The sequence below is a fragment of the Quercus suber genome, unplaced genomic scaffold, assembly GCF_002906115.3.
Source record: "Quercus suber isolate HL8 unplaced genomic scaffold, Cork oak 2.0 scaffold_94, whole genome shotgun sequence".
Classification (NCBI taxonomy): domain Eukaryota; kingdom Viridiplantae; phylum Streptophyta; class Magnoliopsida; order Fagales; family Fagaceae; genus Quercus; species Quercus suber.
In genome coordinates, this window is record NW_027069559.1 from 254,377 (window position 1) to 316,828 (window position 62,452).

The window sequence follows — 62,452 nt, forward strand, 5'->3', positions numbered from 1 at the left end:
GTTCTCTAAGTGTTTAAACTTAAATCTGATCATGCCTGTAGTCCTCGGACCAGATGATCTCAGATTAGTTAACACTGTTTATTTGTTCTCTAAGTGTTTAAACTTAAATCTGATCATGCCTGTAGTCCTCGGACCAGATGATCTCAGATTAGTTAACACTGTTTATTTGTTCTCTAAGTGTTTAAACTTAAATCTGATCATGCCTGTAGTCCTCGGACCAGATGATCTCAGATTAGTTAACACTGTTTATTTGTTCTCTAAGTGTTTAAACTTAAATCTGATCATGCCTGTAGTCCTCGGACCAGATGATCTCAGATTAGTTAACACTGTTTATTTGTTCTCTAAGTGTTTAAACTTAAATCTGATCATGCCTGTAGTCCTCGGACCAGATGATCTCAGATTAGTTAACACTGTTTATTTGTTCTCTAAGTGTTCAAACTTAAATCTGATCATGCCTGTAGTCCTCGGACCAGATGATCTCGGATTAGTTAACACTACTTATTTGGTTAATTGGTTAATATTGCTTTCTGGCCTCTCTGAACTTTCCTAAGTATAATTACAAAAGATTTTATCCGTTGTTTTTTATATACAGCATTAAACAAGTTTGTTCTTTATTGTTGACTGCTATATAAAGTCTTCTTCGGACACGATATTGATTGTATAAATTATTTGCAAAGCGAGAAAATCATATTAAACTGCGAACATCAGCATCCAAACAAAAACTAATCCATTAATAACAATCATGGTTTACAATTTTCTCAACTGCAAAAAAAAAATAAATAAATAAAAAATAAAAAATAAATAAATAAATAAAATATCTAAGTCTACGTTGGGACTTCACGGGGAGGATCCGGGGGCAGTTTCTCCCCTTCCAAAAATTCACCCTTTTCTTGCTGGGGCTCAGTGGAAGAGACCTGATCACCTAACAATGGAAGACCCTGGCTAGGCTCAAGGGTAACCGAGGGATTTGGCTCATTCAAAGGCAGCTCAGAGGCCTCTGGGAGTTGTGCAGGAGGGGCATCATCATCTGGATACTACCGAATGTCTTCGCCATAGAAAATATTTTCTGGCAGTCTAAGATTTGAGTCGATGGGCACTCCAGCAGCATCCAGTGCTTTGCCCCAAGTCAAGTCGCAGTAATCCCGAGCAACTGAGGCAAATTGCTCGGTGAGACCTTTTTCTGTTGTCTCCACCCCCAACTGATAGGACGCCCTCTTCTCAGCTTCAGTGGCCTCCTTAGCCAGCTGGGCGTCCCTCTGAGCTTCCTCAGCAGCCTTTTTAGCCTTCAGCAGCTCGGCATGAAGCGCCTTGGTGGTTTCCCTTTCTGTTGCCAGATTTTTCTGGGCTTCACTTAGCTGCCTGTGCTGAGACTCGGCCTGGGACTCAGCGTTCTTGAGACCAGCATCAAGGCTATCCCTTTCTTGGGCTACTCCTTTTAGCTGCTCCGAAAGCTTAGAGATCTCTCCCTTCAGGCTGTCCAAGGCTCTCTCTGCCTCGGACCTAGCTTGGGTCTCGGCCTGGGCTTCCACATGGGTCTTGCGGTTCCATTCTTCAGCCACAAAGACCTGCTGGGTGATCTGAACAAAGTGACAGTGTTAGTATACAAACATAGAAAATCCACATTATAGCCAAGGGGTGAAAGGGGTATACTTACCATGGCCAAATCCCTCTTCAAAGACATGAATAGTTCATATTGGCTAAAACGCCTATATGAATCCATGTCTCGGGGCAGAAGTAAAGGTTGCTGCAGCGCCTCGGCTATCAGTGCAGCACGACCCCCGTCGTAGTTCCTGACCGAGGTCTCCCCGGGAAAGGGGACGCTGTCGAGCTCTAGCCGAGGGGACCATATGCGTTGTCCTCGGCGCACCTCGGCCAGTGGAGGCTCCTCTCTGCTTTCCACCGAGGATGCCCTCTTTTGGCGAGGCTCTTTGACCACCTTCTGCTGCTTGTTTTTGGGTGGCAACCCCTTCTCCTTGTCCTCAGGCTCCATCGGCCTCTTTTTCTTTAGATCTGGTATAGGTTTAAGAGCCGGATCAGGAACCTGTGGGGCGGGAGGAGGTGGAGGCAAATTAACCGCAGGGCGAGAAGTCCCCGTCCCTTTGACTTCAACTTTATTACTCCTTCTCTTTAGGAGTAGCCTCAAGTCGGACATCTCTTCCTCTGAAGAGTCCTCAGGGACTGTAGTCAGCAAGAGAGGAGGTCGGACACAAGACTGTCTGTCAAGTTCCTCTTCGGAGTCCGAAGGAATTATGTGGATACCTCCTTCGCTTTCCCCTTCAAATTTGAACTTGTCAATTTGTGCGTCCAAGGAGGCGGACGAGGAGCCAACCCTTTCTCTCACGGTCGGCTGTGCAAGGGGAACTTGCTGAACTGGTCGGATGAGCAGTGGAACACCTTGGGGATTGGGGTGTGGAACCGGTGCGAGGTCGTAGGGCGCTAAAAAATTCTTCCGAGTAACGTCTATGCGCTGCAACCTATAGTCACCCTGAGTAATTGCATTCCCCGCTGGCTGGACGTCGGCTTTCTTGGGGGTGTAACCAAGTATGAGTGGAACGGATCTCAACTGTCCGTCTTCGCTGACGTATATCTCCGAGCGCAGTAGGTAGTTGAGGGCAGGCACGTTGATAAGGCTCAGCCGAGGAGCAATATGTACCTTATCTGTAAAACAAACACACCAGTTAGATCGGAAATCAAACACAAGGATGGACAAAGGAATAATAAAGGAAAGAGAAAGCCCTAAGACTATGGTTAAAGACCCTGAGTCCGAGAAGGCACACCTGGCTCTCCTGGCTCGGTCGGACAGTGTAATCCGTCATGCCATGCGCCCGAGACGATCAAGTAGTCGTCTTTCATTCCCTTATTGGATTTAGGAAGGCAGGAGAATAGCCTCACGACATCGGAGCGGGATTTAAGGTAATATCCCCCCTCCCTTTTTGGCCACGACACTCATATAGGTATGCTAAGTCGTGCCAAGATAGCCCTAGGCCTAATTGTTCATTTATGGCATCAAAGGCCCCTAAAATCTTAAAGGTGTTGGGCGCGCACTGGTCGGGAGAGAGCCTATGATTACGGAGGTAGTTTAGGGTCACGGGACCCATAGAAAGGGTCATTCCCCCTTCAATGAAGGCGATCATAGGAATTATGACCTCTCCTTCTTGTCGGTCTAATAGTAGTCCCTCCGGGGGGCAATACCTCAGATTTACCCCCTGTGGGATATGGTGGGTTCTCTTGAACTCCTCAATCAACGCCGGACTATTGACGAGATATTGGAATTTACCCATTTCTAAAAGACTAAACGAAACAATGAGGAAGATGATGTTAATGGAAGGAAATGGTAGCTGAGGAGGAAATAAAGGTTCAGGAGGCACCGAGACTTACACTAGCACGAGTAAAGCGAATTCCCTAACTCGAAATGTAATTTGGGGTGGGATCCTGAAGGCAGAAAACGCAGAAATCCGAGTGGGCGTGAAGTGCTTTTGAAGAAGGGAACTCTCCAGAGGCTCTGAGAATGCTCTGAGTGTTATGAATGTGTGTAAAGTAAGAAAAGTAACTGCCTACAGAGGTTTATATATGGGACAAATGGAGCGGTATCATTCATCTCGCTCAAATTACGAGGGCAAACCCTACCCATTTGATCAATAATCCACCGTTGGATGCAAGGGACACAGCCGCCTGAAGTAGTTGATGCGCTACTTGGGGAAAGAGAGATTTACAGCGGTAATAATGAAGCGCGCGTCTCCACAATCTCACGTGTGTAAACAGGGGCATTTATGACTTTTTACTTCTGTTGGTTTCTTTTGTTTTATTTTATTTTCATTTTTATCCACTCATTCCCGCGTATCAAATCAAAATCTTATTCTTTCTTCCCGTTTGCGTGGGAAAAAATAAAATTTTGAGGGGCTATTGTGGGGGAAAAGGGGGGTCAGGCCCAAGTTAATGGGCCGAATACCCACGAGAGGACTGTTTCACATCCGAAGAGAAGGATGCGGAGAATGCAAGGCCCAGAGTGGAGTGGAATCCTCTTGGTAGAGGATCATCGCTGTCCAAGGAGGATATCTCCAGTCCGAGGAGGACATCTCCTGTCCGAGGAAGATGTTTTGCTCTGATATGATATCGGAGACTAATTGAGTAGGGGAAAAGCCTGATTGACTGTCCGAAGACTCCACCTGATCAAGATAAGCTCAAAGCATATTCAGGAACGATAAGGATGGGGAAATATCTGAGGGAAAGGCTGCTGCCACCGTATTCAATGCATTGCAACAGCTTTTCTGGCCGCATTTATGTGGAGAAGACCTCTGAACAGTGCATCCTAACCTACCGCCACTCACACAGAGATGAAAAGAAGCTGCCTGACGTGACAGGTACTTGAGCAAGTTTATGGATGGGGAGCACGTGGACGATGGAGATGAGGGTGAGAGTGACTATATAATAGAGGGGAGCACCTGTCAATAGGCCCCCAGAAGAGGAAGGAGAAAAAGGAGAGAAAAGAAAAACGGGAGAGTGTTTCAAACAAACTATCAATGTATTCAAACTGATCAATGCACAGTTGTAATGGTTATGATCCATTGTTATTAATCCCTTGCTAATTCTAGTTCTTTGACCCACACTCTACAAATTAATTGTCTTTGGGTTTACGTCAAGAAACAGGACCCTACAGTATTAATTTTTGTATTTTTTAAAATTGTAGGCGTAGTAGGTGATGTATTGATTTAGCATATTATAAAGTTAATTAATGTGATCTGGAAAAAATTTCATAGAAATTATATGGAAGGATGAAATTGTTACATTTTGAATAAAGGACCAGAGTTTAACTTTTTAAATATACTGGACAAAAAATTAGAGTTTAGGCCAAAATTTTGAAATAAAGAGTATATATCATCATTTTCTCTTAGGAGGGGTTGAACTCTTTGATTATACCATTCTCGCATGCATTATATCCAACTAAATGAAATTTCGAAACTGTCATGTTTCAAAAATATTTGAACTCATAGTAATTTAAGCACTTAATAAAATTAGGTTTCAATTTTCCTCTAAACTTTGTTTGGATTGAAACTTCCTCCAATTCATGACGATTAAATGAACTTCTATGTATATTTTTAATCGCATAAATTAGTTTACATGACAACTCATGTGATTAACACTACATTTTTTTTAGGGTTTAGATGACAACTCAGGCAAATTGCACTTCCTCCAATTTCTCGCAACTTGATTTGATACTAAACTTCATCCATAACTATAAGTATTTTTTTTTTCTTGTAGAAACTTTATCCATAAATTTAATAACTAACTCTTGTAGGAAGTGAAATTTTCCTTTTATAAAATATATTTAAAAATTATCTTCTTTTCATCCTTGAAATATAATATATATTCTACTTTCATCCCCAAAATTTAAAACTTATATTTTTTGTCCTTGAAATTTTAAAATATCATGTGTCTAATATTCATCAACTGTCATTTTGACTGCAAGAGAGGAGTGATTAAGTGAAACCCTTTAAGCAATATTTTAGGGACGGAAATAAAGTATAAACTATATTCTATGGACAAACAAAATGATATATTTTACAATTTTTTTTTTTTTTTTGCTCCTTTGAATTATCATTCAAGTTTTATTTTTGTTTTTTAAAACTTAACAAGTGTGGATGGGAAAAAAAAATTAAGAATATTTTAATTCATAAACAAAAATAAAAATTTTGAAATTTGAGAAAAAAAAATTGAAAGACCCAAAAAAAAAATTACATCAAGTTTGGTTTGGGCCTTGTGTGTGCATCTCAGTTTTTTATTGCTTCTAATGGGCCGTACAGTGCCTCCACCGCCACACAAATACAAATAACAAAACCCCCAGATATTAAATCTTGTGCAGAGTAAACCTAGGGGGAGAGAAAGAAGAAAGATGACCCAGAAAGCAAATCTATTCAAAGGTCAACAGAAGAAGAAATCTGTTCCTCCCAACCGCCATGGCACCTTCTGTCACCCGCAAAGGTAACTAACTATCTAGCTTTACGTGTCTGTGTATTTGTTTATGGAAAAGTCTGGTACTTGACAGTATGTGTATTTGTTTTTTTTTTGGTTTGTGAAGGGAAGAGATTTGTGAAGCCGGCCAAAGTTACCAAGGAGATGGATGTTGATCGTGTATGTCCCATTTTCTATTCACTTTCCAAACACTATTTTTATTTTTTCACAAATTTTTAGGGGTTTCTTTATGTTAGTTATGTTGTGGTTTAGATTAATGGGTTATGTGATGTGAAAGTGCAAATGGGGTCAGCTTAATTATGTAGTTAATGATAATTATGAAGTGGGTCTGAGCAAATCAGCCATTAGCATCTAATATTTATGATTTTGCAGTAACAAATTTGAATTTTTATGAGTGAATTTACAAAACGTTTATGTAGTCGATCGACTCTAGCCTAGTGAAGTTCTTTGTTGGAAATTAGCTTTTAATTCACTGTAAAACAATGGTAAAAAAGGTCATGACTTGACATTGTTTTAATGATGTTATTAAAGTTTTGTTGGAGAGGAAACTGAAGGATGAATTTGTATGCATGCAATTTTGGACCCTTTCTAATTGCAGTAGACCATAAGGTGCACAAGATAGTATATTGCAGTAGACCTTGCCACTTGAGAGATGTGTTTCAAGTAGGGAGGATGTTTAATGAATGGATTAAGTTTGGTGCTTTTCTCTTTTGAAAGGTGGCGAGGAGCCTAGGATGGTCTTTGTGTTCTCATCTTGTTACAAGAAGTGCTGAAATATGATTAGTTAAGGTCTCATGGTAACGATGGCAGAGTTATATTTTGAAGTAGCATCTATAAGAAATTCTGATTTTCTCTTTATCTTTCGGTCCTTAAGAAGATACAAAGCAGTAGTGGGGTTTTTTTTAAGGGTATTATGTAGGATGTTCTGGCATCTCCTAGTCCAGGGTTTGAATCCCCCCACCCCCTCTATAAACATATCATGAAAAAGGGGGCCGGGGTGTCTGAATAGAGTTCCTTCCCCTGTTGATATCAGACAACTGATGTGCTCATCCCTAGTTGGCAGATTCCCTATTTTGCTTGGTATAGTGAATATATAGGATTAGCCTCCCCACCCCCCACCCCCCCCTCTCTTTCCTCCTCCTCACATTGGTTTTTGGGGCATGCTACGTGCATGGTAACCATAGAGAAGTGACATTAATTGGAATTTCTTGATATTTTGGATTTTGAGATGCTATGGGGGTTTGTTGCTTTTCTTGTTCATTTCTGCAAGCATGTTGACTTTCGGTGGGTTTGAGGTGATTCTTCTATGAAAGAATGAAAGATATTTGTTATCATTGTGTAGAAGATACTCTCATTTTGATGAAGCTCAGAGCACATCCAACAATCTTTAGATGCTTTTCACTTCTGTTAGGCTTTTTGCACTTCTTTGGTTCAGCATTTTTTTTATCCTTGCGAATCTGTTGGTGATAGAATCATGCTGTTCCTGTCTTGTCTTAAATCATTCTTTTCTATTTCTGTTTTTGGGTATAAATTATCTTGTTGTTTTAATCTTTGTGAAAGACTAGAGCCATCACCCATTTCAATCCTTTTTAGTGATTCATAATAATCATCAGCATGTTAGTTAAGTTGTCAACTTGTCATCTACTTACTTGAAAAGCGGACTTTGAAGCTAGTTAATCAGTTCAATTCTAGAACTCTTTTAGAAGAGTGTAAAATTAGGATCTTTCATTGTAATTCCTGTGCGCTTAGGCACTTAGGTGTTCATGCCCCTCATGTCTTCACATAATAGACTTTCTAATTGTTTATTGTTGTAATACGTGTTTACTTTTGTTATGTAGAATTTTGTTAATATCATAACTCTGGATGCATTTACATTAAAATGCTCTAAAAATCTAAATCCACTGTGAGTTTTATATACCTTCTTTTCCATTTCTAAGTTGCAAGATGATTATTGGTGGAGCTTTCATTTAATAGGCGTTTTGAAAACTGTAGGCTTTCAACTGGTAGCAACCTTTTGGCTCTCAACTTATTCATTCAGGCTTTGTTTGGGTGACGATACTTAATGAACAGCATTACGTTCGTCCATTTTGTAAAAACATAGCTGCTTCAATGGGTATTGATGTCATGTTCTGTGATTGGCCACTTTTCTCTAGTGTAGCGAGACGCCTTGTTATCATTGGTGTAACCCTATGTTAAAGAACACTGGGTGGGTAATAAATAAATGTGCAATATATATATATATATATAATTGCTAGAGGAAGCCAAATTTGTATCTGCCTGCATTGGAGAGACTAGAATATGTTGTTTTTCTTTCTTTATTTGTTCACATCAGTGATAATATTTTCCTCAGTAACTTGATTATACCAGGAGCTGAGCAAGTTCATTAATTATTGCAATGAGGTGAAAGCAGCCACTGCTGCTAACAGGGAAGGTGGCCAGCTAAGTATTGTCAAACCACCAACAGAGTCGACCAGTGGTGAGAAGAAATAGATGATGATGAGAGCATAGAAAGTATGAATGTAAAAACTAAGGAGTAATAGATTTTGGAAATAGTCATTTTTCGCGTCGCTGTTGATGTTTTGTATGTTACAAGAGGAAATGAGGTTAACTGCTTATGTTTCAAATTCATCTCATCTTTTTGTTGTTCCTTTGTTTCATTTTGCAGGTTGATAATACGTTCTTAGCTTGTTTAATTTCATTGACTACTTCATAGGTTTTACAGTTTTTGGTGCCAATTAATATTTAACGTGATTGAATTTATGAGGAAATCTAAACAGCTTACATGATTGATCAGTAGCAAATGTACTATCACATTGCCATTTGGGACATCCAATTTGTTGATTGAATTGAAAGTGGAACATTGTTTCTTGCTGTCAACCGGACCGTATTGGTCTAAAGGCCTTTGACACATCCAGAATCCATCTATTGGCTCTACATCTCAAAAATATTGAAGCCAAAATCCTTTTCTTCTTATTCTCCAAAATAATAATAATAATAATCCATTTCCTCTTGATTTATATTGTTATACTGGGACTTAACAGTTAACAAGACCATTTTTTTTAATTTGGGATTTTTAGGATGGAAACATAAATGATTTTAAAATTTTGAATTTATTCAAAAATTTTAAAATATGTAAAACTTTTGAATTCTATGTTATTATGTCTTGAATTATTGATGGTAGAACATACTATTTAATATGAAAATTTTATAATATTAGTTTCAAAAAAAAAAAATTAAGAAAAAAATGTCTTGAGCCCATAATCCATTTTTTTTACTTTTCTTTCATGGATAAACTGATAAAGCTCCACCATGGGAAATATCTGAAGGAAAATGATCCTTCTGACCCCCGTTTTCCTGTTTTATAGTCTACTGTAATTTATGTAAGACTACTATATAAGTTAATTGAATTGTGCAAGGATTAAAATCGAGAGGAAGAAGAAAGAGGGGGAAAAAATCAAATAGTGGAGCTGGGAGATGGATGGACTGATAGAGTTACAGAACACTTCATATAAAATCCGGTCTGGTTGCATATTAATTAGCATAACTCATAAAGTTTTTTGTCGTCTAATAATAGATCTAAGGTTTGAATCAGTCTATACCAAAAACCAATTATGTCTTCGCATGATGATAAGAGCAATCATCATGGAATAAACATTATATATTGAAATTCTATTATATCTATCAAAAGTATCACAACACAATTTATCAATCTTAGGATTGTAAAAGAGCCAAGTCTTATTGAGTATTAAAAGTTGAGAATTATATGTTCAAGCTTGGTCATTTTACTTGTTGAAGAAGCTTGAGTTACATGATTAAATGATTCTTTTTTCATATAAAGTTCACTCAATGACTAAATTTTTCTATCCATTCACAAGTCATACTAATAAGTAATAAGTAAATTATAACTAAAATCATATTATTTGAATTAATTAGATAGAATGATTTTCATTTGTAAACTTACAAAAATTAGATTCAATAACCTTGTATTTGCTAATAATATTGTTTAAATTTTACTATGAAATAGATTATTTATATTATTAAAAAATTATAATTAATAATTTGATATTTTATAAGCTTGTTTACAAATATATACAATTCAAAACATACACACACTCATTTCAAAAATAAAAATTTAAATTTCAAAGAATATCTAAAGTTATATATATATATATATAAACATATTATTCTAACGAATAATATTCTGAAAAAAATTAAATGTAAAATTTTTGTACAACTTTCAGTTTTTGTATAAAACCTGACAAAAATAATCGCCCTTGACAAGCTGCCGATTTTATTTCTATAAAACCTAGTCTCCAAGACGTCGTAGCCCCGTCACCTCAAGAACCACTATCTTCCACACTATTTAGTTGGTAGAGATTGTTTTGGATAGATTATTCATTATTTTATATTTTTTTGAGTTTATCTACTTCTTTAAATATATTTTTTTTTTCCCCTTAAATTTTACTTTGATGTATTTTTTAGGTGCTGAAAATTCTACTTCCCTCTGTTACAGCACCTGTAGATGAACCTAGGTCTACTTCTTGGTTATGTCTGCTAAGTGTTTGACAAAAGACCTCTAAGAGAAACTAGTGTTACTCGGTATTTTTGTATCTATGTTAGTTTACAAGCCTTTATAGGTGTTGGGATAATAGTGGCCAGGTCATCATGAGAGGTAAGGTATTTCATAGTTACCTAACCACACAATTCCTTAACTAATATTTATTTTTGCAACGTAGTAAACTCTCACATGCTTTGTTTATAAATAATTCTTTATCATAAATATTCACATGATATGTTATATGTAAATAAATAATCACATGTGTGTGTATCTATATATTGGATAAAAAAACTATAACTTTATTAAGAAAGATCATCTATATTGGCTAAGATTACAGTATTAAGATGCGAAGGAACATCCTTCATCCACATTGAGAACTTGCTAACATGTCTAGCAAGGTTATAACTAGTAGAATTATCCTACTTTATAATATGAGAGAAAAGAACAGCAATAAAGTTTTCAGCTAAACATTTTGCCTCATCAATCAAATGACCATAAGACACCAATGAGACATCCTTACTCTTCAACAGGGACGGAGCCACTGTTGGACTAGGGGAGCCATTGCCTCCCCTAATTTTTTTAAAAAAAATATATTATTATATATATGTGTACTAATTTTAGCAATTTTATTCTATAAAATTACATTTTGTTCCTCTTAAACAAAATCATTGATTCTTGTAAGAGTAATACTATACTTATAAATTTTACAACTTTTTGATTAATATTGATTGTACAAAATCTTTTCCAAGTGTGGGCACAGCCAAAGGGCATGAATTATATTGATTGTACAAAATCTTTTCCAAGTGTCAAGTATCTAATTTTTTCTCTAAAACGTTAATACTAGAAATAAAATTAAAATGGATACTGTGGGGGGTAAAAACCCAAAACTACTTAGTGGGCCTAGGGCCCCATGTTGAGGAGTATTGTATTTCCGAATAGTAATAATTGGTTGGGGCAGAGTCCATCTGAAGGCAGGAAGCCCGGAAGTGGAGGAGGAATATAGTCTAAAGAGGTTACCTTTTGTCCAAAGAGTCCTTACTCCTCGGATACGTTTAGTCTAAACCAAACAAGCATTGGGAGAGTCTGAATGACCTTCCCAGCAATCCCAATGACAAAGATAAACTTTGGGCATGTCAGGGGATGATAAGACAAAGAAATATCTCAAGGAAAAGCTATTGCCACCGTATTTAATGCATTGTAGCATCTTTTCTGGCCGCATTTATGTGGAGAAGACCCCTGAGCAGTGCAACCACACCTACCGCCACTCTCAAAAGTTAGAGAAGATGCTTGATGTGACCCATACTCAAGTAGGTACGCAGATGAGGGACAAGTGGGCGGCAGGGATGATAAGGGATGAGGCTATATAAAGAAGAAGAGCCCCTAAAAGGAGGGAGAGAAAGGGGAGAGAAAAAGAAGGAAACAAAAACTTTACTGTAGCTCTGAGTGTTGTAATAACTATTCATTCAATAAAACATCTCTTCGGACATTCTTTCATTGAGTTTTTCAGGCACTATTTCACGTTATTTCAATCTTAAATGCCTTAGCCAACTATTGTTTAATTCATAACCAACCCAGCTCTTTCGCCCACTCTCTACAAATTCATTGTTCGGGGCTCGTTGGGCCTCTAATCCATACCTTTTGGGCTTGGGCTACAAAAACAGGCCCCACAGATACTATCCTTTGGATCAGTGGTGTGGGGTGCTTAACACTTTCCCCACCCATAATCGAACTTCCGAGTCCAAAATCTTTGGTTCGAGACTTTGGTTTACTTTAATTAATCAATTACCCTTGAATTAGTTTTTAGTTAATTGTATATATAACTAAAAAAAATTAGACAAATAGGTGATCAATCACATCTAATACAAAAGTAATAGTTAGTGGCAACTCGTAAAAATAAAATAAGAAAAAAAAGACTCACACATACACCTTACCCTAAAAACACAAGCATACAAGAGAGTCCGTTGCCAAGGACACAATATGCAACAAACCGAAAGCTCTTTTTAAGTAGTTTTTAGGCATCACCTTTATTTAATGTGGCTTAGCTAGACCAGAATATTTATTTCTATTTTTAAAGCACTTCTCTGAATTAATTTCGAATATGTGGCTACAAGTGAATTGTAACATTAGTTGTAATGGAACATAACTTGCATGATACCCTGTTATTGGATAAGTAAATATAAAAATATATGTGATCAATCCAAATTAGTATAATGTGTATCCAATAATTGACCGGAGTTTAGGAGTTAGGGCTAATATATATATATATATATATATTAGCCCTAACTCCTATACTCTTCCAGTTCCNGACCAATTATATGAGCTGTCTTTGGGTCAGGTCACCTCTGTTGAGTGTTGACTGTGATGAGAAAAGAGAGATCCATAATCTGGTTTTTTTTTTTTTTTTTTTCCCTAGAACATTTGCATTAATCAATGCAAAATAGAAAAATGTATCAATTTTATACGTCCAATCTCAAAAATCACCCACATTATTCAAGTTAAAAATATGTAAATTTGCAAAGTTATTACAATAACTATGTAAATTTACACTGATACTATTCACTTTCATATAGTTTTTATTATTTCTTTACATTTTCTGTGGCTAAAAGAAGAGAGTATATGATAGTTACTGTAGGGGAGGATTTTGTTCCAACCCCTGCAAGCTTATTGTCCTCTCTGGAGAGCCAAGTCCGCAAGGTTTTGGTTCTCAGTACTGAGTGTAGGCAAGCAAGCGCTTAGCTTGGACTACGTCCCACATCGGCAAGAGATGCACCCCACTCATGCTTTATATGCCCTTGGAGCTTGCATGAGTGTACCACTATTACGCATATAAAGCATAGTAGACGATGTGGGATGTAGTAGTGGTATACCCATGCAAGCTCCAAGGGCATATAAAGCATGAGTGGGGTGCATCTCTTGCCGATGTGGGGCTTAGTCCAAGCTAAGCGCTTGCTTGCCTACACTCGGTACTGAGAACCAAAACCTTGCGGGCTGGCTCCCCAGAGAGGATAATAAGCTTGCAGGGGTTGGAACAAAATCCTCCCCTACAGTTACTATGTGTAAAGAAGGAGAAACATTTTTAAAAATCAAGAAAATTTGATTTTTAATGTAATATAGTGTAAAATAGATAATCTAATACAGATGTTTTGAAAAGTACGTATACATAAAAAAAAAAATAAATAAATAAAAGAGGTTTTTCAACTAAAATAGACGGAATTTTTATACGAGCTGATGCAAACGTGAAGAAATACAATAAGGTGCTATAACACTATTCCACCTAGCAGTGGATAATCATAGCCACAAGGAACAAGCTACGACACATAAAATCTGAAAGCAAAAGAAGTTGAATTCCTTGGGATTTTGATCACAACACACATACTTGCATGGAAGTGGAGAGAAAATCCACTAATATATTATAGATTATAGGATCTTTCTCCAAAGTCCAATCCCTTTTTTTTTCCAAAAAAGAAAAAAAAACAAAAAAAGAAAAAAAAAAAAAAAAAAAGCATCTCAGCCTTATGTTGTTTAGATTTACGCCGTCCTCCACACAATGCATATGGATTAATATTATATGGTTATGTGTCGGACTTATCCACTGTAAAAAAGGAAACCAGTAAATTCTCAAAGAATTTTTTAAAATCTTTTCTACAACTAAATTTTCAAAAAGTGAAAAATGAAGTTTTGCAAGTCCTTATATAAAGATTCTCTAAAAGAAAATTCCAAAAACTCTTTTTCAAAATAAAAATTTTCAAAAGAAATTTTAAAAAAATAGTTATAATAATAATAATAATAATAATAATAATAATTTTAATTTTCAACAAAAAAAAAGACTTAAACTATATATAAGGTTAGAATAAAAGCAACTCCTAATTAATTTTATACCACTAAATAATTTAATATGTACAAGAAATAGCAGACTGAAAAAAAAATTCAACCACAACATTGCAGCCCTCAAATCTAGACACAGACATCTTCGAACTTAGAAATCAAGGCATGGAGTGTGGATTTGTTACATGATTAGCCTATTGCAAAGGAAGATTAAGAGGCATTGAAGGATTGAATATGAACTCGGAATTACACATTCTAATTAATTTTTTACAGCAAACTGGAAAAAAGTTTGTTGTCACCAGCCCAATAGTAGGGAAAGGGACTTCATTATATTTTAGCTTAGTGCTTTGCTCCCACATTTTTTTTTTTTTTTTTTTTGAGAGAGTGCTCCCCATATCTAGTTGGACACATGGTAGGAAATGGATCATCAAGATTACTATAAAAGCTAAGCTTATTTAGATATGGGTTCTTTAACAAACCAATAATCTAGTCCTTTTAAACAACAAATAAATAAATAACGTAGAAAACTTTTTTAAAGAAGAGCTCTTTGGATTAGTCTTTAACCAATAAAATCCATGAGCAACTAATTTTACCCATCAAAACCAATTGCTAGGTAATTTAGGCTCATTCCCCTTGATGGGTTAAGTAGTTCATGATCTATGCAAGGGCTTAAGAGTTAAGGGTTGATATCAACTTACCAAAATTTTTAAAAATGTATTTTGAAAATGAAATCAAATAAGTAATCTTTCTAGGACTAGGATTTGAGAGATTGATTACATTGGATATATTTTGCACTCTATTATCTTGTCTTTTTGGATTTGTGAGATTGATTACACCGGATATATTTTGCACTTTATTATCATATCTTTTTGGATTTGAGAGATTGATTACACTGGATAAATTTTGCATTCTATTATCTTTGGATTTGACAGATTGATTACATTAGATTATTTTGCACTCTATTATCTTGTCTTTTTTTTTTTAGACTACTATTTGAACTTTGAACTCTTGTTTGTGTGTTTTTGTGATTAATGTGTGTTTCTTTGCATGATAATTGGTATATGAAATATGGGCATCAAGTCTAATGATTCAAGTCCAAACTCATGGATAAGCCCACAAAGAAAGATAGGAAAGTGAGAATCTAGAACATGTGTTCTGCAACTGGTCTTTTGATACTCAAGTTAGATTAATTTCTTTTTAGTACAACAATTGTTCACTCAAGAATGACTTACCTTCTCCTTTTGGATTGGTTCCTTTCAAATTCGTGGGACCGTAACCTCTCTGTTATTGTCACTTTGTGTGATTATGGGAGGTGTTATGATGTGTAATTGATGGAGTACAATCCAGTCAGCCTGTACTGACCCAACCCAGTCAAAAAAAAAAAAAAAAAACCCCTTAATCAGGCCCAATTGTCCCCATCCATTCAAACTACCAAACCCCAGTAACTGAAAAACCAAGCCTAGATCTACACAGTCAGCCCAGGCCACATTTATACATTGGTTTTTCTATTGTTGTTTGCAACGCCTTCTTAGTGGGCGCACTTGGTAAGTCAAGTAGGCAAAATCTTTTTTCCAAGTTAACTATTATAATATCTAAAGCACCTTATTTTGATGGTCGTAAAAAACTAAAAATAACCCATGGGATTTGTTAATGTAACAAAGTAAAGGTGGTGGTGACGGTAACACAAACAACATCGGTGACTCTTTCTCTCTCTTATTCTTAAATCCAAGAAATGCCCATGTTTTTTTAAAGGGCATATGAGAACAACATGAAAAAAAAGGTCATATTCCATGTGGACTATATTAAAGCTTTGTGTGTACAATATATTGACTGTGAGATTTTAAAGAACTCAAGGATTTATAGTGCTCAAGTTTATATTGACTGTGTACAAATTCTAACTTATTTAATAAATTAATATGTTGTGTCTACTAAGAGAGTCTATCCATAGAACAAACCCTAAAATACTTACTTTGACTGTTGCTTGATTGGGAGACACGATTGATAATATTCAGTAGCATATAATAATAACTTAGAGCATTCACATCCGGAATTGCAAATGCCATATCTAAGCTTCATTTAGCATTTTTCCCTCAAAAACCTCCCACATCCGGAATTGTAAACACCAACTATTGCAAAAAATTTTGCAATAGTGCTACAATGCAATTCTAAAGATAGAATTGCACTGTAGCACAATTCTAAAAAAAAAGTAATATTTTATTGTGATGGTGATTAGAAGAAAGAAAGAATAAATGCTGGTGATTGGGAGAAATATTATTTTATTGTGTAGATATATTATTTTAATGAGTAGAATAGGAAAATAAAAGTTTGGGATGCTGGAAGTATTGTATAATGGGATAGTATAATTGATAAAGTAGCTTTTTACAAATTTTTTTGCAATACTGCTACAGTGCAATTCTAAACATAGAATTGCACTATAGCAAGTATTGTAAAAAAATAATAATATTTTATTATGTAGAGAGAGGAGAGAGATGGGAGAGAAAAGATATAATTTTGAGATATATAATTTTATTATGTAGATATATTATTTTAATGAGTAAAAGAGGGAAGTAGAAGTTTGGGATGTGGAGGTATTGTAAAATTGTATGATATAATGATAATGTGACTTTTTAAAATTGTAAAATAGAGTAGCATTGAAATTTTCCAATGCTAAGAGCATCAGCATTGGAAAGGCTAAATGCCAAATGTAAGCTCTTTTTACCATTCAAGCCCAAAACACGCCCAGTAGCTGGAAGGCCATATGTGAAATGCTAAATTTTTTTTGGCATATAGCTACAGTACCATCTTAAATGTAAGATGGTACTATAGCTGAATGTTATAAAAAAAAATAATTTTTTAATCCTTTCTCCTCATTTTTAACCCGGGAATTTCTCTCTCCTCTCTCATTATTTCTCTTCTTTTCTCTCTCTTTCTTCTCTCTTTCTCATTTGCTCTATGCTCTCTTCAAACCCAAGACCTTGTGGCTTCCTTAACGGTGGAATCGGATGGGTCGGCGTGAGGGCTTCGATGGGTTTGAATCGGCGTGAGGGCTTCGGTGAGCCTGAATGTGTTTGGATTGGCGTGAGGCTCCGGTGGTGGAGTTTTTTTTTTTTAGGTTTGAAACTCTTGGATTGTGTTCAGTTTTTGTTTGGTGTGAAGATGAAAGAAAATAAGAGAAGGTTCTGGATAGGTGGATCAGTGTGTGTGGTGATCGGTGTGGCCTAAATGGGTTTGGATTGGCGTGAGGGCTCCGGTGGTGGGGTTTTTTTTTTTTTTTTTTTTTTTTTTTTTTTTGGGTTTGAAACTCTTGGATTGTGTTTAGTTTTTGTTTGGTGTGAAGATGAAAGAAAATAGAGAAGGTTCTGGATAGGTGGATCGGTGCGTGTGGTGATCGGTGTGTGTGGTGATGGGATTGTGTTTCGTTTTTGTTTGGGTTTTTGTTTTTGTTTTTGTTTTTGTTTGTGTGTGTGTGTGTGTGGGTGATGGGTTTGTGATGGGTTTGGCTGTGTGTGATGAAACCGGTGCTAGAGGTTTGGCTCTGTGTGTGTGTGGTGATGGGTTTGGCTCTGTGTGTGTGTGTGTGTGTGTGTGTGTGTGATGGTTTGGCTGTGTGTGTGTGTGTTGATGGGTTTGGCTGTGTGTGTGTGTGTGTGTGTGTGTGTGTGTGTGTGTGTGTGTGGGTTGAAACCGGTAACGAGGGAGAAAGAGAGGAAATGAATAGAAAAAGAGAAATAGTAAAAAAAGAATAAAATAGAATATTTAAATAAAATGAGAAAAGAAATAGAATTTTGGGATGTTGGGTGTGTTGTAAAATGGTATAGTATAATTGATAAAGTAACTTTTAGAATGGTAAAATGGGATGAGATAGCATTTGCGGATGCGGATGCTCTTATATGCATAATAGTAATAATCGAGCTCAGCTCTACAGGAATGCAAAATTGTCTTCTACGTAATAGAATACAGGCTATCAAAATGAGCGGAGCTTCATCTTTGAAAAGCATGGGGCTACATGCTTTGGGCCTAGAAAAACCTGACCTAAAGCCTATTAGGTCTAAAGTTATAATGGGTTGACCTTGGCCCAGTTTTGTTCATACTCTCTACTAGTCTACTGGCACTTAATCTATATCTAGAGGCATTTATTCCAATTAAAGAAATTAGTCTGACTTTTTGAGATGAAGCAAATTGAGGATGTATACATTGCAGTAGTTTCAACGGAAAACGTTTATATTGGAAATAAATATATTATTTAGGAAATAAAATATTGATAACCTAATTAATTAATTATATCTAAAATAAAATCTAATTGACCAATAAAAATACAATATCCTTTCAAAATAAAAATAGATATTTCTTTGTGCTTCACACGTCAGAAATATTTTGTGGGAAGACTAGTGAAAGAAGCAAGCAGAAACGTTATAGTTGATCCTTAAAGTATAAAGAATTTTAGGATTTCAAATAAAGGACTGTTCCGTCATAGATGACACAGTGAAGCAAGCCTAACAATTCATTATGATACATGCTTAAAAGGAGAGATATTACCATTTACAAGTAGTTAAAGCTTGATGTTATGAACTTTTGACATTTTTGCTTCAAATAAATAAGACTCTTATAGTAATTGCATATGCCTCATGAGAAATTCAGTACCAAATCAATTAGCAGGGAAGTTGAGGCACTATATTATTTTCACGAAGACCCAAAAGAGAAACCATAGAATTAGCAGAGCAGTGGCGTCTGTACTTAACATGAAATGAAGACAAGAAAAATATTTGTGATTATCAATTTATCATACTTGCAAAATGAGTTGATTGCTTTGTCATTTCTACGTTCTTAATGGTTCAAACATCCATATAATTGCTTAGCCTCCTTTAGGTCAAATGACCAATGAAAAAATTGCCTGAAAGTTAACAAATAAAAGATCAGGGACATCTAAGACCTTGTTTAATTTTGTTTTCTATACAGCCATGTGACATTTATGGAAATGAAGATACCATAGCATACACTAAATCAAAGACAATATGTTGAAAATGGAAACATATTATCATCACAAATTTCTAGGAGTTTTAACTCTTAACTCGTTGGTTTTTTGAAAGACCAATGAGATCAAAGAAATTGACATTTTTATTCACATGATCACAGAAGAAAAGTCAATTAGTTAGTTATATGACCTCTGAAGCCCAAAATGCCATCTTTCCTGAAAAATAAAATGGAAGAAAAGAGAATGAAAGCTAACAGGCAGAAAATTTCATATATTTTACTTGAGCATTCTACCAAATTTATCATCGACAATAAATTTTCCTCATCGATCAACTTTTGTATTTCAGCTGACATTCAATGTCAACAATAATAGGAAACCATGACAAAAGTTTTAATTACCCGATCCTCAAATTCAGCTAATGTGACTATATCGGCAATAATGGAATAAATCAATGTAAGGCTAGTTAATAAGCACATTTTACTTACAGCAGTCAGGCATAAAGGAGTTTAAATTTTGAAATGAAATTGAGTTTGATAAACTACATAGTAGAGGCAAAAATTTCTCTGCTTTCATTGTCTAGAAACATTTTGAAAATAATGATGATGGTCTTACTAAATATTCTAGTAGTAAATTACAGTACCAATCAAAGTGGTAGCTCTTAAAGTTATAATTCCAAGCACAATGTCTGATTCAGTCAAAATGATTCTTTAAGCCAAGATAATTTGATGGCTGAGACAAAATTTCAAAGAACAAATTTCAACACATTGGTCAAACTGGTTGCAAGTCAACCGCATCATTAACAATATTTTGTAAACTGGTAAGCTTGCTTCTTTTTAGACGAAGCCAAAAAACAGCTTAAAATACCTCAATAGAACGTATGATGTTAAACATAAAAGTCACATTACAAAGAGGACCAGGCTATATGCAGAAAAGAGGAAGCTGTAAAATTGGCAAGCCAACGAGCATTAGTGAGCATTCAACCAGGGACTTTGATGAAACCATAGCTTAAAAATCTCAAACGCAGCAAAGCAATGTCTTCTTTAACAGCTTGTCTATCCCACTTCCACAACAAAGGCTTGCCTCAGAGGCTACTGATAACTACAAGTGTTGTCCACGCCTTTCATAAGTATGTAAGATAAGGTTTCTGAATTGTCTGACAAAGCCTACACCTCACCAGCAACTCNTTTTTTTTTTTTTTTTTTTAAATCAGCATAAGTTAAGGAATGGTGGGGTGACAGTGATTTGGAACAAATGAAATATACCTGCCCATCTATAGCACAGGTGACAATGCTTGACTATCCTCGAAAGCATGATCTTTGGTTGAAATGACATTCCGCTCGGGAATCTTATTAAAAAGCTATCCTGTCATTTTGTGCATTTCCACTAATCATCATCTTCCACAACATCATATATAATCTACAATCAATCAAATTCCAAGATAAAATATCTCCTTTAGTCATTTCATCAAGCAGCTACATGTCCTTAGGGATAAGAGGTTCATACAATTTCAAATAATTTACAAACTATAAGAGATGTTGATAAGCTAAAAATTCAGTGCCATAAGTTCAAAAAGAAGAAGAAAAAATGAACGTACATAACATAATCCAAAATTTTACATTTCTCCAACTTTTGAAATTCAAGAAAAGCTTTTAGGAGTTCAGAAGCTAGCCTCTACTGCCCCACCGGAAGAATTAGCTAATAAGAGGTTAAGGTTCAAAATTTAAAAGTCACCTTGTCTAAATACACACATGGAGGAAAGAAGATGGTTTTGTTCTTTCAATTTGGGTATATTGTCGGATTAAGTAATCTACATAAACATATTCTTTAACTGCAATATTGTGATAGCAAATAACAGTGGATTTTTTTTCCATGTTCTCAATGGTTTAGCACATATATAATTAACAGGTTGGCCTCCTTTAAACAGTACAACCAATGAAAAACTTTCCTAAAAATTTTCAATGAAAAATTCAGTGACAACTATCATCTTGCTTTAGTAAAATTTACAAAATTCCATGTTGGGTTATAATGACCCTTACAATCCAGATCAAAGAAATAGAAATATGAAGCCAAAGTTTCTCATTTCTATCTGAAACTTGTATCTGTCATATAATTAGTCTTTGGGACAACTCTGTACATTCACCATGATATAATTTATTCTTCTTTTTTTCTCAAAATTATATCTCATTCTCATGTTAGGGAATGCATCCTTGCTAATAGGCTGTTTTGTTTCATTAAAAAAAATGCAGAAAAGTACCTCCTAATAATATAGGTTAACTCAATGGAACTAATAAATAAGTTAAAATTGATGGCTCAGGTAGTGTAGTGGAAGGGTATAATACTATAATCTGTGCCTCAAAATTCATCAAGATCGATCATAAGTATAAAACGATGAAACTATTAATAACCTGAACATGGCTGAGCGTGCAAACTGAGAGGAATATTTGTCAATTACAGAGCACACCTCTATTCTCCTTCTTGCCTTTCTTTCATAAGTCTTTTGTGAAATTGCCGAAAATGGACATGAACTCTGAGAAGTTTGAAAAAAAAAAAAAACCATAATCAAAATTAAACCCATTATCCCATGGAGAGATTCAATTTGTGTCTTCCTTATTGATCAAAATTCTGTATTCCAGTTAGCCTTCTAAGTTAACAATGATGAGAAGCTATGAAAAAAGCTTTTATTATTTTTACCAGATCCCCAAATTCAGCTAATGTGATCATCTCACCTAGAATCCAACAAATCAATGTATTGCTGGGTATTACTAATTAGCCCGTCATGAATGCAAACATCCATCATCGAAGAGTAGCTAAAAACTTGAAATGAATTCGAGTTAGATACACAAATCAAATGCTGAAATTTCTGTGCTAACACTATCAAGAAAAATTTAGAAGGGGAAAAATATATTGATGGTCTAACTATATAGTAAATTACCGTGCTCACCATAGTGGTTGATCGAAAAGCTGTGATTTCAAGAACAATGTGTACTGCTGTCTGAATGATTTTTTAAGCCAAGATTGTTTGATTACTGAGCCTGAAACTAAGGTTTCAAAAAACAATCTTCCAACAAATTGGTCAAACTAGTAACTTTGATTAGGCACAAAACAAAACATAAGTTAGATACAAAGGAGACAGGACATAAAAACAGCAAAAGGTTCGATACAGACAGGACCAAAATAGAGCCCCTGCCTACTAGCGGAGGACCAAAAGATATCCATAAAGCAGTTTGATGTCATCTTTGCATAGTGCCTGACATGACAAAGAATTCTGGGATCAATCCTATTAGAGCCAACACTTCTTACATTGATTAATAGACTTTGAAGGTCACCAATAACACCTGCACTCACCCAGTCTTGATTTTGTCTGTTTTCAAAAAGTTTCTCAAGCTATTTGCCGGTTGAGAGCACAAAAACACTTTGAATTCCCATATGCTTCAAGGTCACAGAGCTTGTCTCAATAGGAGGAGGAAGGCAGTGAATTTGGAACTTTTTTCGCAGCTGAAGAATCCAGCAGTAACAGTATTACCCATTCTGTCCTTGAAAAACAAGCATGAACCTTTCCAACTTCATCTCTTATCACATCCTGCATAACCAGAAGTTTCCATCCTTGTCAGCCTCTAACACTTCCCTCAGCTTGATAACTTGGTCCTTCTTTAACAAGTAAGCCTCCCTACAAAGCTGCTCCATTATCTTACTATAATCAAGCACTGTCACAGCATTGCCAACAGCTTGATGAAACCAGGGCTTAGAAGAACAGGAACACAACACAACAATATTTTAACAGCATGTATCTCACAGCTTCATGTTTTCGATCCACAACAAAGGCTGTAAACCCCATACATATTCATAAGTACAAGTGTAGCTGCCACACCTTTCACAAGTACATAGTATAAGGCTTCACAAATTGTCTGACAAAGCTCGCACCTTATCTGCTCCAAACCCACCACCTCTACCAAAGATCAACACTTGCCACACCTGACAATCACCAAATTGTATCCAATTGCACACAGTAGGTTTACAGCTTCTTAGAGAATGATTCCCAGCCTTTTCTTTTTTATCATGACCATATGGTCACATTCCTGAATATACAAGGAGTAGCTGCAATAACAAGAATAACATAAGAAAAAAATGCAAGCATCTATGGAGGATCTCTCCATCCAAACTGAGAGCCAATTATTACTGGAATTTGATTCAATAAATTCAAATCTGATAGTGAGATCTGATTCAAACTAATGAAATGGTAAAGATCAACATAAGTTATTGGAATAGTCAAGTTAGTTTATTTCATTCTAATATAAGGTCTGTTCACATTACAATGAACCTATGATATTTTATTGCACCCCAAAATTTCTTTGGAACCAATGAAAAAAGTGTGATTTATTAGAGGGCTCTTTGAACTAACAGTAACTGTTGATTAAAAAAAAGTTTGTTCTTCTTTTGCCTTGATTGGTTGGCTTGTAAATGTAAATATTTTCTAATACTAGAACTGCATGAAAATTTATTTTTGGCTAATGTAGATTGAGTACTTGATCAGACTTATATTATGAAATACCTGCCATCTGCAACACAAGTAAGAATACTTTGATCATCTGTGCAAGGCATGATCTTTGGTTAAAATGACATGCTGCTCAGGCATCATATTCATAAAAAGCCATCGTACCATTATGTGCATATCCACCTATCATTGTTCCTCAACATGATATGTAACCTGCAATCATCACATTACATGGTACAATAATCATCCTGCTGNCCATTATGTGCATATCCACCAATCATTGTTCCAAAGCACTATTTTTAAATGGTACAATAATCATCCTGCCATTATGTGCAAATGAGATCATTTGTATTATTAGTACTATTTTTAATGGTTCTCAAATTTTCCAATACAATATCTATTTCAGGCATTTCATCGAACAACTATATGCCCTTAGGAATAAAGGGTTCATACAATTCAAATAACTTACAAGTACAAGAGACGTGCAAAAAATTCAAGGTGCCAGAATTCAATTGTTAAAAGAAGAAAAAAAAAATTAACATATACAAGCCAAAATTTACATACCTCCTCCAAGTTTTGAAGCTAGACTCTACTGCAACACTGCAAGAATTAGCTTGGGTTAGGGTTTGAATTTTTAAAATTATATTGTTTAAATACACAAATAGAGAGGATTTTATTGTATAATCGTAAAAATTCTTGAACTGAAATATTATGAAACAAAATAACGTTTCTGGAACTCTGCATATTCAGGTTCCTGAGCATATGCATTTTTGTTTGCTTTGGGAAACTAGGCCTTACTAAAATGCATTTTTGTTTCATTTAATAGCTGTAGAAAAGCCCTCCTTTTAGTATATGTTTACTGAATGGAGTTATTAAGTAGGTTACATTGATGGTAGTATAGTGGGAAAGTTTAATCTGCGCCTGAAGAATTAACCAAGTAAAGATGGACAATAGGTAAAAATAAGTGATAATAGTAAACAACCTGAAGTGGAATCAGCTTTATATATAGAGCAAGTACAAACTGAGAAGAATATTTGTGAATTATGGTCCAACCTCCCTTCTCCTTCTGGACCTCCTTTCATGTTTCCATTGTGAAATCCCTCAAAAATGGTCATGAGCTCTGAGAGGGGATAACACACACACAATCAAAATTATACTCTTATCCCAAAGAACATAACTCAATCAATTTGTCTTCCGTATTGATCAAGTTTAAAATTGATTATAAAAATAAAAAAAATTAGTTCAAATACAACCTATAACAAATATTAATGAGATAAAAAAGAGAGATCCTCAAAAAAGCACAATGCAGAAATTCCAAGGGACTTTCATTTACAACTTTCCATTAGCATACCACACTGGAAATCAACCGGTCATCTAATTTTAAAAAGTTCAAGATAATTGGCAAAAACAAGTAAAGTCAAGGAAATGATTGATGGAGCAAAGAATTCATTCTCTATTGGAAAGCCTCCTTATGTGACTACATTATCAACAATTAAAGTAGTTTGCACTCCATTCTAGAATATGAGCAAGTCTCAGCCAAAATTATGAGCTGAAATATATGGGGACTTCTAGGCTCAATAGGAAACTTATAAGCTTGTCCTTGGTGTTTGACAAGAAATGTAGTTTGCTCTCCACTCCCAAAACTCTGAGCATGTATCAGCTAAAATGAATAAAATGTTGTAATTAAAAATGTCCATAGTTCACAAAAAAAAGAAAATTATTATTTTTGAGAGCAAACAAAAACAATGTGAAAAATGAGATTAAGAAGTAGCAATGGTTAAATTAGTAAAACCAAGATCTTAGAATCCATTAAGTCATTGAAGAAGTGTCCTGCTTCCTTATTCATCATACAACAGCTATCTAAAAAATATTTTAAAAAAAAAAAAAAAAAATCAGCATAAGTTAAGGAATTGCGGGGTGACAGTGATTTGGAACAAATGAAATACCTGCCCATCTGTAGCACAGGTGACAATGCTTGACTATCCTCGACAGCATGATCTTTGGTTAAAATGACATTCCGTTCCGGCATCTTATTAAAAAGCTATCCTGTCATTTTGTGCATTTCCACTAATCATCATCTTCCACAACATGATATATAATCTGCAATCAATCAAATTCCAAGATAAAATATCTCCTTTAGTCATTTCATCAAGCAGCTACATGTCCTTAGGGATAAGAGGTTCATACAATTCAAATAATTTACAAACTATAAGAGATGTTGATGAGCTAAAAATCCAATGCCATAAGTTCAAAAAGAAGAAGAAAAAATGAACGTACATAACATAATCCAAAATTTTACATTTCTCCAACTTTTGAAATTCAAGAAAAGCTTTTAGGAGTTCAGAAGCTAGCCTCTACTGCCACACCGCAAGAATTAGCTAATAAGAGGTTAAGGTTCAAAATTTAAAAGTCACATTGTCTAAATACACACATGGAGGAAAGAAGATGGTTTTGTTCTTTCAATTTGGGTATATTGTCAGATTAAGTAATCTACATAAACATATTCTTTAACTGCAATATTGTGATAGCAAATAACGGTGGATTTTTTTCCATGTTCTCAATGGTTTAGCACATATATAATTTATAGGTTGGCCTCCTTTAAACTATACAACCAATTAAAAACTCTCCTGAAAATTTTCAACGAAAAATTCAGTGACAACTATCATCTTGCTTTAGTAAAATTTACAAAAATCCATGTTGGGTTATAATGACCCTTACAATCCAAATCAAAAAAATAGAAATATGAAGCCAAAGTTTCTCATTTCTATCTGAAACTCATATCTATCATATAATTAGTTTTTGGGACAACTTTGTACATTCACCATGATATAATTTATTTTTCTTTTTTTCTCAAAATTATATCTCATTCTTGTGTTAGGGAATGTATCCTTGCTAATAGGCTGTTTTGTTTCATTCAAAGAGATGCAGAAAAGTACCTCCTAATAATATAGGTTAACTCAATGGAACTAATAAATAAGTTAAAATTGATGGCTCAGGCAGTGTAGTGGAAGGGTATAATACTATAATCTGTGCCTCAAAATTCATCAAGATCGATCAAAAGTATAAAAAGATGAAACTATTAATAACCTGAACATGGCTGAGCGTGCAAACTGAGAGGAATATTTGTCAATTATAGAGCACACCTCTATTCTCCTTCTTGCCTTTCTTTCATAGGTTTTTTGTGAAATTGCTGAAAATGGACATGAACTCTAAGAAGTTTGAAAAAAAAAAAAAAAACCATAATCAAAATTAAACCCATTATCCCATGGAGAGAAATTCAATTTCTGTCTTCCATATTGATCAAAATTCTGTATTCCAGTTAGCCTTCTGAGTTAACAATGATGAGAAGCTATGAAAAAAGCTTTTATTATTTTTACCAGATCCCCAAATTCAGCTAATGTGATCATCTCATCTAGAATCCAACAAATCAATGTATTGCTGGGTATTACTAATTAGCCCGTCATGAATGCAACCATCCATCATCAAAGAGTAGCTGAAAACTTGAAATGAAGTCAAGTTAGATAGACAAATCAAACACTGAAATTTCTGTGCTAACACTATCAAGAAAAATTTAGAAGGGGAAAAATATATTGATGGTCTAACTATATAGTAAATTACCGTGCTCACCATAGTGGTTGATCGAAAAGCTGCGATTTCAAGCACAATGTGTACTGCTGTCTGAATGATTTTTTAAGCCAAGATTGTTTGATTACTAAGCCTGAAACTAAGGTTTCAAAAAACAATCTTCCAACAAATTGGTCAAACTGGTTGCACGTCAACTGCATCCCTTACTATATGGAGCAAACTAGTAACTTTGATTACGCACAAAACAAAACATAAGTTAGATACAAAGGAGACAGGACACAAACACAGCTAAAGGTTCAATACAGACAGGACGAAAATAGAGCCCCTACCTACCAGCAGAGGACCAAAAGATATTCATATAGCATTTTGATGTCATCTTTGCATAGTGCCTGACATGACAAAGAATTCTGGGATCAATCCTATTAGAGCCAACACTTCTTACACTGGTTAATAGACTTTGAAGGTCACCAATAACACCTGCACTCACCCAGTCTTGACTTTGTCTGTTTTCAAAAAGTTTCTCAAGCTATTTGCTGGTTGAGAGCACAAAAACACTTTGAATTCCCATATGCTTCAAGGCCACAGAGCTTGTCTCAATAAGAGGAGGAAGGCAGTGGATTTGAAATTTTTTTTGCAGCTAAAGAATCCAGCAGTAATAGCATTACCCATTCTGTCCTTACAAAACAAGCATGAACCTTTCCAATTTCATCTCTTATCACATCCTGCATAACCAGAAGTTCCCATCCTTGTCAGCCTCTATTACTTCCCTTAGCTTGATAACTTGGTCCTTCTTTAACAAGTAAGCCTCCTTACAAAGCTGCTCCATGTTCTTACTATAATCAAGCACTGTCACAGCATTGCCAACAACTTGATGAAACCAGGGCTTAGAAGATTAGGAACACAGCACAACAATATTTTAACAGCATGTATCTCACAGCTTCATGTTTTTGATCCACAACAAAGGCTGTAAACCCCATACATATTCGTAAGTACAAGTGCAGCTGCCACACCTTTCACAAGTACATAGTATAAGGCTTCACAAATTGTCTGACAAAGCTCGCACCTTATCTGCTCCAAACCCACCACCTCCACCAAAGATCAACACTTGCCACACCTGACAATCACCAAATTGTATCCAATTGCACACAATAGGTTTACAGCTTCTTAAAGAATGATTCCCAGCCTTTTCTTTTTGATCATGACCATATGGTCACATTCCTGAATTTACAAGGAGTGGCTGCAATAACAAGAATAACATAAGAAAAAATGCAAGCATCTATGGAGGATCTCTCCATCCAAACTGAGAGCCAATTATTACTGGAATTTGATTTAATAAATTCAAATTTGATAGTGAGATCTGATTCAAAATAATGAAATGGTAAAGATGAACACAAGTTATTGGAATAGTCAAGTTAGTTTATTTCATTCTAATATAAGGTCTATTCACATTACAATGAACCTATGATATTTTATTGCACACCAAAATTGCTTTGGAACCAATGAAAAAAGTGTGATTTATTAGAGGGCTCTTTGAAGTAACAGTAACTGTTGATTAAAAAAAAAGTTTGTTCTTCTTTTGTCCTGATTGGTTGGCTAGTAAATGTAAATATCTTCTAATACTACATGAAAATTTATTTTTGGCTAATGTAGATTGAGTACTTGATCAGACTTATATTATGAAATACCTGCCATCTGCAACACAAGTAAGAATACTTTGATCATCTGCCCAAGGCATGATCTTTATTAAAATGACATGCTGCTGAGGCATCATATTCATAAAAAGCCATCCTGCCATTATGTGCATATCCACCTATCATTGTTCCTCAACATGACATGTAACCTGCAATCATCACATTACATGGTACAATAATCGTCTTGCTGTGCAAATGGGATCCTTAATATTTAAAGGTTCTCAAATTTTACAATAGAATATCTATTTCAGGCATTTCATCAAACAGCTATATGCCCTTAGGAATAACGGGTTCATATAATTCAAATAACTAACAAGTATAAGAGATGAGCGAAAAATTCAAGGTTCCAGAAGTTCAATTATTAAAAGAAGAAAAAAAATTGAACATATACGAGCCAAAATTTACATACCAAGTTTTGAAGCTATTCCCAAAATTGATCATGACCATATGGTCCAGCCTCCTCCAAGTTTTGAAGCTAGCCTCTACTGCAAAAGTGCAAGATTTAGCTTGGGTTAGGGTTTGAATTATTAAAATCATATGGTTTAAATACACAAACAGAGAGGACTTTATTGTATAATCGTAAAAATTCTTGAACTGAAATATTATGAAACGAAATAACGTTGTACCTGAAAGGAAGATCTCTCTGTTTTGCAAAATTATTTCTGCTGCTCCACCAAATCAATTCCAATCGAAGGGATGTTGGAAATCTTTGACCACATTATCCCTTCGTCTTTCTTGCACTTTTGTTTCAGCACAGGACAATCATAAATTTCAAGTCGCTGAAGCGAGGGAGCAAAACACTTCTCTGAGAGAGATGCGAGTTTAGGGCAGAAATAGATGAAAATTTCTTCAAGTGCAGAGAGGTTTTGAAAGAACTTCCAGGAGAGGAATGACAAATTTCGAAAATTTTCAAACCTCAGGGAAGTGAGAGATGTAGGCAACATCAACATCGTCCTCCCATCTTTCTCTTCTGGAAACGAATCCATACTTCCATTAGCAATCGAGAGCTTTGTAAGCGACGTGAGTCTGTGCAGTCCCAACTCAAATACTTGCTCACAGAGATTCGCCCCTGACAACCAAAGATTTCTAAGGTTGGTGGGGAAACACTCTTCCGGAAAGTAGCAGTCACGTACTGATAAATCTTGCAGAAAGTTGAGGTTGTGCATGTTGTTCGGCCAAGCCTCCAGTTTCTCACAGCCTTCGAATTTAAGACTTCTCAAGTTGGTGGGGAGCAAATCTCCCAAAGAGATAAGACTATTACACCTTTGTATATCAATCTCTTCGAGGCAACAGAGGTTGTGTATGTTGTTCGACAAGGCCTCCAGTTTCTCACAGTCTTCGATTTGAAGACTTCTTAAGTTGGTGGGGAGCAAATCTCCTAAAGAGAGAAGACTATTACACTTACATATATCAATCTCTTTGAGGTGAAAGAGTTTGTGTAGGCCTCTCGGTAAGCACCTAAGCTTTTCACATCTATAAATTACAAGCTTTTCAAGTAACGTATCCTTGTTTAACTTGTCTACTATTGACTCCAGTTTTGGACAATCCATTAGCCTCAGGACTTTAAGGGTGGTAGGTAACATGTTTCTCGTTGATAAGGATGTTAGATTTGGACAATTTTCAATATCAAGAAGAGATGCATTGTTGTTACCAATGCAGCTAAGATTCTCCTCATTCGTCAATAAAGAAGAAGTTGAAGAAGCCCCTCCCTCATCCATCACAAATTGCAAGGATTCCAAAGCACTACAGTCTTTGATTGTTAGTGTCCTTACCGTAGACGTCAACTTGATGTTTACAAGACTCAGGCACGATATGATATTGATTGTTATAGGCCCATCCTGACACAAAGATGTCAGTTTACAATTTTCTATTATTAGCCTTTTTACTTTTATAGACCCATGCACAACCTTTTTACAACTCTTAATTATTACTTTTTGAAGCATTGTAGAGCTTGGAATTAAAACAACCAAACGCTCACATGCATAAATAGAAAGTTTTTCCAATGACGGGAGATAATGGGGCAATTGTCCTTGCAATTTGGGGCACTTAGAGATAGAAAGCTCATGCAAGCAAGGGAAGTCTTTGTTGTGAGGACTCCATTCTTGCCATTCATGCATATCCTCAAAGCAAAGTTTCACTAAGCGTTGAAATGGTTGCTTGCAACGTTCCCCATAAAACTCAAGACCGACGCGCCGGACCCTATCCATTCCCTTAATAATAAGGTGCTTGAGAGACGGTAGTTGCCCAAAAGAAGGTAAGAGCTTGCATTGTCCACACCTCTCAATCCATAGGTCCACCATATTAGAAAAAGAAGGATCTCCTAACCAAGTTGGGAATTTGGCACCAACGTAACCCTCAATGGAAAGTGTTTTCACCTTTTCATGAGGTCGTAGCATGTCAAGAATATCTGTCGCAACTCCTGCATCTTGTAAATCACCATTCCATTCCATCCGCAATGTATCTAATTTCTTCTTACCTTTTAAATTGACATTTCTTGCATCATTGGCATTAAGCATGTTCTCCAAGTGGGAAATGCAAAGCGTTCCCCGAAGAGATTTCAAATTCATCAAGTCTACTATCTTATCTTTCCCCACAACAAAATTAGATAGTGTTTGTAAGCTCTTTAATTTTGCTATTCCCGCTGGCATCTCTCTAATTGAACTTGCACCTGTAATATTGAGATGTCGAAGGTTGACCAAATTTTCAATTTTTTTTGGTAATTTTGTGAGATTTTTACAACCTTCCAATATCAATGTTTGTAGGTTGTACAAAGAACTTGTTGATTTTGGTAGACTTTTAATCTTAGTATAAGAAAGGTTGAAGTATCTTAGATGTTTCAAATCACCGATTGAACTTGGTAACTCAAAGATTCTATATCCACTTAAAGATAATACCCTTAAGCATCTTAATTGTGGCAACAAACAATATTTAGCATCAAAATATCCAAGGCTTCCTTTGCAATTTAATGGTAGTGACAAGAAGGTTCGTAAATGCATATCTTTGGGGAAGTAATCAAACTTTTTGATGCAATCATATGAAGCAATATAAGAAAAATGTCGTACCTTTGTAAAAATCTCAAATTGCTTACTACCATCCAATTGATCCTCCAACCTACGATACAAGTCTCCCGCTGCCCATTGAGCTAAATCATGCATGTGGTCATGCATGACAAAGAGAGATTCATTATTGCTTGATTGTTGAAAAAATGATCTCTTGAGTAGGTCACAAAAATAATCACAACCGAGATCTTCAATTGGCTTCTTTTCTTTTGTTTTTTGAACCAAACCTTCTGCCATCCATAATAAGACTAGCTCTTTCACCTCAAATTCATTGTCCTTTGGGAATAGTGAACAATAGGCAAAACAGCCCTTTAAATAAGAAGGAAGATAGTGGTAGCTCAATTTAAGAACGGAAAAAATACTGCTTTTATCTTCAGGAATATCCCAGATCTTGCTATTTAACACATCTTCCCACTCATCAGGATCGTGTTTATTGCGTAAAAGGCCGCCAAGTGCTTTTGCTGCCAAAGGTACTCCCTTGCATCTATCTACAATTTTTGGACCATATTTTTTTAGTTCTGGATACTTACTAAAATCCTCTGCCTCTAACGCGTGGTGGGTAAATATACGTAAACAAGCTTCATCTGACAACCCTTCCAACTTGTAGGCTGTAGGATTCATTTTTAATGAAACATCATAATTCCGAGTTGTGACCACAATTTTAATTCCTTGAACCCCAGATTTAAAAGGCTTGAGTAGGATAGTCCAGTTTTCGTAGTTTTCACACCAAACATCGTCCAACACAAGCAAGAACTTCTTCCCTAATAATTCCTTCTGCAGTTTGCGTTGTAGTGAATCTAAATCATCATGGCAAGATTCAGAAGTGACAGAGTGTAGAATTTCTTTTGTCAATCTTGGAATGTCAAAATCTTCAGACACGCAAACCCATGCTTTCAAATCAAAATAACGGCTCACTTCATCGTCTTTGTAGACTAGTTGGGCAAGAGTCGTCTTCCCCAGTCCACCCATACCAACTATGGGAATCACAAAGAGTTGAGCATCACTTGATTCGAGCAACAACTTGACAATCTTCTGTTTATCTTCGTTTCTGCCATAAGGCTGACCTTCATCCAGAGAAGACGTGGGCGGCCTTGATGTTTTTGTTATAGTCCTTACCCCAGCACCGTCATTCAATTTCAGAACTACCCTCTCTGTCACAATCTCTTGCAATCTTGTATTGATCCCTTCAATCTTGGATCGCATACTGACATCAAACTTTATAGAACTTGGATTGAAACCCACACAACAAGCAGGGATGAACTTCCGTATCTTACTTGTGCTGCGTTCTTCTTCATGCAATTTACGTCGTAAAGCTTCAGTAGCAAACTCGTCCAAGATGTCGTCCACATCATAAACCAAGTCTTCCAGCTCATCCAGCCAAATCTTCACCAACCTGCTTGTCATCTGCCTCTCTTCTGCATCCTCCAGAACAGCATGGATTTTCAGCAACGTTCTCTTCCACTTCTTGAGATCAGCATCAACGTTCTTTTGCCGAAAGATCTTCAACAAATCAGAGGAGCTTAAGTTGACAAACAGCACATCAAAGAAAGCGGCTAAAGCAGGCCCCGCGGCAGCCTCCAAGACAATCGACATGGTTCACTTGTGGAAATGAGAGAAATATGGGAAATGAAGTAACCAGAGAGACACCACAGAAAGTTGAGATGGAACTTGGGAATGAAGAGAGTTATTATGTTCTGTGAAAAGTTCAAGAAAACAGGTGTTCAGAAATTACATAAAGCTTGATACAAAGCGAGAAAGATACAAAACGAAACACGCCAAGAATTGGTTGCTTTATTCATTGGGTGGGGCTCTGCTCATGACTTTTGAAATCCAGCCAAAGGAACTCAAACTTAATGTCGGTAGGAATTTTCAAATGATTACAATATACTTTTGTGTAAAAGTGGCATCTAAAATAAATAAAGTGCTCTAATTTTATTTAATTTTTTTAATAATTTAAACCACTTCTGGGTCAATTTTTTTTTTTTTGGTAAACTCTTCTGGGTCAATTAAAACTACTTTAAGCTTATCTAAAAGTTTTTTCAATCCATTTAAACCCTACCGTCCATTTAAAATTATCTAAATTTTATCAACAAAATTTATTATTAACTCAAATATATAACCTTCAATAGCTTTTTTTACTATATTCTTAAAATTCAACGATTCATTTTCAATATCTATACTATTTATTGAACTGAATTTTTATGTAGTTCAAAAATATACTCGGCAAATTTCTTTTAGAAATAGTCATAAAGGTCAAATAATGAATTTCATTTTAAATTCAAAAAGAGAACTTTTAAAATTTAGAATTTATTTTCCCTTCATATTCATTTTTTTATTCCCTAAAATTTAGCATTCTTTATTCCTTTTTTATCTGAATAAAAAGTAAACCACCCCTAATTTAAAAAATAAAAACTCTAAGAAAACTCCTAAAATTTATCATTCTTTCCCCTCACATTCATTTAATTTTTTCTCCCAAAACTTTTTGAGCGAAAACACTATTTTGGTCTCTACATTTTCGAGTCACAATCAATTTAGTCCCTACATTTTGATAATGGTCAATTTGGTCCATACTATTAACTCACTAACGAAAAATGTCTACATAACAAATAGTTTGCATTATTGGCATGTCTAATATTTAAATATTAAATAAAATGTTGATGCAGCAGAATTTTAGTGGCTACATCAACGCTTAAATGGTAAGAAAACTCCACATCAGCTTTTTTAAAAATAATTGGTGTAAATGCACTTTTAGTCCCTACATTTTGACGTTTTTCCATTTTAGTTCCTACATTTTATTTTTACCATTTGTAGTCTTTAAACCAATTAACGCAGAATATTTAAGTCCTTGAATCACTGTTCCGTCACCAAACTCACGAGAAAACTAACAGATCAATAAAATAATAATAAAAATTCAATGTAGCACTGACACGTCAATATATAAATTTAAAAAATTAATTTATTAATTTAACTAAATAAAAAAAATAAAAATAAAAACAGAATTAAAGAACTTAAATATCCTGCGATAATTGGTTTAAGAACTAAAAGTGGTAAAAATAAAATGTAAAGAGTAAAATAAAAAAATTAAAAAAAAAAAGTTAAAATGTAAAGACTAATAGTACATTTACGCCAAAATAATTTTCTTTTCTTTACCAATTTTCTACTATCTTTATATTTTTTCTTTTTAATTTTATTACAATTTCTTTTAGCCAAACACCCATTCGCACCACCAATCTTTGACAACCAAGTCCTCCGTAGCACCTAAAAATCTCCTCCATCACAGATCTAGGAAACCTACGTGAGAGACAGAGGGCAAGAGCCTTGAGTTGGGAGAGAATCAGAATAAGTGATAAAGGGTTAGATTTAAGTTTGATTGTGAGAATTGAGGGTTTGTTTATTTGAGGAAAGAGGAAGAGATAGAAGCCACTGACGTTAGCGGTGGTGGCAGTGTAGATCTAGCCATGGTGGCTGGTCAAGAGAGACAAAGAGGGCTGAGAGAGAGAGAGAGAGAGAGAGAGAGAGATTAAAAAATGAAAAATGAGCTTCGGCGGTGGCAAGATCCATGTAGATTAGTGGACAGAGAGGCGGATGCTTGTGCTGTGGTGGCGGCGGTAGTGGCTGCAATGAGCGTTGTTGGGAGGCCGATGCTTCTCTCTCTCATATTTTCTATTGTCGTCACCGCATGATCTGCAAAATGGGTACATGGATAATGGATTTGATTGAAATGTGTTTCAGTTTTGGGTTCTCTTGTTGTGTATTCTTTTATAGATGTAGTGATTTTGGGGTACATGGATCATCTGACCATCTTCTTGATTTGTAAGCATATTTTGATTATTGGGATTACTGGGAAGTGAAGATTGGGTCTCAAAATGTTGCTTCAACTCTGGGAAAGGTGGTTCAATTCTAGTGCAGTAATCTAAATGGTAAATGGAGGCATTCTTCCATTCCTGTTTAGAACTGGTAAGAGGTGTGTCATGCTGTAATCAGGGGAAATGTTCTTTTATAATTCATTTACAGAAGAAAAAGATTTTACCCGAGTGTTGCACTTGCAACTGGACACAGCCTCTCGTGGGGACCCATTTCCAAAATAATTAATGAACAATTTCTAAACAATGAATGGTTAAAGAAATTGTAATAAAATTAAAAGAAAAAATAAAGATAGGAACAAAATTGGTAAAGAAAAGAAAATTATTTTTTAAAAAGCTGACGTGGATTTTTCTTACCATCTAAGAACTTATGTAGCCACTAAAATTATGCTACGACAACATTTTATTTAATATTTAAATATTAGATATGCCAACAATGTAAACTGTTTGTCACGTAGACATTTTTTATTAGTGAGTTAACGATAAGGACTAAATTGACTGTTATCAAAATGTAGGGACTAAATTAACTGTAACTCCAAAATGTAACGACCAAAATAGTGTTTTCGCATACTTTTTTCTATATCACTATACCACTTTCAAACACATGTTTAAAAAAGAAAGGGATAATTACAGTAAACCCACCTGAGGTTAGGCCCGTTTTCACTTTGCCTACCCGTGGTTCAAAACTTATCACTTTACCCACCTGAGGTCACTTCCGTTATCACTTTACCCACCTGAAGTCCCTTCCGTTAGAGATCTGTTACCCACCTTTCCCTTTGCCGTTAAAAGAACACATTTTTAGAGAAAAACAAACATAACACGAATCAAAAAGTTAGGGTTTGAATTTTTTTGAAAGAGCTTGGAGGGTTTTTAGAGTTGAGTTCAAGAGTATGGTTCTATGTAATGATCTCTGTTGTGAAATAAATGGCCAAACCAAAAAAAAAAAAAAAAGAGGTATGAACACTCTTCACTCTTCACTCTTCAAACAACGACCCAACCCAGAACACATGGGTGGTTCATAATGTTTTTCCCCTTCAACGACCTAACCCAGAACACTCTTCACTCATCAACATGATCTTCCCCTTCAACATGATCTTCAAACAACGACCCAACCCAAAACACCAACGGCCAAACGGCCAAACAACCAAACAGCAGCAACGACCCAACCCAGAACACATGATCAAAAAATTTTCAAACCCAGAACAGGGGCTTCTTGACGATATGATCGGGGCTTCTCGCACCCATCCTGTTGAGAGTTCTTGGACATCCAGTGGCCGGAAAAGCCTTGGCGGCTTGTAGTAACTCCGACGCGTGGTTCTTGGCTCTGTTAAGGTGGGTTTCTCGTTAGCTCAGTCTCCGATGCCGAGGTTACTCATGGACGAGGCTATCGTGACTCTAGGTCCACCGGTGTTATGGTGGGTAGCTGACGATGGCGGAGATTGAGGCTCCGAGTCTGACAGTGGTGTCGCCGATCCTTGGTCGGTATCCATGGGTGGTTCATAATCGTTTTTCTCCTCTCTCAGACCTGGGTGATTGGGTTGTTGATGAGTTTGTGGAAGGGGAAGATCATGTTGAAGTACAAAAGAGCCACCACCGGTGTAATACTTGTTTTAATTTCAAACAATTTGATTTGTAGTTGTTTGGAATTTTATTTCTTACATTCATATACATTTTTTTTAATATCAAACCCTAACTTTTTGATTCGTGTTATGTTTGTTTTTCTCTAAAAATGTGTTCTTCTAATGGCAAAGGGTGAGGTGGGTAACAGATCTTTAACGGAAGGGACTTCAGGTGGGTAAAGTGATAACGGAAGGGACCTCGGGTGGGTAAAGTGATAAGTTTTGAACCACGGGTAGGCAAAGTGAAAACGGACCTAACCTCAGGTGGGTTTACTGTAATTATCCCAAAAAGAAATTATAGTTATGACTTATCTTTAAAATTTATCATTTTTATTTGTTTGAAAAATTAAAAAAAATATATTTATTTTCAATAGATGTAAATTAGTAACCTTTTATCCAAAAAAATAAAAGAACCTCTGATCACATGCAATACGCGTGCTGATCACATGCAATACGCGTGCTTAAAGGCTAGTATTTTCATAATGTGTTTAAAATTTATAAACATTAAATAAATTCATTGTATTTCATAAAAAATAAAATATAAATTAATTGTATCATAATAAAAAGAAGTCATGTTGTAAACAATGTAAAGTAAAAAGATAAGTGTATAAAAATAGGCTGACTGTAATATCTTGGCCAAACTTTATGGTTTACTTTTGTGTGGTTAATTATTATTTATTTGAGCCACTTATTTTCAATAATTGATAGAAGGGTATGTATATAACATGTTATTTTATAATACCATTGAATATAATCATTACGTGCACAACGTCCATATCATATACTCAACTCGATCAAACCACTCAACTTAAACATGAAGGTGATGAATTATCAATTTTCTTTTCGAAATGGAGAGGATTAAAAAAAAAAAAAAAAATTGGAGCTTCAAAGACCCTGTGACTGAGACCGACACTAAATGTGTGTTTTTCGAACTTTTTTTGGTAGGTATTTATTGTCCACATTAATCATACAATTAACTGATTCATCACAACAATGTATTGCATTTTTGAAGACTTAAACTTCCAATTATTTTTTGGACTCCAAGTCACTTGGAAGCTTTTAAATCCATGCTTAAGGTCGACAGCCTCCCCAACAATCGACATGGTTCGCTTGTGGAAATGAGAGAAATATGGGAAACGAAGTAACCAAAGAGACACCACAGAAAGTTGAGTTGGGACTTAGGAGTGAACCGTTTCGTGTTTTTTTTTTCTTCTTCTTCTTCTTTTGCTGTCACAGTTATTGCTCTCTCAGCTTCAAAAAGTTGACATAAATGACATAAAGCTTGACTGCTTCACTACATTTACACTTACAAAGAAATGAGGATTGAGATCAGACCTGATGCAATTCACTCATTAAATTAATATTACACAATTTGGAAGTACCTCTCCTCGTCTTCGCCAATGGCAATCTTATCCAAACCCTCACACAATATTGAAGAATCCGAGGAGGCTGGCATGATGGGCACTGGTTACTATAGGTAGGAGTTGACTCCGAGGAGCCAATTTTAGAGGCTTGGTGCCTGATTGCTACCACTATACACTGCCTGGCATCCCAACAACTCTCAAACTCCTCCCTCAATAGGATACATCAACTTTACATGCAAAGATGAAGATACAGCCCCCAAAGCGTGAAGCCATGGCCTTACTAAGATTGCCACATAGGGTGAATAAGCCTCCACCATAATAAAATCCGCATTCACCACCTCCTCTCCCATCTAAACGAGTAACTTGATCATACCCCTTGGAACAATGGTCTTTCCATCAAATCCAACCTAAGGGACATCATACATACTAAGGTCTTCGGGCTTGTGTCCCAAGCTTTTGAATAAATTTGGATACATGATCTCGGCCCTGCTTCCCTGCTCAATCATTACCATCTTGGCATCGAATTCTGCGATTTGCAAAGTTGCTACATGCACATCATCATGGGGCTGAATCGTTCCCTCCTTATTAGCCTCAGAGAATCCCAGGATTGGCTGGTCCTACAGCTTGAACTTCTTAAATGGCACACCTTCCTCGTGCATTTTTTACTGTGGAGATATCTTCATCACCCCGTTGAGAGAGCTAGGGTCTTTCCTTGGAGCCAATTGATTGTTCCAAGGGAAGACCAAGGAACATTACTTCTCTGAGACACTGTCGTGGGCTATCCTCCTTGGATGGCAAGTTGGTACAAAAATTGCTTCAACTTCCTAGTTTTGACCAATTGATCGAGGAAGAGTTGCAAAGTCCTGTAATCCTCCGTAGTATGACCTCATTCCTGATGATAATAACAGTAAAGATTCTGGTTTCTCTTGGTGGGGTCTCCTTCCATTCTATTAGACCATTTAAAGTAGGGCTCATTCTTGATCTTTTCCAACACTTGGTAGATCGGCTCCTTAAACACCAATTTACCATTTAGGTCCAACGGGGTTGCGGGGTACATAGTTGAAAAACTCTCTCCTTGGATGAGAAGGTCCATACCGGTTGGCCCAGTTATCTCTTTGGTCAATTGTAAAAACTTTGACTTTCCCCTTACTCTAATTCTGATTGCCCTCCTTTGTGCTCTTCAATTCGATCCATTAACTGGTGCATACTCTGAAAAGGCTTCATGGTAAGGGACTTCCAGAGATCAGAGTGCGTAGGAAGACCCACCTTGAAGGTTCTTACAGCTACATCTTTGAATCCCCATCAATTTCATTGTAAAGCTCCTAATATCTATCAGAATTATTTTTTAGGGTCTCTCCTTCTCTCATAGACATTGAGAGCAAAGAGTCTAAGGGCCTCGGAACTCGACTGTATGTTACAAACCTAGCTCCAAATGCCCTCATCAGCCCTTTAAAAGAGTTTATCGATCCTTCCTCAAGGCCATCAAACCACTTCATGGCAACAAGGCCGAGACTCGAGGGAAAGACTTTGCACATCAATGCCTTGTTCTTAGAATGGATGGTCATCCTCTGATTAAAGTAGCTCACGTGTTCAATCGAATCCATCTTGCCATTATATATTGTGAAAGTGGGCTGATTGAAGCAGCAGGGGAGTTCAGCTTGCTCAATGTGTCTAGTGAAGGGTGAGCATGATATTTGAAGAAGTATATTTCCTATGGCATCATTTCCCACACTTCTCCGAGGTAGAGTCCTAGATCTCTTGTGATGATGCCTTTCACCAAAAGTGTAACAAGATGTCAATATGAAAGACTCACTAGGTGGAGTTTTGCTTCTTCGTCAATAACTTCTGTTATCCTCAAAGCCAAAACTCTGGCTTAGGGTGGGGGTCCTCTCCTCCTTTATCCGAGCCTTGTGGTGGAGGCGTCGGCATAGCCGATCCACTTTCCTCTTGAAATTATATACCTCCTCGTCATGCGAGTTATGACTGGCATGATGCTGACCGATATGTTCGGAATGTACAGATAGAGCTCTTTCATTGTAAGTGTGGCCCATATCATGGTCCCTTCTTCGTTCAAGATTTACGAACTGGTCCCTCCACTGGGACCCAACAAACTCTAAGGAACCACTTCTTCTAGGGTTGGCCATAATAAGAAGGTTTTTACTCAAGGGTACTTAGGAGATTTTCCCATAGACAGCGCCAATTATGGGGGGCAAAAATAAGTTAAGCTTGCTTTTTTCCCCACACAATTAATTTATAAAGGTTGAATGCGAATAAACCTTTAATACCCCCCTGCTTAAATGTATTAGATTAACTAGAAAAGAGAGGATTAACATTTAGCATAATTGTATGACATGAGATTTGGTTAGAAAGAGCCTCGACAAGCTTATGTTATGTTCCTTGGGTTTGGTTCAAGATGCCAATTACACTTGTTCTTGGATTACAATCATAATCTTATATTTCTCCCTGTTCATAAAATGTCTCATGCCAGTTTTACAGAGGCCTTTCTGCCTTATATAGTCTCCCAGGTTGTATCTTAGCCTTCCACTTTGAGGGTTTTGATTCATTTCCCTTGATACTTGTCCCATCAGGACTTCATTGCAAGGTTTCTGCACTAGGTTTTGAGCTGTGATGACACTATTCAGGGGTCTTTTCCTCATTAATGTGGCCAACTAAGTGGGTTCAAAGCATTGAATGCGAAGGTGATGGATGTCTTTTATGCATTCTTCCTTTCCATGCTTAACGATAAATCTTCCTACTCTTCCTCAGTTTATGCCCAATGGTCTTTAGAACTGATCCTTAGCCCTTTCAAGGACAAACTAATATCCTCAGGGCCCTCGGGCATTGCAGCCTCCTTGTGCCTGTGATGGATTTTTTACAACTTTCCCACGGGCTTGCTGTCAATGCCTTCTGAGGTCCGTTCTTCTGACATTGGACTTTTCTAACTTGCCCCTGCTCTTGAATTCTCGTCCTCCCACACTACTTTTATTTTATATTATAACTGATATTCATAATATTTTATTATATTATATATTTTAATAAGCCATCTCTAAAAAGGAGTATATAAATATATTCATACTTTTATACTTCAAAAATTAATTATAACTTTTAAAGTTTTTTTTCATGCTTTATTATTTTACATTGATTAACTTTCTTATCTAGAATATGCTTGAAAATCATTTAATTTTTCCCATATATATATATATATATATATACTAGTCGCTAACCCGTGCGATGCATGGGATAGTTAAATAAAAATTAAAAGTATTTATTTTGCTTAAAGGTTTATGACTTGACTTATTAAAAGTGTATAAATTGAAAATGAATGAAAATAAGTAATATTTTATTCAATATAATGGTTTAGAAAAATTTTTTTTCTTTTACATCATTGGTTCCACATAAGCAATTAAATCTACTATCCACCACAAATCTAATCTATGTTATCCTGATAATAGATCTACAAATTACATTCTCATATCCTCCATCATTTGGAAGGTAATGATTGTATGTAATGTATAAATTTAATTATTTTACAATATAAAATTATTATGATAGATGATTAAAATAATTAAAATAAAATCTAATGTTTTGGAAATTTTTTGAAATAGAATTTTAAATATCTTAAAACTTATTTAATAAAGTTTATATTTTACCTAAAAGTGAAGATAACCACAGGTCCAATTTTTATTTTATAGCATAGGATGTTACAGTTAGCTCCATCCCATGTGTTATACATTAGTCCATTATGATAGTTCCAAATAATATCCTAATACCTATCTATATGAGTTTTCTTTTAAATGATACCATAAAGGATGGAGTTTAATAGAAGTCATTTAAGATCCAACGTATCCGATAATTTGTTTTTAAAAAAAATTAATTTCAAAAGTCTTTTTGATCGTAAATTCTTTTAATCATAAAATAGACTCTATCTAAACTCTAAAGGAAAGAGTTCAAAATGATCATATCATTGATACCATATCATGATGATTGCAAATAATAATATTATTATTCATGATTAATAGATGAACAATGAAACTATGAATTAACAATTTAACAATTCTATAAAGTTGTAATTTACAATTTTGTTTTATGTTAGTTTTATTCCATGACAAAAAATGTTGTAATTACTTTAATTTTGTTCATTGTATTTTGTGGGATTTTATTGTATTGGGTTTAGTATTAAATTGGTGAAGACTCAAGCTTAATTAAAGATCAAGTGGATTTCGCGAGAACTCGAAGTAGCCACATGAGAAGCACATGACTGGAAGCTGAAAAGTCATGCTAGGTTGTCAGTTTTGCGAGTGTCTCGTAGGTAAGGCATTCCTGCGAGGTAGTTACGAAACATTCTGGCTGGAAGATTTTTTAGAGTGACTTTCTTACCCTTCACTCATACTATATATACTCTCATTACCGACAAAAATAAAAGAGGTCATTCAGAGAGAAAACCCCTAGATAGGTTTTTTACGACACACACACCCATCTTTTAGAAAGAGAGAGCTACTCATCCTTAGTGAGAAATCATTATAGCCTCTTCTTCTACCCTCTCCCATTATCATACCTTGAGAGGAGATTTGTACCAAACACAACCCACACTTTTCAGAGTGTAGAGAGTGTTTTGGAGCTTGGAAAGCTCTGAAAATTTGCCAAAAGAAGCCAGTAAGGCTTGGCGGATGCAATCGGGCGTGTTGCGGGATCCGGAAAGCTAGACAAAACACGATTTCGAGAAGCCTTATTGGAATAGGAGCTTAGAGGGCTTAGATACATTGGGTAGATCAGGCTTGGAAGGTCTCTTGCTATTCCTGTATCCCAACTGATTGTCTAGTAAATCAATTTACCGCTTGGAGGGCGGCGGAGAGGTTTTTCGCTGAGTTCTTCAATTTCCTCTTCGATAACACATCGCTGTATTATCTTGTGTTTGCATTCTTCTTCCCTACTCTTTTAGTTTTCATGTTACTGCTGTGTTTTATTGAATATGGCTTAGAGTAGCTATTTTGTTTATCTGCTTGCATTTACTCTATTCTGCACTTAGTATAAGTTAGAGTAAAATCAATCGAGTCGTAATTTTTAATTTGGGGGTTTAAACAGCTCTTATGTTTTAACACATTTTCGAGCTTTCAAATTCAAAATGAAAACACATATACAGAATTTCTACAACAACACATATACAGAAGACTCCAAATATTGGAACATACTTCTTCTTTCATTATTCAATCAAAACCAAAGTCTCGAAAATAATTTCAATTCTATTAAACCCGATATACATACATACACAAGAACGTAAAGAATTCCAAAAATAAAAACAACAATTTCCAAAAGCCTTTGCCTAATATAGTCACTATTTTTTTTTTTAAAAGATTATGCGTTCTTTAGTTCTTTTTCCTTTCATGTTTCCTCAAACTTTTTCTAGTTGACCAAATATCTCTCATATATGTTAACACTAAACCTAATAAAAAAACTTTACATACCTTTTGTTTTGAAGGCGCTCCAAGAACCAAAATCAATGCAAGAGACTACATAAAAGAAAGAGAAATTTACATTGATGATCAATACCTTCAAAGAAATATTTATCTGTGACTCAAACTAACAAACCAAAACCAAATACAAATTTCCATAAAGCATAAATCAAAGAGAAGACTACCAAACGAATTTACAGCACACACAAACCAAAAACAAAAGTCGCTAACCCGTGCAATGCACAGGAAATTTTATTTCCGTTTTGAATTTATTAAATTTTATTAGAATGAAAAAAATATTTACTAAACTATCTACTTTATTATTAATCATTTTGATTATAAATTATTAAGCAACAAAATTTGAGTAGAGGATCAACATCAATACCTAGGAATTCACTTCTTTTTCTTTTTTTTTGATAGGTTAACCTAGAAATTCACAACCCTCATCAATCTCAAGAGCTAATAACAACATGAAACATAAAACCAAATTATAGAAATGCACATATATATTCTCAAATCTATAGATTGTAATCCATGACTATTCAAATAGGGAGGAAAATCCCTATTTAATCTCAGACATTTTGTCGAATACTTTTAATGGTGATGAGGCTAGACTCTCTTCATGTATGTAAAGGTCTTAAAATTTTCAGCTATTATAGGTTCTATGAGGGTAAATATAAAATTCAACTACAAAATTTAGATTGAAATTGTAAACTAAATAACTGAATTTTACTAAATTCATTTGATAGGAGTATATAGACTTTGAATATATTTAAAAATTTATTAATTATAGTTTATATAAATACTTAAAATTATATGTGCATATTTTAACTAATATACCTATATATTAGTACTTAAATTTCAGCATTAATAATAATAAACGTGGTGATATAATTAATTGGATTTGGATGATAACAATATATAATAATAAACATATCCTTTTTGTTACCAAATGAAAGGCTAGTTATGTAAAATTGAAATTTCTAACAGTTCTACCAAAAAAAAAAAACAAAAAAAAAAAAAAATCTTAAAGTTGTTTCAAGTTTCAAAACACTACAGTAAATTCACATGAGAGGTCTAGATGACTCATAAACCAAGAGCCACATAAAACAAAAGAAAAATAAATGATGGTCCAACTAAAGCATAAGAAGAAGGAGAAGAAGTAGAAGAAAGGGAGGGTGGACTGAGAAAACTTGAGGAGTAGGAGAGGGAGATGGCCGGCAACGTGTGGATGACAATTGGAAACATGATAATTACATCAACGTGAGTTCTGCCACTAATTTCTCTTTTCTTTTTCTTTTCTTTTTCACGTTTTTGTACTACCCGATTTAGATTTTCTGATACAGTCCAGTATCAAGTGGTACGTTTTAGAGGTAATTTGATATCGGTTCACTGGCCGGAACAAAAAATATCTGCCAGTATGGTATGGTAACGACTTCCATGGCTATGGCTGGTGAATAAGGTCCAAATTGCAAGGATGGCTAGATATTCAAGTTTTATGGGTGTGGATGTGCGCGTCTCAACTCTGAAGTTTTTCAAGTTTGGGGGTTTTCAGAAACAAAGTCGCTTCGTCTAAGGCAAAGCCGCATTGCTTTATATATATAAATAAGAGAGTACTAACAGGAGTGCCTCTTTTTGTTAACGTAAGTTTTTTTTTTTTTTTTTGGAATTAAATTATATATATTATTTTTTAAACATTATGTTGGGCTGACGTAAAAAATTGAGATGCTAGCAGAGGTTTCAGTTATATATATATATATATATATTAGTTAATTATGCCAAATTTATAAATTTAATATCTATATTTATATTTAATTAATTAATAAAGTAATTATGACATTAGTTGAACTTTGGTCCAACTTTAAAAATCTTAAGGACTCATTTGGTTTATGTGTTTAAAAACTGAAAATTGTTATTTAAAAATATTTGTGAAAATACGTGTGGGTGAAAAAGTGTGTTGAAATACATGAAATGCTGTTTAAAAACTAAAAAATGTTGTTTGAAAACACAAACCAAACGGGCCCTAAATCTCTCCCCTTACTGGTTTTGTGAACAGTATGAGTTTAAAAATAGTTTGGTACACATTAAAAGAAGAGAAAAAAGTACGCTCATGGTCTAGCAAAATTAGGTAAAGATTTATAGAGGGGATGAAAACATGGACTGCTTTCTTAGAGCATCCACAACAATGGAGCTAAAAATATAGCTATTTAACTCCACCAAAAGTTACTTTACCTATTTTACCTACACACATGCTGCAGCAGTGGATCTATTTTAGTTTTCAACACAATAAAATAATATACACATACTACCACCAAAAAAACACCACAAACGGCACAATTCACAACCACTGCCAAAGAACAACCACCCAACAACAACTAGCAAGCCAAGACCACCCACAACCACTGCCAAAAATCCAACAGGTCTGAGCTTGATTTTCAAACCAAGAGTGTTGAGCTAGCACCCCAGACCACCATCAAACCCACCATCTGAGCTTGATTGAGAGAGAGAAGAAACAAGACCAAGAGGCACAAAACCCACCATCAAACCTAGACCACCGTTGAACCAGACCAACCATCGCCAATCATGCCATCGCCGACTCACTAACCCACGCCATCCACGAAACCCACCGACCCACGCCATCGCCAATCACACAAAAAGAAGAGAGAAAAGATAGTGAAGAGATAAAGAAGGAAGAGAGAGGGCTGAGACTCTTGAGTCTGACGAAAAGAAAGAGAAGGAAAAGAGAGAGAGAAAAAAAGAATATTTTAATGGAAAAGAGAGAGAAAAGTTAAATAAATTTTTTTTTAGCTTTGCGCTACAGTGCACATCTATAAATGGATGTGCATTGTAGTTGAACAGGTAAAATTTTTACCTATGCCTTCACTGCTATAGCATGGTTTTTAGGGGTTTGAGGAGCTAAAAATACCAATATAATTTTTTAGCACCACTATTGTGGATGCTCTTACCTACTCAAGTGCATCGTATTTTGGCTTCTGGTTTAGCCATTGTTTGAGTAATAAAATGTCTACAATGATTCTTAAAAATAAATAAATAAAGTGCTCTAATTTTATGTAATTTTTTTAATATTTTAAACTACTTCTTGGTAAATTAAAACTACTTTAAGCTCATTTAAAAGTGTTTTCAATCCATTTAAACCCTACAATTCATTAAAATGATCTAAATTTTCTCAGAAAATTATTATTAACTTAAATATATATCCTTCAATGAATTTACTATATATGAGAAAATAATAAGTTTTTTGTTAGGAAGTATAAAATAATAAGTTAATTAAATAGTTTGTGAATAAGTTCAAGCTTGTTCAATAAATATAAAATGACTTGTCAGTCTTAAAAAAAATTAAAGGATATATGAATTAATAAAAGTTGTAAAGATTATAAATAACTAATTGACTATATTTTAGGGATTGTATAAGTATTATTTTAATGACTTGAGTTTATTAATCTTATATGAAGATATACATATAAGACTCGAATGTTATAAAGTCGCATGGTTATTTTATTTTTTAAATCTGGGTTGATTGTAGAAATGGCAGATTAGTAACTAATTATTGAAAATACCACTCACCAGTCCCCACCCCAGTCTCCAATTCTTAACGAAAAATTTAATTCTAATCAAGTGAACCACTAAACCAAGAGCACCAATTATCTTAGCTTCAAGAAGGTAAGAAAAGAAAATTTGAATTTTTTTCTCATGGCTAATTATTATGCTGGCCGAATAAGGATTGGGAGTGAGAGAAATTTGGGAAATGAAGTAACCAGAGAGACACCTCAGAAAGTTGAGTTGGGACTTGGAGTGAAGAAAGCGTTACTATGTTCTGTGAAAGCCCAAGAAAACAATGAACTGTTTCGGTTTTTTTTTTTTTTTTTTTTTTTTTTTTTGCTCTCAAAGCTATTGCTCTGGCTATATGACTTACGAAGAAATGAGGATTGAGAGCAGACCTGATGCAATTCACCCCTCTTCTCTCACAAAATTTTAACTTTTAACTTTTAAATTTAAATTTTAATATATTTAATTTAATAATTGAGATTAAAAGTTATTTTTTAACAAATATTTTAGAATCTGTGATAGTACCTGGTGGTTTTTTGTAGCAAATCAGTGTTGCTTGGAATTTTGTTGATCAAAAACTCTACATTCAAAATGTTTTTCTCAAATCAGATACATAAGGCATAAATAAAATAAAAATAGAGAAGAGAAGAAGAATAACCTGCAGCAGTACGGAAAGGATAGCAGCAAAGAGATGAGATCTATTCTGGTATGAGCTGCGGAGATGGTGTTATCTATTGATCACTCTAAGGGTAAAATTGGGTTTTTAACAAAACATTTGGGTAATTTGATAATTGACCCTCCATCCCAACGGTAATATTTAATAAAAGTGTTGTTCCCTCGTACTTTAAACGCGCTTTTGTATATGAAAATGTAAGGGCATGTTTAGTAATTGTCTTCTCCTATTATTTTTTGTTTTTAAAAATAATTTTTTATTTTTGAAATTAAAAAATTTATTTGACAATACAAAATGAACATAAAACAAAAATTATTCTCACAAATTTTTTACCTTTTTTAACTTTTTAATTTTAATTTTAATATATTTAATTTTAATTCTTAATTTTAATTTTAATTTTAATATATTTAATTTAATGATTGAAATTGAAAATTATTTATTTCAACTTTCAATCCCAACCATTTACTACAATTACAATAATCTAGGTATTTCACGTTATCTCAGTACAAGAAAATATTCCAAGTCAGAAAGATACAAAACGAAACAAGCCAAGATTGACAGTTTTAATTCAGTGCATTGCTCAATACTTTTGTTGACTTTTGATTTCACATGTGATCCCGCCAAAGGAACTCAAATAGTCAAATGATTCGGTAGGAAGTTTCAACATAATTTACATTAGTGGAGATATGAAACCTTAAAAGTTATTTACCATAAATCTATATAATATAATCTATTTATATATTCAATTATAATTAGACTATACTTTGTGTAAAGTGGCATTTAAAATCAAGATTCAACTTTCAAGTGCTCTAATTTGATGGAGCCCTCTTCCGTAGAACTGATCATGTGGAAGCCATGTCACAAGAGTGGCAGTGTAGTTTTCAAAGGACATTTGCATAAGGGAAGCAGTATTTTAAGGAGATTCGGCTACCATCATGGAAGCTAGGGCATGTAGTACTTTACGTTAAATTAAATTCAAGCTTAAGTTCAAACTTGACTATTAAATGAGTCAAGTTCAAACATAATAGGATCATGTTAACAGATGAATTTATGGCAATTCAAGCTTAGGTTCAAACTTGTCTATTAATATACTAATGATTGTAAAAAAAAAACTTATATAGATTTGAGATTAAATTGTATAGATTGGTAAATAGATTTATATGATATCAAATTATTATTTGTAGTTTATTGACAACATACAGTGGCGGCTTTATAAATTTTTCTCAGAGTGTTCCTTAGGAAGTATAAATTCTACAATATAATAAAAAGAAAAATTTATATATTGACAATAACAACAATAAAAAAAAAACACGCAAATACATAAAGTTTACAATTGTCTTCTAGGAGTTTTCATATTTTGAAATTTTTGCATGATAGTCTCATTATCAGTGCTACAAACTACATCTCTTTCAATGTACACAACCAAGCAATCATTCATCTATTGAATGTAGAACAAATTATGGAGCAAAATTTAATTTTATTGGTATAAAAAAAAAACAGAGGGTGTTCCCAAATTTTTTTTTGAAGGGTAGACAAATAAAATTTTTTAAATTATTATATATAAATTTTTTTTTTCAGGACCACCCTAGCCTTAAGGTGGTGCTGCCCTTGACAATATATACAATCATGATTTTACTTTATATGAGAAAATGATAAGTTAATGAAATAGTGTGTGAATAAGCTCAAGCTTGTTCAATAAGCAAATGAACCAAATTTAAACAAATAATCTTGTTTGGTGATAAGTTCTACCTTGGATCTTGTTTGGAAAAAAAAAATTTGAATAGTGAACAAATATGAACTTTATATATTCTACTTCGCTCAACTCATTTGCAACCGTAATAGAGGATACACAAATTGGTGTGAAGGCTCTAGATAGAAATAGTTTGTTACACATTAAAAGAAGAGGAAATAACACGCACATGCTCTAGCAAGATTAGCTAAAGATTTACAGAGGGGATGAAAACATCCACTACTTCCTTACCTACTAAAGTATAGCGTACTATGGCTTTTGATTTAGCCATGGTTTGAGTAATAAAGGGCCTGTGTGATGAGGTGGTTTAAGTAATATTGTTTGTATTTTCTTGAAATATGTGGAGGTAAAAAAATGTGTGAAAATAAGTATGATATTGTTTAAAAACTAAAAACATATTGCTAAAATACTCTACTAAATGAGCCTATAATGTCTACATTGATTCTTAATAAATAAATAAAGTGCTCTGGCTGAGGAAAATTTTTTTTTTCACTCAGGGATTAGGATCCGGTCTCACAAAGTTTTTGCACTTTTTAATTTTTCAACTTTTATTTTTTACTTCTTATAAATTTTTGCTTAATTTTTTTAATCATTGAAATTAAAAGTTGCTAAAAAAACTTTTAATCTCAACCATTCATAATAATTGCATCAAGACCTAATCTTAATCTATTTCACAATCATAATTATTAGTATCATACGATATGCAATTTGTGTATTAAAAATTTTGTATCATACGACTGTCGTATCGTAAGTACTGATAAAGCAACTAGAGAGACACCACAGAAAGTTGAGTGGGGACTTGGAAGTGAAAGAATTATGGCGCGTTTCGTTTTGTATCTTTCACTCTTTGTATCATTTCTTCCTACTATTTGTGAGCTTTAATAAAGCTGTCAAGCTTTGGCCTTTATGTCATTTCTGTTAACTTTTTTGAACCTGACTTTTGAAACCACGTGAAGTAAAATTGATTTAGATCATGCAAATCTTAGGGATTGTTTGGTTTAAATTTAGAAAAAAATGATATATTTTGTTTTCATTTTTTGATTTTAGCGAGATTCAGCACTAAAAAAACTAGTTCATTTGGTAGCATTATTAGTTTATTTTTATATTGCTATTACGCATCTAAGTTATTATTTGATTATTTGATGCTACTGGATATTATCAATTGTGTGCCCCAATCAAGCAAAAGTATCTGGCGGTTTAGTTTTCTTGTTCGTAATGGACTTACTAACATTGTGCTAATGTTTACTTAATTTTCAAATTGGAGTGTATTTAGTTTTTGTTTAGTCTCTAAGAAATTCAATAATACAACCTAAATTCTTATCATTTTAATCTGTATTTTCTTGGCAACCAAACATGACCTGAATTTGGCCATGAGCTTTTGCCTTTTTGTTACAGGGTTTGATCCTGTCCCTCATATTTTGTCTTTTAATCAAACATCCCTATCCACAATACAATTCATTAACAGTCAAAAGTGCTAACACTTCTAGCCATACCTCACCAAATCCACCACACCAAAAAAAAAAAAAAACCCATCTTCCAATAACCTGGTGGACCAGGCCAGAGGGAGTTGGGCCCAAATGATGTTCAAAATAATCCACCACCATGTTAAGGTAATTCCATAAAGGTGGAATTATTTATGGTTGCTTTCCAAAAGTGTTGAACACTAATAAAGCTACCAATAAAGCAATCATTCTGATTTTTAAAGTGAGCTCTGTTTTGTATCTTTGTTATGTTCGTATTCATATCAATTTTACCAATTTAATATTTCAGTAAAAATTTATTTAAACTCAACCAAAACAAGCCGTGCATAAGTTTCGCTAAATTAATTAAAGTTTTTAAAGAGAATAAATTCATCTCTACATATAATGAGTCTATCCTTACTACGTTAAATTTCAATGTTAATAAAGTATTGATCCTAAAATATCTGTATAAAAATAATAGATAGCTAAACCTAGAAATAAAATATTAAATGTCATTCTTGAATGTTTAATTTAGTGCTTTGTAATTGTAGGGATATTATTTCATTGGATGTATTGGGATCCAAATAGACCTCCTTCGATCTTTGATTTTATTGAGAACTTGGCTACGTAATTCGTCTAAACAAAATTGGCTGCATACGTCAACCAGCCAACTCCATATATTCTTTCTTTGGATTTTTATAATAAAATATCATTATTACCTATATAAAAAAAAAAAAAAAAATGATATGGCCGCAATTTTCTTTTCTCTTCAACTTCGGGAAAACCTTACAAGTTATTACAAGCATAGTATTTGGCAGATTATGACTCTTGATTACTTCTTAAATTTTTGTTTTTTTTTTCAATAATTTGATAGTTATATTAGAGAGCTAAGATTTGAACCTTGTATGTCTTAGAATGAGCAAGTGACAATCAATTAAGTTAGAAGACTTTTGGTTTACGATTTAGTTTTAAAAAATAAGAAGGTAAATGATTAGCCTATTTTTATATTCTTAATTTTTTACTTTACAACATGTCTTCTTTTTATTGTGATACAATGAATTTACTTTTTATTTTTTTATGAAATACAATTAATTTTTATATAATTTTTGTAAATTTTAAACATATTATGAAAATATATATTGAAAATGAACTATCGAATTTTTAGAATATAGTCAAAGAAATTTCATTGAAGGTTATACTTGAGTTAATAATAAATTTTGTTAAGAAAATTTAGATAATTTTAAATGAATTGTAGGTTTAAATGGATTGAAAACACTTTTAAATGAGTTTAAAGTAATTTTAATTGACAAAGAAGTGGTTTAAATTATTAAGAAAAAGACATAAAATTAGACACTTTTTTATTATTATAAAAGAATCAATGGAGATATATTATTACTCAAGCCATGGCTAAGTCAGAAGCCATAATAGTACAACACATTCTACTAGAGCAGGTAATGAAGCATTTCATGTTTCCATCCCCTCTATAAATCTTTAACTAATCTTATTAGTACATCTGTACATATGCCGTGTTATTTTCTCTTCTTTTAATGTATATCAAGTTGTATATATAGCCTTAACATCAAATTGTGCAACTTCTGTTATAAACAAGTCAAGCCGAGTTAAGTTGAATATTTAAAGTTCAAATTTTTTCATTATTTAATTTTATTTTGAACATAATCCAAGCTAGTACTTTATTCCTAAACAAGATTATATATTCAAGTTTAGTTCAATAGCTTATTGAACAAGCTCAAGCTTGTTCAAGAGCTATTTAATTGACTTATTGTTTTTCAATATATAATAAAACTATGACTAAAAATTGTTTAATCATTCACAAATTTATAAAATTTTATTACGAATGGATTATTTATATTGTTAATAAACAACAAATAATAATTTGATATCATGGTCTTGGCAGGTTTGTCAAAGCAACCATTTTTCCTTCCTTTTATTATCTCGGATAATTATTTCAAGACCATCCTCATTAGTTCCACGTAAAAAGACCATTAAATTGGAGCATTTGAATAATTAAATCTTTATTTTAAATGCCACTTTACACAAAGGTATATTGTAATTACTAATTAGAATCCAATGGAATTATATAATAGATTTATGGTAAATAGCTTTTAAGAATTAAGGTTCCGTATAACCTATTAGCAACCAAAAAAAAAAAAAAATCCGTATATCCACTTATGCAAATTATGCTTGAAACTTCCTACGGACATTAATCATTTGAGTTCCTTTGGCTGCATTCTATTAGTCATGAGCACAGCGCTGGATTCCATATGAAATGGAAAAAGCAACCAATTAAAGCTGTCAATCTTGGCTTATAAAAAAAAAAGCTGTCAATCTTGGCGTGTTTCGTTTTGTATCCTTTTCTCTGCTTTTTACTGTGTATCATATATATCTTCGTGCCCTCTTTATGTCATTTTTGAAACTGATGACTTTTGAAACCGCGTGAAGTAACGTGACAGCAAAAAAAGAAAAAGCCCGAAACTAATTGCATTGTTTTCTTGAACTTTTCACAGAACAGTAAGTGTCTGTTCGTTTGTTCCTTTCCGTTTGCATTTTTAAAGCTTTTTTTTTCCTTAGTTTTGTGTGGCCACGTGAAGAGGTAGAGGAGTTCTTCAACCAAGAAAAGCAAAAGTAATGTGATAAGACTTATCTTGGAAAGTGAGAGTGAAAAAAATATTTTTTTTCCTTAGTTTTGTGTGGCCACGTGAAGAAGCAGAGGAGTTCTTCAACCAAGAAAAGCAAAAGTAATGTGATAAGACTTATCTTGGAAAGTGAGAGTGAAAAAAATATTTTTTTTCCAGTTTTGTGTGGCCACGTGAAGAGGCAGAGGGGTTCTTCAACCAAGAAAAGCAAAAGTAATGTGATAAAACTTATCTTGGAAAGTGAGAGTGAAAAAAATATTTTTTTTCCTTAGTTTTGTGTGGCCACGTGAAGAGGTAGAGGAGTTCTTCAACCAAGAAAAGCAAAAGTAATGTGATAAGACTTATCTTGGAAAGTGAGAGTGAAAAAAATATTTTTTTCTTTAGTTTTGTGTGGCCACGTGAAGAGGCAGAGGGGTTCTTCAACCAAGGGAAGAAAAAATAATGTGATAAGAGTCATAAGACTTATCTTGGAAGGTGAGAGTGAAAAAAAGATTTTAAAAAAAATAATAAAAGATGCTAAAGATAGTAGAAGAGAATAAAAACTAAAAATAAAAGGGCGAAACTACACTATTGGTCTTTAAAGTTTACCTTATGTGCGCAATTGGTTCCTCAAGTTTGAAGCGAGCACAATTAATCCCTTAAATTTTAAAACTGAGTTGTATTGGTCATTTTACTAACTTTTGTTAACGGTGTTACTTACGTAGTTAACTTCACAATGATTTGACATTTTCTTTAATGACGTGGCATATTTTTAATTAAAAAATTACAAAGAAAGTGAGAAAAAATATTAACCAGTACCAAATTAAAAAAAAAAAAAAAATTTCTGCCTACTGTAGAAACCCACAGCAAGAGAGAAAGGGAGAGAGGAAAGAAATCAAACCCCAGCTGCCGCCTGAAACTCCATTCCCTAGCTGCCGGCGACAGCACAAGCCCTAGCAGCCGCCGACGACAACCACTGACGATCCACTACCTCTCCGCTATAGATGCATAAATAAATAAAAACAAATGCTTCATCCATCTTCTCTCTAATGCAAGTTTTAGTTCAAGAACATACGTGAGCTTGACGTTTCGCCACCACACTATGTTTCTGAAGCGGCGAGCTTGCTTTCTGAAGCGAAAGGTATTTCCTTGCATGTTAGCAGTTTTGTCAACCAACAATTCAAGGCGATCTCGTTCTAAAACTTTGTCAATATTCTCTATCATGACGTTCTGCACCTATTCAAACACAATTTCACAATTTCAAGATCATATAATCATCCTTTCTCCCTTTCAAGATCATACAATCACAATTTCACAAGGGTTTGTTTTCTTTTCTCTCTCCCTTTCTCTCTCCTGTGGGTTTTTACAGTAGGTAGAAAATTTTATTTTATTTTTAATTTGTTACCGGTTAATATTTTTTCTCACTTAGTTTGTAATTTTTTGATTAAAAATATGCCACATCATTAAAGAAATTACTAAGTCATTGTGAAGTTAGCCACGTAAGTAACACCGTTAACAAAATTTAGTAAAAGGACCAATACAACTCAGTTTTAAAACTTAAAGGACTAATTTTGCTCACTTCAAACTTAAGGGATTAATTACGCACACAGAATAAACTTCAGGGACTAATTGTGTAGTTTCGCCAAAATAAAAGAGTAACAAATGTTGGCAGGTATATTGCATACCTTAGCTTGTACATGTACAAGGATTTGAGTAAAAAAGAGATTTAGAATTAGCTTTATAATTTTTTTTAAATGTCTAGTTAATTGAACAAAAATTCACATTTATTATTAGTTATATATATATATATATATATATATATATATTAAGTCAATAAATTACAAATAACAATTTGATATCTTGGTTGGTGGCATTGCTATTATGACTTGTCAAGGCAACTATTTTTCCTTTCTTTCATTATCTCGGACAATAATTCCAAGACCAGCCTCATCAGTTCCACGTAAGAGGCCCCATTAAATTAGAGTTTTTTTTTTTTTTTTGAGAAATAATTACAATATACTGCTAACTTCACTCTTTTCTCCCTAAACTTCCAAACATTTTATACATGAAGAGGTGCTAATTCAACGACAAAACATTTGGCATTAAATTAGAGCATTTGAATCTTTGTTTTAGATGCCACTTTACACAAAATATATTGTAATCATTCGAAAATTCCTACCGATGTTAAATTTGAGTTCCTTCGACTAGACTTCAAAAGCCATGAGCAAAGCATTGGATTCCATATGAATTGGAGGCAAAAGTCATGAGCAGGATTTTGTATTCTTGGACCCGGCATATATCCTGAGCAGGATTTTGTATATCCTGTACCACCGCAGCAGAAACCCACCCAACGAATAAAGCAAAACCAATTATGCTCAAATGTTGAGAGAGAGATTTGAAGAAAGAACTGAAGAACGAAAAGTGGAGGAAAGTTGGAAAAAGTGGAGAATAGAAAGCCACAAACAAAGAAAATATGAAGAAAAGGGAGAAGAAGAAGAGGGAACGAGATAATAGAAAGAAACATTATCAGGTGAAAGCAAAAATGTATAAAGGGTAAGTCGGTAAGTGTCTTTGTGCATTTTTCTTTCATTTTTCTCATTCTTTCTGCTGGGATTTCTTAGTTTCCTCAGATTTGCACCATCCTGCTTAAAAAAAGCTGCCAAAATTACCCAAAAAAAAAAAAAAAAGATTTCATGTTTTGGCCCGATACCTATTTACCGGCCAAAACAGCCGGATTTCGCCGGTACGACCGGTATTTTTTTCCAGTACGAAATGAGGGGGTCATTTGTACCGGTGCACTGGCCGGTACGGTATATACCTGCCGTACCGGCCGGTACAGTACGAAATTAACTTCCTTCAAGAAAGTGAAGACTCTAACTAATGAGATTTTGGTAATGGAGAAACGTCAAGTAACATTAGAGTATAATGTTGATAATGAAGCACGAGCATCAGCAAGTGCTGTTGGTTAAACATCTGATCCTTCAGCACTTTAAAACTTGAGGTCAAGTTTTCTCTAACCAAAGCTTATGAAATTTTGCCTTAATGGAAACGAGCAATGAGGTTTGACCCAAGGGTTAGGTGAGAAAAGAACTATTTTAGATTTATAGCGAGATTTGCTTAAAATCCAAAGACTGATGGGCATAGGAAGACTATGTTAAATTCAACGGAGGCCAACCAAACCAGACAACTTCTTGATATTGTTCAAGGAAGGATTCAATTTCATGGTATATTGATTGTTAAAGAAATTTTTTCTATTAAAATTTTGTCTTTTTTGGTGACACTTCGTCAATGACACTCTTGAGAAGTAAAAATGATGAAAAGTTTAGGACCACCAAATTTTTCACAATTTCTTGCCATATTGTGAAGTGACAGAGTGTAATTGGTGAAGAAAAAATAATAAATCTATGTATAAGTATTGGTTAACCGCTCACAGTCTGTCACGTCAAAATTGTGACAAAAAAATTGTAAAATAATTTGTAATTGTAGAATAATTTGTAATCCTAGAACTACTCAAAAATGATTTTAGAATTGTTTAATAGCAAGTAGGATTACGAGTGGAGGAATATATTAAGAAATATAATTATATTAGTATATTACATTTGGAAATCTAAACTTACAAATATATTTATTTTATTTTGAATTTTTTTGATGTGTATAGTGGTAATTATCCAAGTAGAGACAAGGAAGTTCATTTTGTACATCTTTCACCGAAACACAACTCTCTATAGTAAAAATTTAAAATAACCAAATAAATTGGGTTGAACTCAAATCCTATTTTTGGAAATGAAATTGATAAATACTTCAAAGAAAAGGTTAAAAAAGAATTTGGATGAAGCTTGTATTTAATTAGCAAACAAAAAAAAAAAGCATGAAGGATGGAGGCTGGGCTGTCCCCATTGGTGAAGTTGGAGTAGGCCTTAAGCTTCGCAGGTTCATTGAGAGGCCCAGACCCAAATATGAATGCTGGGTGGTCATGCGACTACGTTTAATGCTGGGCTTTGAATATGAAAAAATCCTAACAAAAATGGGGATCCTTCTTTACAACTAGGCCTTAAGCCTAGACAGAAGCTGAGACTAGACTCTGTTTTTTTTTTTTTTTTCCCAGATAACTAGAAATTAATAGTTGGAGTGTGTATATATATTGACATTGGTTGGAGTATTTTTTTATTTGATAAGTTGGTGGAGTATCAAATAGCTAGGGAGCTGACTTCATTACTATTATTTAAAAAGAAAAAAGAAGAAGAAAAGAACTAACAAGTGATATTAGGTGGTGAGTTTTTAATTTTATTTGTTTATTTATTGGAGAATCAATAAATTTTAATCAATCGGTTAACCATTACACGTGCAGTAGCTGAGCAACCAAATGGTCCAAACCCACAATTATAACTTTAGTTCTAGCTAATTGTGTTGCCTTGCTCTTTTAAATAATATAGGAAACCTTCTTCTCAAAAAAAATAATAAAAAAAATTTAAAAAAAAAAGAAAAAGAAAAAAATTAAAAAGAAGAAGAAGATAAAAGAGTTATGACACTATTTCTTTCATTGATTTAATAAAATGTCTTAATAAAAAATCATGATTTTTAATTATGGATTTTCTTGCAATTGATATAAATCTTTGCATAATTTTTACTTTCTTTTTTCCTTTCTTTCTTCCAAACAATAGAAAAGGGTTTGTGAGTTGTGACAATTTAGAAATGCTTTTTTTTTTTTTTTAATAAGTAAGATTCATCTTGTTATGCAAAAGGTTTTTTTTTTTTTTTGGTAGGTTGAATAAAAAAAATGAATAGCTAATTATGGTTCCTAGATAGAACCATTGAAACCAATAAATAGATTTTTTTTTTTTTAGAATACTAAGTATTTTTAACACACATCGGGAGAGGGGGAAAAGTTTTTCTAAAAAACTTATAGTGGTGTATATCCAAAAATGCCTAAACTAATAAATAGATTAAATATAGAAAAAGGAGGTATGATTTAGCACTAATTTTATGGAACCTGAAATTCACTAAGGTGTCTCTACTCTCTATGAGTTTACATATGGTTACTTTATTTACTATATAGAGTTGACTAGACCAACTCAAATTTAGGAGTTTTTTTTTTTTTTTTTTTTGGGAATGATTTTGACTAAATGAATATGATGAGTTTAATAAATTTTTGGTACATATTTGAGCTTACATACGCCAAATGTAAAATTTTATAGTTGGACAATTGCTATTTGTGCTTTTTTTTTTTTTCTTTTTTTTTCCCCTTTAAGAAGGCCCATGATGTTAGGGGGGCCAAGTTAATTTATTTTTTGGGTCAAATTCTAAAATAGGCATTCTATTAAGGAGACTTTTGAAAAGCCGGAAAGGGGGCAATTGTGTCTCCATATATACATATATTTAGATTAGGGTAGCATTCTTATAAAAAGAAAAAGAAAAAGTAAATAATTGAGTGAAAAAATGAGATCCCCACACATAACAAATCAAATGATAAATAAAAGAGAAATGTTAAGTCCACAACATTTTCATAACAAATCATAGGTGGTAGTTTGTTATTGGTTCTAATTTAAATCCATAACATAAAATTTTTTGCTTACCGATGACAACTAATAACAACTTACTACCTATGATTTGTTGTGAAAATGTTGTAGACATACATTTCTCTAAATAAAATGGTGTGTAGAGTAATTCTTAGGTACTCTTTGGAGCACAAAAAATGATGCTCTTTCCGCTTCACATTCCTCGTGGGGTCCACTTATTAAATTCATGATGGAGGCCATTATGAATGTGAAAAGAAGAAGTATCATTTCTTCGTGCTCCAGAAGTCCTATGAATTTTTAAGCATATGTGAAGGCTCCAAAAGATCGGTATTCATGTGAGTAATGAACCAATAACTCCTACATAGAGTATATGGGAAGCGCAACAATGCACATATCTATCATTACACATCATTATAACACTCCCATAATCACAAAAGTGATAGTAATAGAAAGGTTATGGTCGCACGAATTTGAAAGGAACCAATCCAAAAGGAGAGGGTAAGTCATTCTTGAGTGAACAATTGTTGTACTAAAAGAAATTAATCTAACTTGAGCATCAAAAGACGTTGCAGAACACATGTATCTAGACTCTCACTTTCCTATCTTTCTTTGTGGGCTTATATCCATGAGTTTGGACTTGAATCATTAAACTTGATGCCCAAATTTCATATACAAAGGACCCCTAATCATGGTTCCAAACTTCCAATTATCATGCAAAGAAACACACATTAATCACAAAAACACAAAACAGAGTTCAAAACAATAGTCTACAAAAAAAAACAAAAAAAAAAAACAAAAACAAAAACAAAAACAAAAAACAAAAGACAAGATAATAGAGTGCAAAATATATCCATGCAATCAATCTATCAAATCCAAAAGACAAGATGATAGAATGCAAAATATATCCAGTGTAATCAATTTTTTAAATCCAAACAAGACAAGATAATAGAGTGCAAAATATACCAGGTAATCATTCTCTCAAATCCAAAAAAAAAAAAAAAAAAAAGATAATAGAGTGCAAAATATATCCATTGTAATCAATCTCTCAAATCCAAGTCTAGCTCAGCTGCAAAAGAAAAAAAAAGAAAAAAAGAAAACCTTAGAAATTGCTTTTCATGTAATTTCAAAGGCTATTTAAACCCAAAAGAAAATACAATTTCACTAACAATGTTATCACATTTTAGCAATTTCCTTTTCAAAATTTAGAACATACTATCGTGAATGAGAAAAGGAGGATTCAGAAATACAATATATGTATTGGGAAATGGACTTTGGACTAAGGTATGATATGCAAGGTAAGTTAAACAAAAAATTAATAATACACTAACAACAATGATAAACAAGCCTTTGTCTCAAATGTAGGGTTAATTATGGATTTAACAATTAGATTGGGTCCGCCAATGGATTTTTTTTTCTCTATTCTATCTATTTGAAGTTATGCTCTCGATTCTTAAAAACAAAGAAGCTATGCTCTTTGTTGCTTCGCTAATTACATATTTACATGTCCTTTTTTTATTACTTCTAACAATGTTATTTTTTGCTTAATTCTACTCTTCTTATCATTCATTACTTGCTTTTCTTTGAACATGACCAAGCTAGCTCAAGAGACTCTCCCTCATATTTTTCTACTATGATAAATAAAGTCTCAAAATTACATTTAAAAGAAAGAAGAAGAAGAAAGTGGACATGATAATAATACAGTACAAAAAATTCACTGAGGAGTATCCATTAAACATTGAGTAAAATTAGTGACAGAACGCACATAAAAGCATCTATTAGTTGTGAAAGGGGGCAATCATGAAAAATGTTATGAAATATTTTGTATATTGTTCTTTTTTTTTTTTTTAAAGTGCTACTTTCATAAGATTTTCATAGCAAATCCTACACATGAAGTTGTTACTCTTTCTAATTTGAACTCACCTCTAAAATTAATTTTTTTGCCTACCAATAAGAGCGAGTAATAATCTACTACTTAGAATTTGTTAAGAAAGTATTGTGAAAAATGTTGTGGACGTAGCATTTTCTTTCTTTTTCTTGTTTTTCATTTGATAAAAAATATTATTTTATTTACTGACTAATATTTTGGCTTAATTAATACAATTACAATGAAAAATATATAACTTTATTTGTTAAAATTTGGGTTTTTTTTTTTTTTTTTTTTTTTTTTTTTTTTTTTTTTTTTTCAATCGACTCATTTGCCTATACTAAGGAGAAAAAAAATGTCATAAAATACAAATACCTAGAAAAGTATGGACTAACCCTAACTAGTACATACCACGAAAAGATTGCAACTCATCAGTATGAGTAGTACTGTGTGAAATGTCACCCTGCAAAAAAGAAAAAAAAAAAAAAAACAATGAGAAGAAGAACAAGAAGAAGAAAGAAGAAAGAGAAAGAAGGTGAAA

The 62,452-nt window shown here is 34.0% G+C and overlaps 1 protein-coding gene and 1 long non-coding RNA gene across 24 annotated transcripts; one reads left to right on the plus strand and one right to left on the minus strand.

Moving 5' to 3' along the window:
• The first annotated feature begins 5,831 nt into the window (after positions 1–5,831).
• On the plus strand, positions 5,832–8,613 carry LOC111990379 (uncharacterized). Its single transcript, XR_010629376.1, has 3 exons — positions 5,832–5,979; positions 6,077–6,129; positions 8,338–8,613. It is a non-coding gene; the product is annotated as an uncharacterized LOC111990379 (long non-coding RNA).
• Positions 8,614–22,760: 14,147 nt separating this feature from the next.
• On the minus strand, positions 22,761–48,743 carry LOC112032719 (putative disease resistance RPP13-like protein 1). 23 transcript variants are annotated; one of them, XM_065774542.1, is made up of 15 exons: positions 48,541–48,717; positions 44,461–44,505; positions 29,720–33,846; positions 29,503–29,578; positions 29,088–29,242; positions 27,890–28,639; positions 27,736–27,791; positions 27,445–27,629; positions 27,195–27,310; positions 26,905–27,026; positions 25,764–25,917; positions 24,800–24,937; positions 24,382–24,417; positions 23,875–24,030; positions 22,761–23,420 (listed from the first exon to the last, which is right to left on the minus strand). In XM_065774542.1, the coding sequence occupies exon 3, from the start codon at positions 33,743–33,745 to the stop codon at positions 29,750–29,752; it is 3,996 nt and encodes a 1,331-aa protein (XP_065630614.1). In that variant the 5' UTR covers positions 33,746–33,846; positions 44,461–44,505; positions 48,541–48,717; the 3' UTR covers positions 22,761–23,420; positions 23,875–24,030; positions 24,382–24,417; positions 24,800–24,937; positions 25,764–25,917; positions 26,905–27,026; positions 27,195–27,310; positions 27,445–27,629; positions 27,736–27,791; positions 27,890–28,639; positions 29,088–29,242; positions 29,503–29,578; positions 29,720–29,749. The 23 variants fall into 23 exon arrangements, with proteins under 23 accessions (XP_065630614.1, XP_065630613.1, XP_065630596.1 ...); XM_065774541.1 differs by having other exon boundaries at positions 27,732–27,791; XM_065774524.1 differs by having other exon boundaries at positions 27,445–28,639; positions 48,541–48,595; positions 48,674–48,743.
• Between the last annotated feature and the right edge of the window lie 13,709 nt (positions 48,744–62,452).

What these genes read in the sequence shown, in the direction of transcription:
- LOC112032719 (XM_065774524.1), bottom strand. Translation starts at nt 33,745, where the DNA reads ATGTCGATTGTCTTGGAGGCTGCCGCGGGGCCTGCTTTAGCCGCTTTC.